This window comes from Dipodomys merriami, unplaced genomic scaffold (genome assembly GCF_024711535.1).
Source record: "Dipodomys merriami isolate MVZ:Mamm:240054 unplaced genomic scaffold, mDipMer1.0.p SCAF_12, whole genome shotgun sequence".
NCBI lineage: Eukaryota > Metazoa > Chordata > Mammalia > Rodentia > Heteromyidae > Dipodomys > Dipodomys merriami.
This window is the reverse complement of record NW_027202493.1, coordinates 13,832,535-13,904,623: the sequence shown is the minus strand read 5'-3', so window position 1 is coordinate 13,904,623 and position 72,089 is coordinate 13,832,535. Positions and strand designations below refer to the sequence as shown.

The window sequence follows — 72,089 nt, the reverse complement described above, 5'->3', positions numbered from 1 at the left end:
TTTTACGTGTCATTGAGTTCATTTGCATTTTGACATCCTTTGCAGAGAAACCAGTGGGTGCTGGTGACTGATGAAAGTTTCCTGGCACTCAATTCTTCGGAGAACTGAGGTGCGGAAGAGCGTAACCTTGCTCCAGACAGGAAGACAACACCTCTGCACAGATAGCAAAGCAGCACTTAAGCAAACAAGACATAAGTCCTGAGTAGTCTAGAGAACTTCATCTACTATGGATCAGATGTAAAGGCTCAGCCTCCAAAAAATAGTGTTGGTAAAATAGCTTAAGACTTTATGTGTACATATGTATTTGTGTGTGTGTGTGTGTGTGTGTGTGTGTGTTGCTATTGAAGGACTTGAACTCATGTCCTAGTGGCCTTTAGATTTTCACTTGAGGATGGCACTCTACTGCTTGTGCCGCAGCTTCATTTCTAGCTTTTTGCTACTTAATTGCAGATTAAAGCTCTCTTGGAATTGTCTGCTCAAGCAGGCATCAAACTTTGCTCCTCAGATCTCAGCCTTCTAAGTAGTTAGGATTACAGGTGTGAGTCACCAGTTCTTGGCTAGCTTAAGATTTCAGAAATAAATATGTTGTCAAATGAAGGTGATGAGTTGTAAAGGAAGACATTATTTTGTCTTTAAAATCTTGTATATTGTCTATCATTCACATTCAGAAAAAAGCTTTATAGACACGATGTTGCTTATGTAGCTCTGAACTTGTGGCTCTCTTACCTCGGCATGCTTTGTCATGCCTGGAAGCTTGTTGATCCATTAGCTAGCTTCACCAATGACAAACTATCTGCTACAAATTAGTTATTTGGTGATACCAATAACAAGAATACGTTAAAAGTTTCACTGAAGAATATCACAAAGAGCAGACAAGGCTTTCAGGAAAAGGAGGAAGCTAGTTGTTTTTCTTTTTTACTGAGCACCAATTTCTAAAACAACAGCATAGTTCAATATAGATGTTGAGAGTCACTGTGGACTCTCACAGCTGATCCTGGGACCTGTGGAGTTCCCTAGAGGGGAAGAAGATCCTACTCCTATTCTGTGTTGACTTGGGCCCCGTTCCAGGGGCCTCTCTGCAAGAGTTAAGGGTCGGTGTTTGTCTGGCAATTCCTCTTCCAGCAATGGCTATAAGCAGAGTCTCTCTAGCTTTTCCCTTTGTGAGCCTCTTTGATGAGGGTAAAGCCCTCCCAACCATCTGCCCTACCTGTTTGCTGTGCCCAAGGGGAGAGAGCTTGGCTTTGTTCCCTCTCACTCTCTCTGTCCCGTATCTTGATGGATGACGAGTTTGCAGCAATCCAACTGCTCACAACAAAGACTACATCCCCTTTGCTCTTTTCTCTGTGTGCTGGTTGGGAAGCAGCAATGTGTTTCTCATTATTTGGTCTGTTTTACAGTGTAAGTTCCTGCTGGGGTTCATTGCTTTGAGGATTACAGGTATTTCATCTCAGATATATAGAACTAGACCTTCCCTAATATTTAACTATGGTAGTCTGTCCTCAGACAGGAAACCCTTGACATGTTTTCTAAATTTAAAGGCTCAACTACATATCAGGGTTGAAGAAATTTTCCCTTGGTTTCAAGAACATTGGATGGATATGGCTGTGTCTATGTGGCTACCATTTATATGGATGGTAGGGGTAGGGAGTATATGACCAGGAGCAGTGGATGCGAGAGGGACGGGGGTTCAAAGCCATCAGGCCATACTGAGAACAGATGGTAGATCCAGGAGTTCTGGTTTGAATTCCAGTTTACTTATAGGCTGTTGGAATAGCCCACGACTAATGGAAAGAGATTTATCTTGACTTTCACCAGGAAGAAGCAGTGCAACATACTTTTTTTAGGATTATGTTAAAGATTAAATGAGTACAAACTGAAAGCACCTGGTATATTACAGGTGCTGGGGAAAAAATAGCTATCATCCATGGATCCCCTTTCAAGTCCTAGATACTTGGTAGCCTGAGATCTGAGGATTGTGGTTTGAAGCCAGCCTGAGCAGGAAAGTCTATGAGACTCTTATCCCAAATTAACTACCATAAAGCTAAAAGTGGAGCTGTGACTGCAGTGGTACAGCGCTAGCCTTGAATACAAGAGCTCAAGGATAGTACTTAAATCCTTAGTTCAAGTACTAGTACCTGCATACACATAAAAGTGCCTATTATTATCAATATCATTATCTTAGGAGTCAAAGTCTCACTATGTTACCCAGGCAGTACCTAAACTCCTGGACTCAAATGCTATTCCTGTCTTAGCTTCCCAAGTCACTAGGCCTACAGGTATGTGTCACCATCCCCAGTTTAAAAATAGCTCTTACTAAAATCTGTGTAATGGGGAGAATCATCATTGAAAATAAAGTGGCTGTGAACATTGGTTGTCCCAGTGCAAAGACTTGGCATTTACAACCGAGCTTTTCTCCGCATTAAAGAATCATGTAAAGGGAAGGGAAGACATGAGACCTCACATCTTTGCACAAGTCAAATGACTGCCTAAGTAGCTCATGAAAGAAGCACCTAATGACTCCCTGCATATCAGCTCCAGGGCACCAAGTCATCTGAAATATGGAAAGTGTCCTAATCCTCACTTTCACCGGAGAGCTGGTAAGCTCCCGTCCATGAAAGTAGAAGTGATACTGAACACACTGCTGTGGGCTCGGCAGACACGACATTTACTCTGTGCTATTCATGAGGTTCAAACACAAACTCTCTGTCAGAGGCATTCTGCAGAGAGCAAACAGTCTATTTGGCTTTAGCGTTGAATGAAAAGCATACAGTACCTTTTCAGTCACTTGGCTTCCTCTCTTCTCCCTTCCAAACAAAGACTGGACCCTTTACGCAGTGTCTATAGAGGTGCTGGATTACATGTTCCGCTCTGCTCTGGGACTTTGGGACTGGGAACCAAGAGGCATGAAAATGAGGGTGTCTGAAGACACCTGCATGTAGGCCCTGGTCTTCTCTCAAGTGGCAAGCCTGGGCAAAGCATCCCAGAAGTGCCGCCTTCTCCTCCCTGGAGGCAATCACTGGGGAGGAACAGGAGAGCACTTGGAGAGGATCCCTGCTGGACCACAGAAGGGGCCCCAGGAGGAGGAAGGGGAAGAATAGGCAGTGGTCAGGGCAGTGCTGCAGCAGCTTGACATTGGTGCTAATGATTCTGCCTTTGAGGAAAGTCCCAGGTGGAGCTGTACTTTGGTACAGCAATTTTACCCCTGAAATGGCCATCTCTTCACATTTCTGGCCATTCTTCACCTGACTTCTTTACTGCAATTCTGTTCTCCATCTATAAGCCCACCCTGCACATCTCAAAGTCTACCTTTATGATGGGAGTTAAGCCTTCTACTGTGCAGGCAAAGCCTACCTTTCCTGCCTGAGTCCCACACTGTACCCACGCTGCTCTAACTCTCACTTCCTCAGGAAGTTCCTCTGTTCTTTCTTCTACATACACCCCTCTGTCCTTAAGGATCCTCCCATGAAGTCTTTAGTGACAATCAACTCCACAGCTCTCTCTCTCCTCCTGCAGCCTTTCATGCAAGACATACTTTCTACACCACATTTGATCTCTAACAGCTTTCTGTTCCTTAGTCACTCTGTAATGGAATGCCTTTGTTCTAGGCATTGTTAGTTACTGCAGACCAACAGTGGACTAAGAATCATGGCTTCTCCACAAAAAGAAATTGCCATTCAAAAAGAATCTGTCATGCAATAAGGAAGGAAGGGAGGGAGGGAGGGAGGAAGGAAGGAAGGAGCGAGGGAGGGAGGGAGGAAGGAGGGAGGGAGGAAGGAGGGAAGGAGAGAAGGGAGGGAGGGAGGGAGGGAAGGAGAGAGGAAGGGAGGGAGGGAGGGAGGGAAGGAGGGAGGAAGGGAGGGAAGGAGGGAGGGAAGGAGGGAGGGAGGACAGGGGAAGAAGGAAGGAAGAAGGAAAAAAAATAAGCATTATTGTGAAAGTAATAAAGTCTTATTGAGGAAATTTCTTACTCTTTTATACAGCTTTATTGAAATATTATGGGGCCAGGTGTCAGTGGCTCACGCCTGTAATCCTATCTACTCAGGAGGCTGAGATCTGAGGATCTCAGTTCAAAGCCAGCCCAGGCAGGAAACTCCATGACACAGTTATCTCCAATAAACCACCAGAAAACTAGAAGTAGCTCTGTGACTCAAGTGGTAGAGCGTTCGTCTTGAGCTGAAGAGCTGAGGGACAGCACCCAGGCCCAGAGTTCAAGCCCTATGGCCGACAAAAAAAGAAAAAAAGAAAAGAAAAAGAAAAAGAATGGACCTAAAATAAATAGATTTAAAACATAATTTGACAAGTGTTCAGATCTATTAAATCAGCACACTATAGTAAGCATTTTAGCCTATCTTTTGCTGTTAGAGCAGAAAAGCACAGACTGGGTAATTAATTAAGTTGCTTGTTTTGAATTTGCACTTGCTAGGCAGGAGCTCTACCACTAAATCATGCCATCAGCCCTTTTTTGCATTGGTTATTTTGAGACAGTGTCTTATTTTTGCCTTGGGCCCGAGCCTAGACGATGACCTTCTTGTTTTATGCTTCCTGCTGCAGCTGGGCCACCCTATTCAGTTTTATTTTTTTCTATTGAGATGTCATCTCATGAACGTCTTGCCTGGCTTGGCCTGGGACTGTGATCCTCTAGATCTCAGCCTCCTCTGTAGCTATAGTCCCAAGAATGAACTACCAGGCTATAGACTGAGTAATAAATTAACAATAGAAGTTTTATTTGGTTCACTGTTCTGGAGCCTGGGAAGTCCAAAAGCAGGGCACCACATCTAGTGAAGGCCTTTGTGCTGCCACATGACATGGCTGAGGGGTAAGCAGGTGAGGGGTATGCAGGGTAAGCAGAAAGGAAACGCACCCAACTCCTTTTCTCAGGAGTCTATTCTCTCTATCAAGCATTCAGCCATTTGTGACCTAATCCACCTCTTAAAGATCTGACCTCTTTTTCTATAACTTCTGGGAAACAGGAATCTATTAAGCACTACCTCCATGATCCCAGATATATAATCAAAAGGAAAGAAGCGCAGAAGGAAAGAGGAAAACAGTCTCTAACATTCTCTCCCATACTCTGCCTGTGGGCTCAGAGGAGTCTTCTTGTCCACAGGCAGCTTCGGGCATCCCTTCTGCTCTGCATAGGATGGTTTTCAAGGCTGGTGCAGTATGAGATGCCTTCTCAACTGGAATCCTTTGCTGAGAAGCCCGCAGCACTGTGCACATCACTCACCAGCACTAAATGATGGCTTCCATCCTAGAAAAGCAAGGAGGGGAAAGTGAAGGAGGCCTGAGTCCTTCTCTCCCCCAAGCATGGGCTTAGCGAGGCTAGTACAGCTCACCTGATGAAGCATCTTTGTTGGAACATGAGACACAGACGATTGCCTCATTGAATGATCTGTTTAGCAGGGATTCTGGGATTTCATGTGTGTTACCCCATGTCAGTGATGATTTGGTGGGTGTCATACTTGGTGAACATTTCACACCTGACTGAGACATGCTCCATGATGTGTTGGACCAGGAGCCCAACGAGGTCAATGGATAGTAGTAGCTGATAGACGTTGTTTGCACTTCTGCAAACCCCTTGACCCCTTGACCACTGAGGTCTGAAAAGACACTTGGGAAAGTGCTGTAGAACATGGCTGACTTCTGCTCATCCATGAACTTGCTGCCCAGGTGTTGATCTTAATGTTTCCTCTGGCATCCAGCATGGTGCTCTGTGGCTTCACTCGGCATGTTCTACTTCTCGTGGTAGTAGCACATGGGGCATAGGATCTGCCTGAACACTCTCCAGGCTCCTCCTCTTACAGGCATGAAGAATGTGCTAAAATGGTCACTCCATTTATACACCATATCACAGAGTGGATGGGTCTATTGCTCTGATGACTGGAAACAGCTTGATCACATTGGATGACCCAGAGTTTTCACACTATAACAAACAGGGACTACTTCTCTTCTTTCTGCACTACTTTGTCCACCACCTGGGGGGCTCCCATGAAGAGGTGGTGAGCTAGTGGTGCCCTGGTCAATGATCCTCAGGACCCTAACCATCCATAAGCATCGTCTCCTGATTGGAGGAGGTATGAGGACATGCCATGTAATCCCCTCCTTACTGCTCTTACACACAGAAGGTAGCAAACTAATGATGCTACATAGGCCATTAAAAAAAAAGAATAAACACATTTTTAAAAACTGAAAAAAAATAAAAGAAAGCCAGCAAACAAACTAGTTATGTGTGAATCTAGCAGGTCCCAGTCAAGAAACTCTTGGAGATGTGAGGACAAAATCTCAGCCCCAGGCAGAGCCTTCTATAGATAGAATTTGAAATTCTTTCCCATTGGCTTCTTGTGGAGTCAGATTGGAAAAATTGACTAACAGCAGGTCATAACTCACAGTGGTTATCTCACTTTTGGACTCAAAGAGACCTTTTCCACCCTAATAATAATACTTAGGTACAATCCTAGTAATGATCATAAAGTAATCCAGAGCTTTTTGCTTCCGTGTGTTATGGAGACCAATATTTATTTACTTAGAAATTAGGATGCTTCAGTGGTCTTTTCATTTCAAGTCTGAAAACTCAGTAATAACCTCTGACTTTTGAAGACCTCATCCTCTGCACCCAAGGTATTCAATTCCCCTTTCTTAACCTGGGAATGACTAGTGTCCATTATATTGTGCTTACTTTAAAATTATAGTGCATTTACTTTAAAATGCTCTGTTCCTTAGGATGTGATGGAGTCATATTACTGATCTGGGGTTGAGAGAAAGAAATGTTTTATTATTATTTTCCCCATGAAGTCGTCATAAGATTTCTCACTGGAAATATTGCAACCCAGAAAGGAGTGAATTGATACAGTCAAAGTGACAAAGGACAAAACTGTCAGCTAAGAGACTAACAGCCAGAAAGGGTGGTCTTCTGGTATAAAAAAGAAATGCAGGCATTTTTCAGCTGCCTCAGTCCCTTTATGCAGTTGTAACAAAAATACCTCATTTTAGATGCTTTATAAGCAATAGAAAATGAGCTCTTGCAGATCTATAAAGGCCTGCAAGTCAAGATCAAGTTACCAGAAAATTCAGTGTGTGCAGAGGGCTTGCTTTCCCCCTCAGATGTGGTACCTCGTGGCTGTATTTTCACAGAGGGCAAGGTTTTACCTCTTACTGGCTGTTAGAAAGGCAAGTAAATTTCAACATACGTTTTAGAGGAGACAATCCAACCCCTAGCAGTGAACATACTTACCCAGAGATTTCTTCTGTTCTTTCATTTCCTATGCTGAACAACAATTGACCTGTGATACTACTTATCAGTTTTCTAGGCTTTGAGTCAAAGAAGCAGACAGTATGTATTTCTCTGTGTGGTTTCTTTCTCATGGTATTCTCATTTGGAGACTCATGTATGTAGCAGCCTGCATTGTAGTACTTGCCCTGTATTGTAGTACATGCCCTTCAATGCAGCATAGAATTTCTTCATATAATCTAGCAGGTCGCTTATCCAATCCCCTAAGAATGGATCTTTGGGTTGTTTCTACTATGGGATTATTATGAATAATGCATAATGGATTAATGAATATTCATAATGAACATTTCCATAAAGTGTTTGTAGAAACATGTTTTGTTTTCTTTTGAGTAAGCAATTGGGTGTGGAATTGCTGGGTCCTTCAGTGAATTCATGTTTCCTAGTCTGAGAGGCTATGCTATGGTTATATTAGATGTGCTTGACCTCAGGGTCATCATCCCTTTCGTGTTAGCTCATTGCAGAGCAATGGAGACATAGATGGTAAAAAGTAACTAGTTGGGCATCGGTGGCTCACTCCTGTAATCCTAGCTACTCAGGAGGCTGAGATCAGAGTTCAAAGCCAGCCCAGGCAGGAAAGTCTGTGAGACTCTTATCTCCAATAAACCACAAGAAAACCAGAAGTGGTGCTTTGGGTCAAGTGGTAGAGCATTTGACTTGAGCTGAAGAGCTGAGGGACAGCGCCCAGGCCCAGAGTTCAAGCCCCACGACTGACAAAAAAAAAAAAAGAAAAAGAAAAAGGAAAAGAAAGTAACTAACACCATACATTTACTATAGGCCTGGCATGCGGTGAATAATTTAAAATGCATTGTATATTACTCCTTCCAAGAATTCCTCTAGATAACTACTATAATGCCTCACATATATATGAGGAAACTAAACTTTTTTTTTTTTTTCTGGGACTTTAATTCAAGACCTGGGCACTGTTCTTGAGCTTCTTTTTGCTCAAAGCTAGCACTATGCCACTTGAGCCATAGTTCCACTTCCAGCTTTTTCTGAATAGTTTACTGGAAACAAGAGTCTCACAGACTTTCTTGCCGAGGCTGATTTTGAACTGTGATCTCCAGATCTCAGCCACTGGCACCTGGCTGCAACTATGCTTTTTAAAGCATAAAATTACCCACAACTTAAGTTTGGGCCTTTCTGATTCTAAAGTTTCAGTCTCTAATCATAACTGAATGAGTGAGTCAATTGTGTGACATTCAAAATGCTTGTCCTTGTGTTTGTTTTTTTTTTTTTCTCAAGCTGGACAGCCACGTGTTCTGTTGGTCACAGGAACCAGTGAGAGGAAGAGGCTCTGGCCAACTGAAATGTGTTTTCATCTTGTTTTATCTGTTACTCTAGGAAAAGCTCCTGTGCAATACACATTTGGAAATTTGCTAGATTTCTACAGTACTCCACAGAAATAATTTACAAAGTTGTTTAGTCCAAAAAATGAGCATATATTACATGGGCTTAGTTTTCAGTTGGTTTGGATTATATTTCTTTAGAAAGCTTAATCCATCAAAACACCATAAACAAGAATTGACTATCTGTGGCATCCTGACATAGAAGCAGAATGCAAGAACAAGATAAAGGGGTAAGAAAGAAAATAAAGGAGGCTCAGGTTGAATTCTCAACCTGGTATTTCACAGTGGAAAAGCTACTAAGAGTCACTTTCCTTATTGGTAGAATGAGGTGTGCATCTTTAAGAGTTGCTATGAGGATAAAAAGATAAACTAGGTCCTTGCTTTTTACAGGATTTACACGATTCAGAGTGAATTTTTAAAAATGGCCTGCTTTGTGGATCTGTGTGTTCCCATCCTAGTTAGTCACATTTATATGAATGATACACCAGAGACTGGTAAGTGAGACAGAACACAGAAACAGCCTTGGGCAGCCAGTGGGGCGATGAAAATACACCATATAAGCAGGGATGAGGTTTTCATCACATTTCACTCACAGCCAGCTCCTGGATTGACACAGAAGTGTGCAGGTCCCACCCTGCTCAGTGGAACCAGCCAAGGGGTGAGGAGGGAGAGAGAGAGTGGGAGAGAAAGGGGGGAGAGACAGAGAGAAACAGAGAGGGAGGGAGAGAGAGAGAGACAGAGAGATCAAGAGTAGGGAGGGGGGGGTCATGTGGTTGAGCTCCCTTCCACAAGCTGGAGGCCCTGAGGATTCTGTGTCCCTAGAGGGGTTAAGTTTTCTAATTTGCTCAAACTGCCAGCCCAGTGTCTTACTACTACACAAAGGATCCTGTTTTTCTTAAGGAGCTGAGCTGTTAAACTTTAAAGTCGCTCAACTCTAGTTCATGGAGGAGGGGGGGGGAGGAAAAAAGGAGGAGATGAAGATGTAGGGGGATGGTGGTCACTGTGTCAACAGTATTTGGAGAACAAAGGAGGAGTGGCCTTCAGTCTGCACCCCTGTCCAAGCAGTTAGCAAGGTGAGGTGTAGAAATCCCTTTGCTGGAGGGGAATGAGGGGGGGGATTTAGGCAGCTTGATCTCCTCATTTTATTGGGGGGCCTGGAGATTATATGACTTCTCCAAGGTTTCATGGCCTCTGTGAGGCACAGCTTTCTGGTGAAGGGCATAGCCAGAGAAGGAAGCAATGACTCATTTTAATTCTATGAGCCCTTCACAAAGGGAATGGACCCCTCTTCCCGCCCTGCCATTTCTGCCCACCTTGTCCACAGTGCTGGGATCCTCCTGCTCCATTCTTCTTGGAGTCAGAGCCTGTGCCTATTTATTCTTTCCAGTCTTGCACTTTGCTCTTTTATTTTTACTGGCCCTGCATGTGTGTTTGCTCTTGGTGCTCACTTTATGCATATTGCAGAAGGTCTGGTGTTTAACTTGAGCTCAGGACTAAATATAACCCGCAGCTATCGCCAGAGGCCCCCACACATGTCAGCTTTTCAGTGTTTGCAAACTCCTCCCCCAGGTCTCGGCATGCAGAGCAAGTTCCAACACTGCTTTTGTGGGCACTTGCTTTTCAATAGGAACTTTCACCAAAAGCAGGGGTGGCCAGGGATGGGAAGAAATTCGATCTTATCTCAGGCTTGTTCTCTGTGGAGCACAAAGCCCTGGGAAGACCAGACTCAGCATTCCCCTTCTCCACCTGGTAGAAGAACCTGGTAATAGGCTCATAGACTCAGTTCCCATCCTGTGGCACCTTTGAAAGCAACTGGAAAGTTCCTCCAGTCTCCCTGTCCTTGAACATATTTGGTGAGTAGCTTTCCATGGGGTCCCAGACCACCAGAAAAGCATGACTCTGGAAGGCTGCTGTAACACTCCACCTTGCATAGCAAGCTTTAAACCCACCTCCTCCATGAAGCACACTCCATAATTCCCCTGTGAACACTGCTCTTGCCTATGTTATGGTGGGTAAAGTCATTTATGAAAGTTATTTTGGGGTTTCATTTTGCTGGAAGAGGGGCAAAAGTCCCCATAATCTGAGCCTGTGTGTTCAACTTAGTTTTTCCCAGTTCATCTACACAGTGCTGGGAAAGTATGGCGTGCTTGATTTCTCACTCTTCTGAGGTTACCCTTTCCCTGTTGTCTGACTGCAGCACAGCTCCTCTGCTATAGGACCTAACTACAGGCTGGAGAGAAGAAGTGGCCTGAGTGGCAGCTGAATCTCTTCAGCAAATAAACCTAGCAAGAGGTGACAGCAGGTCCAGGCAGCTGAGTCAAGCCAGGAAGGGGACTTACAGAACTGGAGAGCACAAAGGTAGTTGAAGTCAGACCCTGGAAAGTTTCCTCAAGGTAGATGCAGCCACAGTTTCCCTCCTTTGAAAGACTACCTCCAGTGACCGCATCTGTCAACCAGATGAGGTGCAGAAACCGAGGAACTGTTATGTATACAGATCCAGCACTCGCTACCTGGGAGAGAAAAATGTTCCAAAAGTATTAAAAAGGACTAATAAAAGGACCTTGGGATTCAATGACCAGGTTGCTCTTAGCAGTGGAGCTCAGAAGATTTGGAAGCATAAATTGGTTTGGGCCCAAAGTAAGGGAAAGTAGGAGAGCACTCAGATAAGAGACAGCAAAGAGAAGAGAGGAAGTATTCTTGGTATGTTTGCAAGCTCACTTCAGCGCTCCACCCACATCCAAAAGAAGTGGGAGGAGAGCAGGAGACAACAGATAGCAGAGGAGGCAGGGAGGGAAGAAGCTGTGTGACTCCATTGAGAAAAGAAGACATGTGGTAGGCAGGGCCACACTTCACATGCTTCTCTAGAAGCAGGGTTAGGATGCTTTGGCAGCTTGTAGTATACAGCCAGTGGATTTCCCCTATAGCTATAGCTCTCTAGACCTGCTTTCTAACCTGTCTCATGTATGTTCCTGCTCTTGTTCTTTGCCCTCACCTTTGTGTTGACAGGGTCACTGTAACGCTACCATTCAGACTTTGAATGAGGACACGGTGTCCCACATTATTAGGTAAAAGAACAGTCTTGGCCAATGTCATCTGAATCTGGCTGCAGGGTGGTGGGGGTTGTGTGGGGTGAGAGGCTGATGGCTGGATTTTGAGTCTCTCTAGTTTTGATATTTTTACTGCAGATCAGAATCTACAAAGGGGACCTACGGAGCTTTTCCTCATGGCACAGTTGAGAACACAGGGCCCCATCTACAAGGGGGTAGGGCTGGCTCTGAGCTCTGATATTCAGTGATTTGTGGTCAGAACCTGAATTTCAGGGTTCCTGTGTCCCAGGGCGGGGGGGTGGGGTGGAGGGGTCTACCTGTAGGTAGGTGTTACAAAACTGGAATTACTCGATCATTTAAGTGGTGTTGAATGTGGCTAAGTCAAGGGTGTAGAAAGCATTCTCCAAAGGGCTCTTATCTCTTCTCCCTTGGTTGAACATATGATATTGTGTTGGACACAAGATCAAAGCCACTAATCCCTTGGAAATAGGCAGAAAAGTCTATAAGCCATGAACTGAGATGAAAATGTCTTATCTTGTGTTTTTAGTCAGAGTGGAAGTTGAAATCATTTGCTCACTCACATATGGTTTTCATTATTTCACACCCACGTAACATGAGATAACATGCACTCTTGTGTAGACTCAGTAGATGTATATACATTCTTTCTTACTTTTTCTCTTCCCCACAGAAGACAGTTGGAACTCCATGCACTCGGAGGCTTACACAACCCTGTTCTCTTTGAGGTGTTCAATTACACAAGAGCTTCAATTACGTGCCAGTCTGGAGAACAGAGCGGACAAGACAAAGTCCTTGTCCTCTAAACCTTAGATTTTTCATGGGAGAGAAAGTCAAGAAGCAAAGAAAGCCAAGCGTATCCTGTCAGGCAGCAAAAATTCTATGAATACCCTCACAGTGCCAGGGGACATAGTATTTTTCTTTTATGCTTAGACACCAAAGGAATCTTGTGTTGCTGCCAGGTCCCCTACTGTCCCAGATAGCTCAGAGCCCACGAAGGACAGGGTGCCCATTCCAACTATTTCATTCATCAGAAGAGCCTTCAAGTTCTCTCACCCTTCTTCTGTCCACTTATTTTTATAGGTTATCAATTCAGATCTCAGTGCCATTTAGATCTCAGAACCATTTACGTTCAATTTCCTTCTTAAAAGGGAAGCCTTAGCTGGGTGCCGGTGGCTCACTCCTGTAATCCTAGCTATTCAGAAGGCTGAGATCTGAGGATCGAGGTTCAAAGCCAGCCCGGGCAGGAAAGTCTGTGAGACTCTTATCTCCAATAACCCACTAGGAAACCAGAAGTGGCGCTGTGGCTCAAGCGGTAAAGCGCTCGCCTTGAGCTAAAGAGCGCAGGAACAGCGCCCAAGCCCAGAGTTCAAGCCCCACGACGGACCAAAAAAAAAAGAAAGAAAGAAAAGTGAAGTCTTTTTGTTGCAGGTTTGTGAATAGTAGTGTTTTCTTCTGTTCTTGCTCTGACTACATTTTTATTTTGTAAGTGCACTTAGGCACTTTGGCCTGTTGAGTACTTTGAACTGAAGGACAATGGAAAGGATCTTTGGCTTCCTTCCTTGCTTTCTCCGGCATCTCTTCTCCCCTAAGGCCATAGAGACAAGAATTCTCTTTTCCTCAGGTAAACCTTCCTCTGCCTTTCTGTGTAGGAGCTGGCCATAAAGAAATTCTCATCTGATAGTAGATCATATGATGCATTCAGTCCAGAAGAGGTCCCACCCTTTACCTGGGTGGAAGGAATACCACATAGGGAGACCAAGAAGAATCTAGACAGAAAGGCTTGCAGGATTCCTCTCCATCTATTAGAATTAGGTGATTGTCTTCTGTCATTGTCACATTTCTTCATGGTTGCTCACTTCTTGTCAAATCTATCCATGAAAACAGTCTACTCTAGGCTTTGAGTCTTCATTTCTGAAGGCTTTTGTGTCACATAAGACTTTGATTAAATAAATCTGCTACAGTATTCTCTTGCTCATCTGTCTCTTTTATAGGGATGCTAGCTGGGACCCTTATAGTGGGCAGAGAAAGAAGTATTATGCCTTTCTACCTCTACTTTTATTTACTAGTTCAGCCTGATACATCGAATCGACATTGAATTATTTTCCCTTAGCACATAGAAATATCATCCCCTTGTTTTTTATCCACTGCTGAAGTGGATAAATCTTGTGTCAGGCAAGTCACGGCTTTTTGTTAAATGCATCTTTTTCTACCTCATTACTTTCTCCTGCTGCCTTATCTGCGTTCTCTCATTTGCCTTTCTGACTTCCTCTCTCTCTCCTTTCCTCTCATCATTTCTTTTGGTGCTTAAAAACTTTTAGAGAGCTGGGAGCTGGTGGCTCTTGCCTAAAATCTAAGCTACTCAGAAGGCTGAGATCTAAGGATCACAGTTCAAATCCAGCCTGGGCAGGAAAGTCTGTGAGACTCTTCTCTCCAATTAACCACCAGAAAACTGAAGTGGTTCTGTGGCTCAAGTAGTAGAGCACTCTCCTTGAGCTGAAGAGCTGAGGGACAGTGCCCAGACCCAGAGTTCAAGTCCCAGTACTGACAAAAAAAATTTTGAGAGAGTGTTAGAGAGAATGTGTGTGTTGTATAGCTTCACCAAGTCATCTTGGTATAGATCTAGTTTTTTTTCCTAACCTGCCTGGGACTGAAGCCTCTGAATCTTCAAACATAAATTCTCATTTTTTCTCCCCAGACAGAAACTCTAATTAAATACTGGTTCTTCTTTCCTATCTTCCAGATATTTTTTGTTACAATTTTTAAAAAATATTTTTCTATCTCTTCACATTTCTGGCTGAATGCCAAGTAATTTGTGCATATATTTTACTTTTTTTTTTTTTTTGCCAGTCCTGGGGCTTGAACTTAGGGTCTAGGCACTGTCCCCGAGCTTCTCTTTGCTCAAGGCTAGCACTCCACCACTTGAGCCACAGCACCACTTCCAGCTTTTTCTATTTATGTGGTACTGAGGAATAGAAGCCAGGGTTTCATGCATGCTAGGTAAGCCCTCTACCACTAAACCACATTCCCAGCCCAAGTGCATATATTTTACATTACAGGTTGCAACAATCTATTTTGCAAATTACAAGTCTTTCTTCATTTTCATGGATTTCTGTTGAACTGTGCCCTACATTGGAATCTCAATGATGACTTTTTTTCATTTTTAGAAAAATAAGTCAAGCCTTTTCTTTATTTATAATGCCTTGTTCTTTCCTTGGGGTTTTGTCTTTTAGGGCATATATTTAACCATTTGTTTCCGTGACCATGTATTTAGTCATTTCAAATACATTTGTTCTGTCAGATTGCCATTTTATTCTTTTGAGTCTAATTTTATTGTTTATTGTGTCTGACAATTTTTAATAAAGGTGAATCATTCCTTAGGAATTGTAAAATTTTTCCCCCATAGGTCATGGGGCCTGGACTCTGGGCCTGGGTGCTGTCCCTCAGCTCTTCAGCTCAAGGCTAGCACTCTACTACTTGAGCCACAGTGCCACTTCTGGCTTTTTCTGCTTATGTGGTGCTGAGGAATTGAACCCAGGGCCTCATGCATGTACTCTACCATTAAGCCACCCTCCCAGCCCCATGTAAATATTTTTATTTGAGCTCTAATTGAGTGTATGTGTGTGTGTGTCTGTGTCTCTGTGTCTGTGTGTACTGAATGTGTAAGCAGTTTCTTTTTGTTTGTTTTTATTCATCTGTTTTGTGCTGGTACTAGGCTTGAACTCAAGGCCTGTGCAATGATTGGTACTCTACCATTTGAGCCAGATCAAGATTGGTGCTCTATCGTTTGAGTTAGAGCTCTACTTCCTTCTTTTTGTATAGGTACAGAATTCCTGTTTTCCAAGAGAGATTTCAATTTCCTGCTACAAGTCTACTCAGAACATAAAGCAATGCTTAGCACTAGTCTATGTCTTACCCACAGTTGCACTCGCTAAGTCCCAGCTTCAAGCAGGAATCTCAGTTCCCAGTGGGCAGCTCTGCCAGCTCTCAGCCTAGTTGTAGATATGTAGTCCACACTTTCATTTTCTTGCTGCAGAGGTCTCTAAGCCAATGGCAACAGCTGCTGCTATATCTTGGTAGCTCTTAGAAATACAGTATCTCACTCTCCTCCACCAGTCTTAGAGAATTGGAAGCTACATCTTAACAAGACCCCCAGAGATGCTGGTGCAAGGTCCAGAAAGTGAAGCTTTCCATCTCATTCTGTGTAATTTATCCATCTTTCCAAGAGAAGATACAGTGTCAGCTCATGCTGTGTGTGTGTGTGTGTGTGTGAGAGAGAGAGAGAGAGAGAGAGAAAGAGAGAGAGAGAGAGAGAGAGAGAGAGAGAGAGAGAGAGAGAGAGAGAGAGAGAGAGAGAGAGAGAGAGAGAGAGAGAGAATATGTGTAAGCTGGTTCTAGGCTTGAACTCAGGGCCTGTTAGCTGTCCTGTATCATCTCAATCAAGGCTAGCACACAGCTCTACTTTTGGCCTTTTAGAAGTTCATTGGAAATAAGAGTCACATGGACTTTTCTACCCAGTCTGTCCTTGAACTATGAACCTCAGATCTCAGTGTAGCTAGAATTATAGACTTGAGTTACCAACACCCAGCAATGCTTATATACTTTTTAATTTTCTGTTCAAACTTTCCTCAGCATTTTGGGGACTTGGGATTGCAGTTTTCTTTCTTGGAAACTACTATGCATTCTAAAACATTTTTTTTTTTAAACTTTTCTTAGCTGGCCAGATTGTCAGGCTTGGAAGTCCAAGCCTTCTGTCATACTTCCAAGCTAAGCTTTATGTGTTTGGCAGTGTTGTGTGCCAGTTCCAGCTCTGTGCTTGGTATATACAGACACTCGCTACTCACTTGTACTCACGAGTACAAATGGTCTTTTGAAAGTTTTGCTTAGTTCAATGGTACAGTCTTTGCTCAGTTCATCTGTTCCCATGATACTCTCTGGTTAGTTTTGATTTTTTACATTATACCCTCTGATCCTACTATCATTGTAAGGCAGCAGAGGTAGATGAGGAGACAGGGAATTATATATATATATATATGTATGTATATATGTTTATATGATTGTCATTTATTTATTTATTTTTAAATAGAATTTATCATTATTAAGGAGTTGTACCAAGGAGTTGCAATTCTTGTTTTTTTTTTAAATTTTATTTTATTTTATTTGTGAACATACTGTACAGAGGAGTTACAATTACATGGGCAGGATAATGCAAGGAGTTGCAATTCTTTAAGTCAGGTAATGAATACAATTCTTCTTGGACAATGGGAATTATATTATTATTTTTTAACAAGTATGAAGAAAATCAGAAGTCAAAACCAAGAAGAAACCTGAAAAAGCGTATAACTCTCCTCTTATCACACCTCCTCTTTAATGTTAAGTTATACCATTAGGAGATATGGAAAGAACTATCTAAATCTGCCTAGTCATTTAAAGTGATAAAAATCTTGGAACTCTTCATAGATGGATGGACACAGAAAGAATGAAAGGCATTTCTGGCAAAAGGAAGTGCTGGAGGTCACTTTGGTATTGGATGGGCCTCACCCATCTTACCTACCCAAATCTGTTGCCTAAGGAGGAATCACTGAACTGGTACAACCAAATATATTCAATCTCCCCCTCTCTCTCCCCATCCCACTGTCTCTGTCTGTCTCTCCCTTCCTGTCTCTTTCCTTCTCTCTCTTCCTTCCCCTGACCGCCCCCACTCCCTGCCATCTCATCCTGATACTGAGGCTTAGATTCAGAGCCTAATACTCTTGCTTGGTTTTGTCACTTAAAGCTGAGGCTCGGGGGCTGGGAAGGTGGCTCAGTGGTAGAGCACTTGCCTTGCATGCATGAGGCCCTGGGTTCGATTCTTCAGCACCACATAAGCAAAAAACAAAAAGCCGGAAGTGGTGCTGTGGCTCAAGTGGTAGAGCGCTAGCCTTGAGCTGAAGAGCTGAGGGACAGCGCCCAGGCCCAGAGTTCAGGCCCCACGACTGGACCCCCCTCCCCCCCCAAAAAAAAAAAAACTGAGGCTCTACCATTTTAGCCACACCTCTGCTACCAACCAAGGTATTTTCTATGCTCAAAATATATAAAAACTACAGATAGAAACTGCCTACCATTTTGATGCAATAAATGAGAGTTTTGGGTTTAAAATGGTAGCTCCTCTCTGCTTTTATATTTTGGAGCTGTGATAATACACATGGTCATGTTTGATCATGTGTATTCTAGGATAGGCAAGATTGGTGTTATTTCTAAAGTATGGAGATGTATCTGGGCCTACCTAAAATACAGGGTTAATAGGTGAGTGGTAGGGCTTCCCCGCCCTGTATCTGCTTCTTATTTTTTTGTCTCTACCCATTTATGAAGACTGAAGCTTTTCACCATTTCAAAGTTGAAGGTAGAAAACCTCTTCTGTGTATCCTTTTCTTGTAATTTAACATCCAGAAGTAAGTGTCGGGGAAGGGACCTTAACTACCTTTCCTCAGCTTACCTCCTAATTTCAATCTCTGAATCTGGCCCTTTTGATATTTGTTTACAAATAATAATAATTTCATCCAGGAACTAGTAGTTCATGCCTGTACTCCTAACTACTGAGATCTGAGGATTGAGATTTAAAGCCAGTCCAAGAAGGAAAGCTAATAAGACCTTTATTTCCAATTAACCACCCAAAAATCTGGAATTGGAGCTGTGGCTCAAGTGGTAGAGCAGTAGCCTTGAGCTCAGGGGCAGTGCCCAGACCCTGAGTTCAAGCCCCAGTATCAGCACACACACACACACACACACACACACACACACACACACACACACACACACACACACACACACACACACACACACACACACACACACACACACTTTCCTGTCTTATGACCTAATTATCCTATCTATAAACTCTTAACAAAACTGAGTCTATTGCACCTCAAAGCATAGGAGGGTTAGCTGTTATTGTCCAAGTTACACACACTAAACAAAGCATCAAGGGCCAGTTTACCAGGGATGACCACTTCTGGAGTTCCAGTTAAACCCATGGTTATCAATCCCTAGCTTGCCAGTGCCTGGAGGGATCGGGCAGGTAACATGGAACAAGTATCATGAAATCAGCTCTCCTCACATGCTTTCAGCAAGCACTAACCACTGGCCCATTGGGCACATGGCAGTATCCTGAACCACAGGGATACTTGAAAAGGAAGAGAAAGTAGCCCTTGACTCTGGTAGCTTATAATCATATGGGAATGAAGCACCCATATGAAAAGAATAAGAGAAGGGCCTGATAGCAGAGACTATGCACAGAAGGGAAGGGAAATAACAAAATGCTGAAACAAGGATACAGGTTGACCCATTGCAATAATGAGATGTACAAGACACTATGTTGAAAACAAACTTTACAACTTGGCAGGGAGGTGGGGGCGGGAGGTTTTGAGGAGGTGGGGAGGGAAGGGATGGTAGGGGAAAAACAAAGGAGGGGGTAACAATGCTCAGAGGAAATGGACTCATTACCTTGCTCTTGTAATTGTAACCCCTCTGTACAGTATCTTTACAATAAAAAAAATATTAAAAAAAAGTGCCAGGGGAACATAGGATCCAAAGAAGTGGGTGGAGCCACATTGTTTCTTCAGTTTTCTTAGCTCAATACTTTGTCTCCATCTGCATCAGGGCAAATCAGAGAAGAAGCAAAGAGCTCTTCTGTTCTCCCCTGCCTGAGAAATCCATCACACCAACCACAGAGACCTTGGCTTTTTGTGCCATTGTGGGGGCTCGGCTTGGCATAAGAAAACAGATCTTCCCTGCAGGAAGTAAGGAGGACTTTATGCTTTCTTCTCACCTCCTGTAGGGTCCATCTGGCCCACAGTCCCTGATCATTGTTTGCAAAGCTTTCATTCAAACATGTACATTGTTTTTTGAGTGGTACAGGATGGAGCCAACAATAACCTTAGGTCTTGTTCTGCTCCACTCCTCTGGAGGGCAGAATTATTATATGAAGCTCCCCTCCAGCCAGTCTGCTGTCTCTTTGTTTCCTAGGAAGCCAAGATCATTGACTTTGAACTTTTGTTCCCAGCACACCCACTCCTGGAATTCCTTACCCTACTCTTTTCCAAATATTATCCATTCCTGAGTCTTCTTGCCCTGGTGACCTTGTACCTGCAGTAATTATCTGAAGCTTTAGTTATGGTCCTGTTTTGTTAGAAATTGCTTTCTGTGTCTTTCAGACTGACCTTCCCAAATATATAGTTAAGCTCTTTTAAGGCAGATATTTTATAACATGTAGCACAGTAGACAGATAGAAAGCACTCATAGATCTCTGTTGGGTCTAATTCTGTATTGTTATTAAATTTTATCTTATTAATTACAAAGGAGTCTTTATTATTGTACAAAGGGATTTCAATTCCACAAGAGAAGATACATTTTTTTTTTTTCCTGAGAGTCAAGGAATCTGGTTGGAGGTGTCCATGATTTTTAACCCTCTGTGAGAACATGGGCAGTTCAGGGAATCTTTCTCTATTTCTACTTGCCCACCAATAAAATCATGAAGAACTCAGATATATTCCCCCAAAGTTACTTCAGCTAACTCTAAGTTTTATTTCTGATGGCCAGGGACTAGAAAAAAGGTCTCTTTGTAAAATTGTAATTGAAGACTATGAACATAATGGTCTCTAATCTCTAGATATTTCTTCCTATTGATTAAGTTCTAGTCATAAACCTAGAATCTCTACTTCTTGATCTATTGTTCTTCAGATCTCTGACTCCACCTAAAGTTCTTCTATCCTTGAATCTGTCATGCTACAGTCTGTATTACTGGCCTGTCTATCATTCCTTAAGAGCAACTTAATCCTGGCTGGGTCTCATCTTTTGCTTATAGAGCACTAATTCTTATGAAGTGAGCAAACTCAAGATTATGATAGCCATTTGTTTCAGTAACCTACCTGGGGTAGGTACCAGATCTACTTTCCAGGGAGTGAAAATGCTGTGTACACTACTTGCAGAACTCCATTTCCATGCTTTTATTTTAGTCACTTGAGCTCAGCTCTAAGACAATGGCATAGTAGATTGGATATAGGGACTGTTCTCTGAGGGATTTACCCATCCACTAGTTTCTGTTAGGTAAATTAAAGAATTAATTGTCTGACTAATGCCTTTCTGATGCAATGTTCAAAGATTACCTCTTCCTCCTTCTATCCCTCCTATATAGCTTTTACTTTTTTTTTTTAATCTTTAAAATAATTGTGCTGGAAAAATCACCCTTCTTGAAGGAAAGAGAAAATGGAGGAGAGAGGGCGCCAAGGGCTGGCATGGTATAGGACAACCACCTTGCTAAGAATGATGGTTTGGACATCAGCCAGGGGTCAACTCCACCTTCCTTATCTTCTCAAATAGCTTTAGGATGTGCTTATGAGCATAAATTACATGTCCCCTTTAACACACTGTGCTTCTTTGGGAAATGAATTTAACCTTTCAGTGGCCCAAGCATAAATGATGGATGCCAAAGTGTTACCTCCTGTGATTTTGTGACAACAAAAACTCTTGAAATATTAGGAGAGTCTTGGAAGAATAAAGTGACCTTACAGACCTTACACTTCTGGCTATGGATAAAGCTATACCATTATTTAAAATGGAGCTTTCTGGTTTGTCATAAATTTATGTTCTCAATTTACTCAGTTTGTTCTGTTCTCAGTTTTTTAGTTTGTTCTGGGGAGACCTAAATCAGATGTGGGCAGTGTTGTTGTTGTTGCTTTTTCTTTTGTGTCAATATAAGAGCTTGAACTCAGGGTTTCACACTGCCTCTTGGCTATTTTTCTCAAAGTTAGTACTTGAACCACAGCTCTGCTTGTAGCTTTTTGGTGCTTAATTGAAGATAAATGTCTTACAGACTTTCTGCTTGGGCTAGCTTCAAATCATGATCCTTTGATCTCAGCTTCCTGAGTATCTAGGATTACAGGAGTGAACCCCTGGAGTCTGGAGTATGGAATAGGTGATACCACCTTTGCTCATGACTTCTGTTTGCCTCTCCCCCTCACACTTGTGTTGTTTGCAGGGTTGGGCCCACATTGTTCATCTCCACCTTGTAGGAGTTAGAGCTACTGAACACAAAGAGAAAGCCCTTAGCTTAATAAAACTTTTCAATTTGGTTAAAGGGAGACAGTACCCACCTTGGGTATTGTGTGTGTACTAGGTGTGCTAAAAGTGATTGCCCATGGATAAATAGAAAGAATTTTCCATGTGAATGGATGTCATTTAAATTCATGGCCTAACTGCCTCTTAGTTTTGTCTGTTAGATAAGACATAGGAGTCACTGGTAGTCCAGAGTGTTTTCCCACTTTAACTGCTGCACATCTTGTTTTATTATCACATTAAATTATTATTATTATTATTAATTATTTGTGCCAGACACTGTTTTTGAGCTTTTGTGCTCAAGGCTAGGATTCTAGTACTTGAGCCACAGCTCCACTTCCAGCTTTTCTAGTAGTTAATTCAAGATAAGAGTCTCACCGGCTTTCCTGTCAGGGCTGGCTTCAAACCTCAGATCTCAGTGTCTTGAGTAGCTAGGATTATAAGTGTGAGCCACCAGCACCTGGCTTAAATTATTTTTATCAAGGGCTAGTTTTTTTTTTTTTTATTGTGAGAATACCGTACAGAGGAGTTACAATTACATGGGCAAGATACCGTACAGAGGAGTTACAATTACATGGGCAAGATAAGTACATTTCTTATCAAGCATTGTTGCCTCCTCGTTGTTTCCTCTTCCCATCCCTTCCTATACACCTCCCCTCTCTCCACCCGGTCCTCCCCCCCCACTTCCCCCACCAAAGTTGTTAAGTTCGTTTTTTCCACATAACGACTTGTACATCTCATTGTTTCAATGGGTCCACCCGTATCCCTAGTTAAACTATTTGTTTTTTTTCCTTCCCCTCCACAAATTATACCAACATCAAATAGAATAAAAGTATGGGTTATACTGTGGGGAAGGGACATACAAAGCAACAAAGAAATCATCTTATAAATATGATAGAAACAATTTCATGAAAGGAAAAAAAACATTTAAATACTTATCTTGGGGTTCATTCCCCTAACATCAACTTATCTGACCTTTTCTGCTTGACTCAGACATATACTAGTTATTGCAAATAAGGGAAACCATGGGACCTATGTTTTTTTGGGCCTGGCTTACTTCACTTAATATAATTTTTTCCCAGTCTTTGCATTTCCTAACAAATGGGGCAATGTCATTCTTTCTGATGGAGGCATAGAATTCCATTGTGTATATATACCACATTTTCTTGATCCATTCATCTACTGAGGGGCATCTGGGTTGGTTCCATATCTTAGCTATGGTAAATAATGCTGCAATAAACATAGTCGTGCTGGTAGCTTTAGTGTGGTCTTGTTTGTGATCATTTGGGTAAATGCCCAAGTGGGATTGCCGGTCTCATAGGGGAGCTCTATGTGGAGTCTTTTGAGGAACCTTCATTCTGCTTTCCAAAGTGGTTGAACAAGTTTACATTCCCACCAACAATGCAGTAAGGTTCCCTTCTGTCCACATCCCCTCCAGCATCTGTTGTTATAAGAGTTCTTGATTATAGCCATTCTAACTGGGGTGAGGTGGTATCTCAATGTTGTTTTGATTTGCATTTCTATTATGGCTAGAGAGGTTGAGCATTTCTTCATGTGTCTATTGGCCATCCTTCTTTCCTCTTCAGAGAAGTTTCTCTTTAAGTCTTTAGCACACTTATTTATTGGGCAGTTGTTTCTTTGAAGATTTGTTTTTGGGGGATTTAATTTTTTAAGTTCCAGGTATATTTTAGATATGAGACCCTTGTCCGTTGTATGGCTAGTGAAGATCTTCTCCTGATCCGTGGGCTTTCTGTTGATCTTGCTAGCTATGTCCTTTGCCATGCAGAAGCTCTGCAGCTTCATGCAATCGCCTTTGTCTCAAGGGCCAGTTTTACCTAACATTATTCATTTTGTTGCTAAACAAGATGAAATAATCTCTGAGCTCCTCTCTTTTATCTTAAAGTAGAAAACCAGAAAAAGCCCATAATTGCTACATTCTACTTTAGCAAAGGACAGGATCTCACCCATTATGGATGTGATTCAGGCTTCATGGGTGACTGAATTTTCTTCGGTGTATATATACTATCATGGGAGGATTTATTTATTTTTCTTTTTTCTTTTCCTTTTTGTTTTATTTTTCTTTTCTTGCTAGTCCTAGGGCTTGAACTCAAGGTCTGGGTGCTGTCCCTGAGCCTCTTTGTACTCAAGGCTAGCACCCTACCACTTGAGCCACAGTGCCACTCCCAGCCTTTTCTGAGTAGTCTATTGGAGATAAGAGTCTCACGAACATTCCTAGCCTGGCTGGCTTTGAACTGTGATCCTCAGATTTTAGCCTCCTGAGTAGCTAGGATTATAGGTATGAACCTGGCTTTGGGAGGATTTTTACTCCCAGCTATCACTGTTTTTTTCAGTGCTAAAGACCCATCTAAATATTTGAATTTTAACCCTGGACAGCTGTCCCCATATTTAGTACCCCCGTCAGGTACTACAGAAGAACTGGAGCAACAAGGATAATTGATTAATGAAAGAAGAGTTGAGATGGTTAAAGCAAAGTTCAATTCTTGGGTTTCTAATTGCCCAAAAGGAATTTTCACTTGGGGGAGGGGGGAAAACACAGAAAAAAATCAACCAATATTTTTTCTCCCCCGACCCTCTTCTAAAGACAAAAAGCAACAACAACAACAAAAACCCCAAACAAATAGCACGTCTACCACTACCAACACCCATAACAAAATCACCCATGTTTCCATTTCTTGAATTCATTTCAATAAGTAGTATTTTAAGTGTTCAGTGTAGTTATACCTTTGGGTTCCTTTCCTACGACTATCTTGTTTTAGTCTCACTGTTTGTGTATGAAGGCCTAAAGACTTGTATAAGCTATCATGTCTAGTGGTATTTAGATCTAGCTTCCATAGATGAGAGCAAACATGCCGTTTATCTCTCTGAGCTCAGCCAACAGATTTTTTTTCTTTTGAGCAGACAATAGATATATAACATTATATGTAATCCAGAAAAGCATTAGGCATCCCCTCTACTCTTAAGGGCCCCAAGCTGAAAACTAAGGAGGAAAAAAAATTCCCACTATAAACTGAGTTGGAAAATGCTTTCTGAATTTCTGTTTGCATGAGACACTATAATGCCTAATGGGAAGTGTGAGCATTTAGACCACTTTTCCAAGAACTATCCACAACGCCTTATTGCATTAGTGTAATTATTAATATCTAACCTTTGGCCTTCACAAATGTTCTGCTTTAGATGATTAATTATGAAGTTAGTGATGGAGAATGATGGACTTTACATGTTCTTCTATAGGATTGAAATCATCAGAGAACATTGCCATAGCAACTGAAAAACCATGCTAATGGGTGCTTTGTTAACAGATGATAGGCATTGTCACACCCTGGATATATTTTAGTTGGGATGAAGCAATCCTTCCATTACCTATGAGGTTTGTATAGGCTACATTTTATTCTTGGTTGAGTTAATGGAAAGGGTTATTTTCTTCAGGTTGAAATTGTGATCTCTGGGACAGGCTTAGCCTATTGCTGAGACATGTCAGATCTGTCACCTGTGGGAGTGGATCAAGGAACAGCCTTAAGGAATGTGCAAAAAGTGAACTAGAGAGACTTGTGTGGTCCATGAAAGAAATGGGGTGGTGGGAGTGGGGAGTGGGGGGTGGTCTCACAAGGTCAATTATCAGGCCTGACCATGCTGGACACTAGACCTCTAGTCAAAAAGATAGGAGGAATTTGAGAGATAGGAAAAACACGGGGGTATAGGAGGAACAACAAGCAATGTGGCATGAGTCAGAGGCTGGCAGGAGGCTGGCAGAGGTCAGGTGATGGAGACCCTACATCCACAAGCATTGTGTTTTGAATTTGGGAAATGCAATGGTACCTGAGATGCATCTTCCATCTGCCAGCTCTGACTGCTGGTTTACTGGTTTGTTTGTTTATTGATGGCCCTGGGACTTGAATTCAGGGCCTAGATGCTGTCCCTCAGGTTTTTGTTGTTGTTGTTGTTCAAGATTGGTGCTGTACCACTTGAGCTGCAGCTCCACTTCCAGTTTTTTGGTGGTGAATTGGAAACAAGAGTTGATAGACTTTTCTTCCTGGGCTGTCTTCAAAGCAGTATTCTCAAATCTCAGCCTCTTCTGTAGCTAGAATTACAGGCATGAGCCACCTGCACCCAGCTCTCTGACTATTTTTGATGGCCTTGGAAGCTACCACATTTGTTACAAGATGATCTGTTTTCCAGGGTCCTTATGATCTCTGAGGATGCATTGTTCACACTGGAGACTAAGGAGCAGCACTACAACATGGGTTCTACAATCCTGGACAATCACCACTTGCTGGACAACCCACCCTGGTCCAGTTTGGTGTCACCTCCAGGTGCTACAGAAGAACTGGCCCAGCAAGGACAATCGACGTATGAGGGTCAAGGTCATGGTATTTAAAGCTGACAAAGCTAGGTTGGCACTGAAAATCCCACTGGTTCTTTTAACGGCTTCTCCCACTGGCAGACTTATATGGTCCAGAAGGACTTGTAAGCCAGCTTGGACCACCACCTCTAAGCCACTGGATCTTGAATTCCTGCCATTCTGGACTGCACAGAATACAGTATAGAAAGAAGATCATCTTATTTACCCAGCAAGTTCTTGGCAGCAGTCTGGAATGAGCAAATAGAATCACCCGAAAAGGCAAAATGTAAAACTAGCAGGAAGAACTGTCTCCAATCATGTGAGAAGAGCATGCCAACCAAGATTCTTTTCAAAGAAGAGCCTTATGAAGAAATAGATGACTAAGGACTTTCAAAATCAAGAGCAGATGTTTGTTTGCCAGCACAAGAGACCCAGTGCTAAACATGATATCTGTAACAAACATCTCTCCTAGGTCCAAGGGAGATTTTTCCTTAAAGTTGTGCAAACCTTCTCCCCTTTACTAACTCACTTAGACACATCTCTTAAATTGCTACATTTTCTTCTTTCTGGCCAGAGACTGAACAGTGTTCACTTGGTGAATAATCAAAGATGAACTAAGGCAGTGTAGTAATGCTGAGGGATGGAAACCATCTTGACCAAAAATGGGCCATGGGGTAACTGGGCCTATTTGAGGAGGACATGTGGTTGCAATCCATCTCTCACATCCAGATACTTCCGTGAGAATGTTCTAGACATTGTGGAAGTCGTATGATATGACCATTTTTCTTTCTTTTTCTTTTTTTTTCAATTTTTTTTGGAGTCCGGTCATGGGGCCTGAACTCGGGCTGGGCACTGTCCCTCAGCTCTTCAGCTCAAGGCTAGTGCTCTACCACTTGAGCCACAGTGCCACTTTTGGCTTTTTTCTTTTTGTGTATGTGGTGCTGAGGAATCGAACCCAGGGCCTCACGCATGCAAAGTAAGCGCTCTACCACTGAGCCACCTTCCCAGCTCTCTTTTTCTTTTTTTGATGGAGGAATGGTATTGGGGTTTGAACTAAAACTTCACCCTTGCTATGCAATCAATCTACACATCCAATCTTCTATTTATTTAATACCCACTATGTTTTATTTTTCAGTTACTATTTGATGGGGTGGGGCAATCACACTTTTTGCCCAGGCTGGCCTTGGACTACAGCCTTCTACCTCTACAGCATGGGTAGCTAAGATTATTGGTAGTAACAACACGCCCAGCTCTTTACTTGACATTGGCCTTACTCTTTAAAATATATATATATAATTTTATTGTTATTATTAAGGTGCTGTACAGAGGAGTTACTATTTCATAAGTCAGGTAAAGAACATTTCTTTTTTTTTAAGTACATTTCTTTTTGGACAATGTTAACCCTTCCTTCTCTTTCCCCCAATTTCCCCCTTCCTTCTCTGCCTTGCTAACTTTTTGAATAGGCTGGCTTTGAAAAACAGCCTTACTGATCTCTGTCTCCCAAGTGGCTGAAATTACAGGTGTGAACCACCATGCGCAACTGAATTCTAATACTTTTTTGTATGATTGTTCTGGTGCTTGAACTCAGGCCCTAAGAGTTGTCCATGATCTTCTTTTCTCAAGGCTAGCACTCTACCACTTGAGCCACAGCTCCACTTCCAGCTTTTCTTTTTTTTTTTTTTTTTGGTAGTTAAGAGTCTCACAGACTTTCTTGTCCAGGCTATCTTCAAATCACAATCCCTAGATTTGAGCCTCCTGAGTACCTAGAATTACAGACATGAGCTATTGGCACTCAACTTCAAATTCTGTTATTCTTTGTTATTTTTCCAGGAGAGAAAATATCTCTCATTTCATAGCCTCTTTTAGGATGTTTCAATTCATGCTTCTCTGACACACCAGTACTACTCTCTTTCAATGCTATTCTCTGCTGACATGAGGAACTTGGTCCAAAGTGCGAATCATTCATGTATTATTTTCTTAGTGGAGAAAGTCAGGCTCTATGAAACACAAAGCCTGACCATAGTCAGCCAAACCATGGTTTTGAAACAGTGGTCCACATACATGATAGAACAAGCTCTCTTTCCAGAAGCTGCATGGTAACATCCTCCACCGACTGCCCTTTGAGCAACCTGGGAACACACACGGCCAGTTCCATCACCATTACCATCTCTCCCTCCTCTACTTCGCAATGTCCTCACATTTCAAAAAGGTCGTATGTTTTGAAACAACCCAAATTTGTAGAAAAGTTTCAAGAAAAGCACAGAGAATTCTTGTCTGCCTTTCATCTGCACCCTTTTCAGGGTGCCCTGTATGTACTTGCTCCCAAAGCTCCGATTCCTCATTGCATGACAGAAGTCTCTCCCCTAGGAATGTTGATATCCCTGCTCTTGACCTTTATGGAGACTGCATTCTAGTGCATGACTCTAGCTTGATTTTCCCTGTGCCTTTTCCTTAGTAGACCCTGGCTGTGTGTTTCCAGCAAAAATGTCAGAGAAGTGGTGTTGCAACCTCTTGGCTCCTGCTGACTTTTATATCAATGTGTCACATTACCTGTGCTAGTCTTTTGTTGTTGGTGGTGGTGGTGGTTGTGGGGGCTGAACTCTGGGCCTGGGCACTGTCCTTCAACTCTTCAGCTCAAGGCTGGAACCCTACCACTTGAGCCACAGCACCACTTCTGGCTTTGTTCTGCTTATGTGATGCTGAGGCATTGAACCCAGGGCCTCATGCATGCGAGGCAAGCACTCTACCACTGAGGCCAACTTCCCAGGCCCTGTGCTAGTCATTTTGAACACTTGATTGAGATAGCATTTGATCCTGTTACCACTGTATGTTTTAATGTTGTAATGGTGTAAAAATTCCATTACTTATTATCCCTTTGCATGTTTTAAAATCTATTGATACTTTTTGCTGGAATTATTACTGAGATGTTTGCCAAATAGTCATCAAATTATATCATTCCTGCTATATTCATTACTTGGCATTAAGGAGGAACTTTCTCATCTCCCTATATAAAACTCATTTTTAGGGTGAATGTGAGCAAAGTTACATTATATAAATTCATATATATGTGTATATATATAATGGAAATAGCATAATGGAACCAAGTAGAAACTGTTTAAAAAAGAGGAGGATGAGATGAGGGAGTTAAGAAAGAATAATACAGACAGAATGGATTTGATTGAAGTACATTGTACAATTTATTTATGCTAATATTTTTTTAAGTTTGAGCAAGGATTTATTTTTACTACAGCAGGGTTAAAAGGAGGGAGAACTAAAAAAAACAAAAGAAACATTTCCTGTTCCTCTTGCAGGAACTGAGAACTAAGGACATTGTTAATACCTTTTATAGGATCCAAGCCAAGAAAAAAATTAGTTTGTAAAAATTTATTAAAATTACTTGTGCAATGAGTTACAATCTTTTACTATCATAATTATTTTGATGTTCATTTTATGATTTTTTAACTATCACTAAAAATGATTTAAAAATGAACACTTTACCCTAGATTTTAGCAGTCAGAGAACTATGGAGATGGAGTTTATGACCTTTGACTTGTGGCTGTCATTCTGTGAGTCACTTCTTTACAAGTTGCTCTAAGTCATTTTATATTTTTCTGCCCTAATGCTAGATCAGCCAATTCTCTAGAGGGATTTCCTTTCCTTTTCATGAAGATGGATATTGAGAAGCCAAGATGTGGGCCTTACTTTGACCTTTGCTACTAGAGCGTGACTACCTCCAGACCCATTTAGTAGAAAGAAATAAGAACTATAAATTTTTACACATAGATACGTGCATGTACACAAGAACAGTGCACATGTGCCTGAAATCTCTCTGAGTTTATTATTTTTTTCCCAGAACATTGACTTTAACTCTGGACCTGACATTTTCACTTGGCTGTCTTGCTCATGGCTGGTGCTCTACTATTTGAGCCATGCCTCTAGTCTGGCATTTTGCTGGATATTTTAGGGATGGAATCTGTGGGACTTTTCCACTTGGGTTGGCTTCAAAACACAATGCTCCAGATTTCAGCCTCCTAGGTAGCTGAGATTACAAGCACAAACCACCAGTGCTTCGCTTAATTCTCTACTTCTGTCTCTGTTCTCCATTACCCTTAGTATGTTTATTTGTTCAATGCTTTCTATCTAGCTCCTCTCCCAATGACACAAGGCTGCCTCTCTCCCTGCTCTGACATTACCCTTGAAAAGGCCACATTACCTCTTGTTACCTGCTGTTCCACCATCTTGCCCCAATAATATCCTTATCCCAGCTACCCCTCTGCCCTGTTGGTGCTTGGCTTGTGACTGCAGGGATGAATTAGGACAGAGAAGGAATAAAGCCAAATTGCTGTCTCTTAATTAGGAATAAAAATAAGCAAAAGCTAAATTAGGATTACTTGCAAGGGTTAGTCCTCTGTCTACTAAAGTGCTTTAGGATTTAAACTTAAGACAGATGACCTATCTTCTAGCATGGTATGAAGTGGAAACAGATGATCTTAAGTAGCTGTGTATCTACTTTAAGACTGTAATCATGGCCAGGAGGCTGGGAGGAGGTGGCATTTGTGCATCCTGCAGTGAGCTTCTACCTTGGCTCTAGCCAAAAACTAGGCCTGTCAGCATTGGCTTTGATGGTGCTAAGTCAGCAGAATGCTTGTCAACTGGTCTAGACATGAATAATGCAAGCAGAATAAGAAACAGATAACTGGGTTTTCATTTGCACCCAGAGGTAGGACTCACCTTGTTGTGCGGGACAGTCTTGCTTGTCTGTGGCTTGTCCCACTCCAATGCCAATGGAGTAAGTGCTCCCTGAGTACTCACCCATGGGTGTCTAGTTTGGAATGCATTAATGCTATTATCATTGCCATGTTTGCGAGGGACCGTGTTCCTCAGCCTCCACAGAGCACAGCACACTCACCATTACTACTAGAAAGGGAAGTGGCTATGGTGGCTGCTTCCATATCATGTAGCTGCCCATCATTGTGTGGAGCTCCAATGAACCCCACAGCCAGACTCCAGGCTAGCAGGTAGCATCACATCATTGAGGTAGGTAAAATGGGAGCAATGTTGAAATTAGTATCAGCACAATAGTGGCCTCATGATCAATTTCATTTTGGCTGAGCTACAAATTCACATTTCCTGTGATTGAGTCCTTCCTGATCAGTTCCAAACTTCTATGAGATCAAGGGCAGGATGCAATACTTATGTAATCACCTAAAATAAGTTGTCCTTAGTACAGTTGATGACTTACATTTGATTCCCCCCCCCCCCCCCCGATAGACCAAGAACCACAACATTGGGTGAGGGCTTGGGACAATTTTCCCACAGTGTTTCAGGCACATCCGCTTATTTGCATTTCATTTATCTACTTACTTATGTAGTATTGGAGCTTGAATTCATGATTTCACATTTGGTAGAGCAGATGTTCTACCTTTTAAAAACACCTCCAACTTCTTCCTGGATTTTCAGATAGAAAATCTGTAGGGCCGGCCACGAAGCACGATTTTCCTCCCTATAACCCCTCCAGAGCTTAGATTCAGGTATGGACCACTACACAAGTTTATTTCTTCACATAGGGTCTCACTAACCTTTTACCTAAGCTGGGTTTGATCCATGATCATCCTAAGCTCTGCCTCCAGAGTAGCTGGGTTTATAGGCATACATATACCTGGCTTTCTGATCATTTTAAACAAAGTACAGCAACATATAATTTAGACTAAATAATTGTTAACTGGATGCCTGGATACTTTTCATTCTATAACTGTTTGTATACTTGATACAGGAGAAAAACATTTTTTAGATTTCCCATTTCTCATTTGCTTTTAAAAATAACACTACAAGCCGGATGCCAGTGGCTCATGCCTTTAATCCTAGCTACTCAGGAGGCTGAGATCTAAGGATTGTGGTTCAAAGCCAGCCTGAGAAGGAAATTCCATGAGACTCTTATCTCCAATTAACCACCCAAAAGCCAGAAATGGCACTGTGGCTCAAGTGGTAGAGTGCTCTTCTTGAGCTGAAGAGCTCAGGGACAGTGCCCAGGCCCAGAGTTCAAGCCCCAATGACTGACAAAAAAACAAAAAACTGCGTTTATTGTAAACTATCTTAAATCTGCTGTGGGAATAACTCTGAGACCCATTTTTTTTTTAGAGTGATAGTATAAGTTTCTATCTTTGTACTTCAGGCAAGTAAAAAGGAAAGAGACATAGAACCATAGAGCTACAGAACCAATAGTAGATAACACACAAATTGTGTTTTCCAAATTGCAATAACCAAGTGGGTCCAGAAATAAATCTAACAAGTTCAAACAGTATTAAAAAATAATATGGAATAGGACAGAAAATATCCAAGTACATCATGCGTAGTAAAGTTCTATTTAATGGAAATTTAAATCAGGGAGCTTTGACATGTTTAAAATATTGAAGCAATTAAACTAAGAAAATCAGAACTTTGCCCAGTAGACAAGAGCATTTATAATACTAAACAAGATTCTTTATGATTGTTTAGAGCCTAAATATGTACAGAAATAGTAGTTACTTGGTTCAATATTGAAAATACTCAATTTGTAATTTAAAAGCTTTTAAAATGGATTCTTTAGGCCCAGAGGTTTTCAATAGGAAATTCCATAGAACATTTAAAGAAAACAACTCCTCATGATTTATTATTATTGTTATTATTATTATTATTATTATTATTATTATTATTATTATTCTGAGACTTGGACTCAGGGCCTGAATGCTATCCTTGAGCTTTTTTTGCTCAAGGCTAGTGCTGTACCATTTGAGCAACAACTTCACTATTGACTATTTTTTTTGCCAGTCGTGGGGCTTGAACTCAGGGCCTGGGCACTGTCCCTGAGCTTCTTTTGCTCAAGGATAGCACTCTCCACTTAAGCCACAGCACCACTTCTGGCTTTTTCTGTGAGGAATTGAAGCCAGGGCTTCGTGCATGCTATGCCAGCACTCTACCACTAAGCCACATTCTTTTTTTTTTTTTTTAATTTTTTTATTGTAAAGATACTATACAGAGGGTTACAGTTACATGAGTGAGGTAATGAGTACACTTCCTCTTGAACATTGTTACCCCCTCCATTGTTTTCCCCCTACTATCCCCTCCCTCCCTCCCTTCCCCGAGGTTCTTTTTTTTTTTGATTGAAGCCACATTCTTTTTGATGGTTAATTGGGAATAAGAGTCTCATAGATGTTCCTGCCTGGTCTGGCTTTGAAATACAATCCTCATATATCAGCCTCCTGAGTAGCTAGGATTACTGGTATAAGCCACCAACATTTGGCTTGATTTTTTCTTGAAAACAGAAGAGAATGTTTACCATTTCATTTTACAAGGTTAACAATAACCTGTTCCAATACTGCACGAATATAGCCCTATATTAGGTACAAGAATCCTCAACAAAATCATAACAAATCAAATGTAGCAATGTATGAAAAAGATTATATATCATGATTAGGTAGGATTTATGTCAGATATAAAGGACCAGATGATTGTCAGTCAATGTAAAATATTACATGATCATAATTCACACATGATTAAAAACTCTCAGCAAACTAGGACTAAATAAAGATTTCCTCAGAGCAGCTACAAAGTACCTACAGGTAATATCACATCACTTTTTTTTTTTTTTTTGGGTCCAGTCGTGGGGCCTGAACTCTGGGCCTGGGTGCTGTCCCTCAGCTCTTCAGCTCAACCTCAAACTGACCAATGAAAGAAAAAAAAGCTTAGAGCTAATAATTGAGTTCAGCAAGCCTGCAGCATATAAAATCAACACCGAGAAATCAATGATTTGTCTGCATACTAATTATAAGAGTTGGATGTCAAAATTAATAACACAATTCAAATTGAAGTCAGTGCAAATGAAATAAAATGCTCATGGATGACCTGTAAATTGAAAAGAACAAAATACGGTTGCTCAGTGCTGAGGTTGCAACTGGTGACACACATCTCTGCATTGCCTGTGTGGGGACAAGGCGCAGGGGCCGAGGTGTGCAGTGGTGAGCTACGCTGGGAAGCACAAATGAAAGCGTGTGTGGGTCTCCCCACTCCAGCCACTGCCAACAATGTCACTCCTGAGTGTTTCTCTTTGCTTTTGTCAGTAGAAAGCTCATCATGCCTAAAGCAGCTCTGGAGAAAAACCACGCCATTTCACAGCAGAAAGTGTAATTAAATGGGGGAAGGATTTGTGCAGGGCAAATACCTTTAGTTTGCTCCCTCTGAAATATAATCCAGGAATAATATAAGGTGAGATAATGATTAATTAAGAAAAATGCCTATGTTTCTTTGGGTCTGGCTTACTTCACTTAATTATGATTTTTTTCTAAGTATTTCCATTTCCTTATGAATGGGGCAATGTCATCCTTTCTGATGGAAGCATAGAATTCACATTTTCTTGATCTATTCATCTACTGAGGGGCATCTGGGTTGGTTCCATATCTTAGCTATGGTGACTAGTGCTGCGATAAACATAGTTGTGCTGGTAGCTTTAGTATGGCCTTGTTTGGGGTCATTTGGGTAAATGCCCAAAAGTGGGATTGCTGGGCCATAGGGAAGCTCTATGTTTAGTCTTTTGTGGAACCTCCATACTGCTTTCCAGAGTGGCTGAACAAGTTTACACTCCCACCAACAGTGTAGTAGCTTTCCCTTTTGGCCACATCTCCACCAGCATCTGGTGTTATTAGATTTCTTGATAATGGCCATTCTAACTGGAGTAAGGTAAAAAAATCATCAATGTTGTTTTGATTTGCATGTATTCCCTCATTTGTAATAATTAGTATATGTCTAAGATAGTCCTAGAAGAGGATAACAATAGCTCAATAGCTATGTACATATGACTATATAAGATGATGCTAAGCAAAATGAACGCCAAGATATGAAACAAGAGGTTTTACTATGTTGTTGTTTTTTAATGTACTGTGTGAAGTTATTTCTTTTTTCTTTTGTTCTTTTTATCCTATGGCTTATCCCTTGTTGTCACTGTATTTGATTTTGGTACCTGGGTATTGTATATACATTTATCTGAATTAGGGAAGGGTAGGGAACAACAGAATGGTGAGACAAAGGACAAAGGGTGAACCATTGCAACAGCGATACTCAAAAGACAATATGTTAGAAATGAACTTTACAACTTGTGGGGGGAGGGAATTGGGAGGGAAAGTGGGAGAAAAACAAGGGAAGGGTAACAATGTTGGACAAGAAATGTACTCACTACCTTACATATGTAACTGTGCATCACTTTGACAATAAAATTAATTTAAAAATAATAATTACAAGGAAAGACTGTAATTTGACTGTGATTTAAAAATCCATGTATATCTGCCCATTTACCTGAACAAAAAATACATTTTAATATTAAAAAAAAAGAAAGAAAAATGCCTACAAGCCCTGCATTGGTGCCTCCTGCTTGTAATCCTACCTACTTAGGAGGCTGAGATCTGAGGACTGAGGTTTGAAGCTAAGTGGCACAGGCAAATCTGAGAGACTTTTATCTTCAATTAAACAGCAAAAAGCTGGAAGTATGGTTCAAGTGGTACAGTGTCAGCCTTGAGTAAAAAGGCTAATGGGGAACATGAGGCCTTGAGTGAATTCATCCCCCACTATAAACAAACAAAAATGATAAAAGGAAAGCATCTGAATAGCATAGGTTTATTGCATGAACAAATATGCAAAGCTGGGTCAAATGAATTTAGGAGAAAGCCTGGCACAGGTAGCTCAAGCCTGTCATTCTAGCTACTCAAAAGGCTGAGATGTAAGGATCACAGTTTGAAGCCAGCCCAGGCAGGAAAGTCAATGAGACTCTCATCTCTGTTAACCAGCAAGAAGCTAGAAGTAGAGGTGTGTTGAGGCCCAGCCTTGAGCTAAAAAGCTAAAAGAGATTGCCCATGCCCTGAGTTCAATCTACAGCATCAGAACAACAACAAAAAAAAATGAACAAACAAATAAAACAACAAAAAAACTTATGAGAATGCTTTGGATTAGGTCTTGGTGTTTGGTTCAATTAATTCCCTAATGGAAATAATTAATACACATTGTTATTAATAATTGTTGATATTTAAAAGTTATTGTTATCATTAGTAATAATACAATCTGTGAAATCTCTCCTGGCTAATTTCACATCCAAATCGAATCGTAATTAACTCAGCAGCATTCTCTAATGAGAGGTGAGCTATGGGGGTTGGAAGTCATAATCAGTTTCTCCTCACCAAGCCCATTAGTGCAGATGTGGCATTACCACTTTCTTATGCAAGTGTCAGAGAGGGCTGGGTGCTGCAAGCCAAGCCTCTTTTGTGAGTACAGAGTTCCTTTTTTGATATACTGAGGTTCATACACACCTTTGCAAGTCCCTCCAGTAATTATATGGGTCTTCCAAACATGACAGGCCCACCTTTATCCCTGGGTAGTGATAAATACTGCAGGAGGAGTCTACAGCACATAATAGATAAAGTATCTATGCCCTCACGACATGGCGGCCACTAAAGTGGAGGCCGGGGAAGCTCCACAGAGCCACATCCCAGAGCACTTTGGAGATCCGTTCTCACCTCTGAGTTCTGTCATGCGGAGGGCATCTAAAACTTGGGTAGGACAGAGAAAGATGAGCTGACAGGCCATGGTTGCCAATATTCTCAAGGGGGCTTCCACATTACTTCCTGGGAAGCTGGGGTTGGAATTCTGCTAGATGGGGTCTCAGAGTCTGCCCACAAGGAGCCTCTCCCTCTGGAACTTTGCCAGGCCATAGTTGTAGGGTAAAGGGGTGGGAGGGAGGGGAGCGGGGAGGAGACCAAACCATAAATAACTCCTTTCTTCTTGAACAAGCTACTGTTGGAAGTGAATTCACTGGAATTTTCAGGTTTTTGGCCATCAGCACTACAATTAGGAAACAGAAAAGCCAACCAACAAAAACATATGGAAACCACATACTAAATCAGCACTCTGTCATACTGCATTAAAAAAAATAGCACTATCCATTCAGAGTGGATTCTAGCATGAGACCACTTCTGGCTGTAGCTTTCTCTCCAAAGGTGTAGAAAGGAAGATGGCAAGTAGACAGGGGGCCACATTGTTTAAGCAGTGTGGTTGCTTAGGATGCTTCTAAGGTATACTGATTGCTCAGGGGGTTCATAGTACCTATTCAGTCTTTTAAGTGTCCCAGATTGTACAAGTTACATGGTCCTCCTAAGATAAAAAGCAAGCAACTGAAAATAACTTCCAGACTCCAGATCTCAACAAACTACCTCTCAAGTCTCTTCCCATGACTGCATTCACAACTGGCAACCATGGCCTGCAGGAAGTTCATCTGAGTCATGGTTTTGCATGGTCCATGACATAAGAATGGTTTTTACATTTTTTAAAGGGTTTTCAAATAAAGACAAAGAAAAGTAGGACGAACTGAATATGGACAACAAAAGTTAAAATATTTTATAGCAAAAGAGGGCTGGCTGCTAGAGCTTATAGCTTTGGGCGGAGGACCAGAATCTTGGATCATTACTAATGATGCCAATGATCCTAAAGAAAGGTGATTGTTCTGTATCTTTCCTCATTGAAAGTCAAGGTCCAGCCCTGGCCAAATGCTGCATAGCATGTATGCGTGAATGTGCTTGCATGATAGAGGAGAGAGAGAGAGAGAGAGAGAGAGAGAGAGAGAGAGAGAGAGAGAGAGAGAGAGAGAGAGAGAGAGAGAGAGAGAGAGAGAGAGAGAGAGAGAGAGAGAGAGAGATCTGAGAGAGAGAGAGAGAGAGAGAGATATTGATTGTTGGAGAGTGGGGGAAAACATCAATACTTGTGAAATGGCACCAACTCAAATGTGATACTTGTCAGAAGACAACATGAGATGGCAAGTATCATCTTTTGAGATTCCTCCCTTCTCTCCTGCCAAAGGATGAAGGAGAAGGAAAAGAAATAGGGATTGGTGAGAGTTTCCCTGTCCTGAACTATCTCAGGCTTTCAATTCTGGGATAAAAAGAATGTGGAGGTCAAGAATCCTGCCTCTTTCCTAGGACTCCCAGTAGCTACCAATCCCTGGTGTTTCTGTTCATCACGATCAGCCTCTGAAGGGTACCCTCACCAGACACAGATGGCTCATGCCTGTAATCCTAGCTATGTAGGAGGCTGGTATCTGAAGATGAAAATTTGAAGCCAGCCTGGGAAGGAAAGCCAGTGAGACTCTTTTCTCTACTTAAAATGCCAGAAGTGGAGCTGTGGATCTAGTGGTAGAGCACTACCCTTGTATAAAAGAAGCTCAGTGCCCAAGCCCTAAGGGCTCGTGTGCATGCGCGCAAGCGCGCGCGCGCGCACACACACACACACACACGCATGCACACACACACGCACGCATGCACACACACACACACACACACACACACACACACACGCAAAGAAAAAGCTCTTGAGCAGCCGTCAGCTGAATTACTCAACAGCTGATACTGGCTACTCTAGATAAATTGCTCTAGAAAAGTGGTTTTTCTTTCCAATCTTTTTACTCCCACCATCTCAGAGATGAGAAACTCATTTTTCCACTTGGGTAACGGTTGTGAAAACTATTAAACATTGGTGAAGACCTCTGTCACCCCATCCCCTTCCCATTTCTGTATTCAACTATTTCTGAGAAGCTAGGTATGGTGGTGAATGCCTACAATCCAGCTGTGGTGTAAGAATGATGAAGTTAGAGACCAGACCAGGCAAAGTTACTAAAAGCCTATCTTAGAAACAAAATTAAAACGTATGAGGGAGGTGGTTCATGTGGTATACCACTTGCCTCATGCATATAAGGCCCTTGGTTTAATCTTCAATAATTCAGAAAGAAAAAAAGTTTCAAGAAAGATAACAATGTAAGAAACTCACTTTTGCATCTTCCCTTTCTGCTCACTTTCAAACACTCTACCCTTCGTGGAAGAGCGATCACAGACTCCCAGGGGTCAGAGGGCTGAAGGATGTGAGGTGTCCTGGGGTCCCTCATCATCTGCCTCAACTCCCCCATCATTTCTTCTGAACTTTGAAGTAAACCATTTCTAAAAATCTTACCTAGAGTCAATGTCTTCTCTCCAATACATAGGGGAGCTGACTGGTTTTGTTGGTTACAGATTGATGAAGCAGTTCTATGTTGCTGATAGTTTACTCATACATGTCAGAATATATACATGTCTTAATATATTTGTCTGTGCTATACTTCAAAAGCAAGGGAGAGAGTAGAGACTTGACCTTGGATGATTTCAACCAGCTGGAGAACAATGCTGGACTGAAACCTTTTAAATGATGATGCTCTAATCTGTGTCCAGCCCTTGCTGTCCAGACAGCTTAAAACATAGTGATCTCCTTTACTTCCTCCTACTGCTTTACTCTGGCTATCTGATATAAACCTTTGGAAACCCAAGGTGAATGTGAAAACACACTGGTTTTAAATATTGCTCCTTCCTCTAGAGGTAAGAATAGGACAGTTTGCAGTAATGGTACTCACTGGATACTATGCTGAAAATGAACTATACAACTTGTGGGTGGGACTGGGAGGGAAAAACTGGGAGAGAGCGAGGGAAGGGGTGACATTGTCCAAAAGGAAATGTACTTTTTACCTGGCTTACGTAACTGCAGCCCCTCTCTAAGATAACATTTTTTAAAGCTCAGGAACAGCACCTAGGCCCTGAGTTCAAGCCTTAGAACCAGCATCAAAACAATAAACAAGAATTCTTAAAAGAATAGAAATTTCCATTTTGTTTCTATCTTTATTACATTTTTGCATTTGAGATAGATACAAACCACTCTCATATCACACACAAAATATCTATTCTTGTGATTTTTAAAGTGCATTTTTCCTTTAACTTTGTGTACAAAAATATTTAATTCTTATAAACATGCAGAAATTTCTTGACAAGGCACTTTTAGGTATAAACTGAAGACAAGTCTGGGTTGTATGTTCACACTGTAATAAAAGTGAGACTTTGTCTTCCCACAGCTGCCTCTCCCAGGCTTTCTAGGAACCACCAACACAACTCCTATGATTCACAATTTCACAACATGGGCCGTCATGCTTCCCTACTATCACCAGGAGAAACCGCCCATCCCTGGCATGTTCTGTCCCCCAGCTTCAGGAAACTATGTTAAGCTGCCAAATTGTCTTTTGGAAATCCTATAAGATCCCATTTATCAGTAAGATCCATTTATCTCTTGTCTCCAAATTCAACAATCCTGTCAGGACACATTAGATCTACATCCCTTCAGAACAATGAGCCACCAGCCAGCATCCAGTTGAAGAAAATTTAAAAACAGAAACAAATGAAAGATAACCAAGGTTTCATTCATTGTCCATTGAGAAAGATTACATAATAATGGCATAATGATGTCATTAGGACCATAAGGCCACATTTAAAAGGAAGAGCACATAATACCTATTGGAAGTCTGATGTCGAAATGATGTCATGCTCATTGTTAAAATACATTGGGACATACAAAGATCAAAACCCCATAAAGCAGTTCAATATGTACATCTAAAAAATATGTCATGTTTTAGCTGGGTGAGGTGGCTCACAACTATAATTCTAGCTGTCTAGGAGGCTGAAATCTGAGGATTGCAGTTGGAAGCCAGCCTGGACAGAAAAGTCCATGAGATTTGTATTTCCAATTAACCAACAAAAACCTGGGAATGGAGGTATGGCTCAAGTGGTAGAATGCCAGCCTTGAACGCAGATCTTGGGTTCAAGCTCCAGTACCAGCATACACAAAAGTTTCATGATTTATCAGCATTGAAATGAAATCTTAGAGATAAAATAAATTTTTACAACTGATGCAGAGCTCCATTTTCCCCCCATTGGCTGTCCTATAACATGAAAACTTAAAAACATTCATATGCTTATCTCCCAAGAAATATAAAGCTTATTATATTTTAATGTAGTTCACTTATTTATTGCACCCAGTTTACAAAAGCACCGCAGGGCATTTTGGGTAATAAATATGAAAGGAAAACGGAGTTGGTCCCCTATGTGTAGACCAGGGGCCTGACAATATTGTTCTAGCTAATGGCACAGTGACAGATGGTTGGCCCTTCTGGGCAGCCGGGGAGGACACTAAGATGGAAGAGATCCATTCATCACCATAATCAAGAGGTGTGTGATGGCAATTGACAGGTCAGGCTATTAGTGCAGTCCTAACTCAGGAGCCTGTCACCTTAAGTGCATGTCTTCCCATGATGGTGAACTAAAGGGAGAGTTTAACATTCCCCAGGCATGGGACATATTGATTGCCTTCTTTATCGGGAAGAAGTCTTTCACGCAGGCCAAAGACTTGCCTTTGGAGCTGAGCAGTAGAGTGCAAACCCCAGGTATGCTAAAAGAACTAGAAGGTAGGATCTGTGGTTGTTTTAGGAGCAATACTGTCACTGAATTACCATATTTCAAATGTTGACAAGGGAATGTCTAAAGATGAGTTATCACATAAAACCGAAGTTACTTGAAACCCTTTTCCTCTGAACATAGACTGATGCTTAGACTGGTAACTGCAAGTCACAGTGTACCTGTTGCTTCCTAGCATGGTGGGGGGACCTCTTGGCCAGTTTTGCTTTCATTTGATTTAGAATTATGCTACTCTTAGTTCTGATCACCAAATCTGTAGCATTTCAAGTCTGTCTGCATACTTCCTGTATGATATGCTCAGGTAAGACACAACCCTGCTCACTTCAGTAAAAGATACAAGTGTGATTTCCCCATAAATGACATTATTATGTATTCCTAGAGGACTACCTACTTGGGAGAGGCACCAAAAACCTTAAAGCACTGGATTGCACACAAATAACAACCAGTTTTAGGAATAAGAATTACATGGAATACCACTTAGCATTTAAAAAATTCAAACACTCTAAAGTTCAAAACTAGAAGAAAAAAAAAAAAAGAAAAACTAACCACAAAATTCTCTAAGCCAAGGCACTCAATACTTGCCTGATTTTAATATACAGAGCCACAAAAACCTGGCACTCTTTTCTAATTTATCTGGAAAAATTCAAACATGGGATTCTGTGCCAGGCAAGTTCAGAGCTGTGCCTTCGACTCCAGGAAACTATCACCCTTTTCCCATACGCCTTAGCAAATACTATTTTGCTAAGATCCAGAAAAAAAAAGAGAATTAAAAAAAAAGTCACTTAGCCAAACTCCCGAAACAAAACAACAAAACGAATTTAAAAAAAATCTACAAATATACATGGAAAATGTTTTTCAAACACCCTTAAGTACAAACCAATCTTGCCTAGAAAAAGAAATCACAGGTTTTTGGGGACCCATCCAACCATGAATTATCCAGGAGTTATACTGGCATTCACCAAAACATTTTAGGTCCGATATGGTGAAGAACAATTAATCTCTGACATTTCAGAGTTGGCAAATATTTAAAATAACACATGGGAACTTTAGGAGGCTTTTCTCCCCTATCATCTTGCATACACACCATAAATAAAAACACCCAGATCGACATCTTCCAGGTGTTTGTAAAGTGTCCCAAATATTGTCTATCACAGGCAAAATGAAACTAAGCAAGTTCCAAAGGCGGCAGGGGTGTGCTGGATGGGCAAATGTTAACATCGATGACAACTCTTCAAGAAAGAAGAGCTACAGTTCCTTTCCTTTTTTTTTTTTTTTTGTAAAAGAAGAATGAGGCTTGCAAATGTGCCAAGCAAGTGAAAACCAATCTTGTCACTGAGCCTTCTTGTGACTCAGAGTGCTTAGAGAGCTCCTTGCAAAGCCAAAAGGAAAGCTGAATCTCTTGACTGTCCTGCTCAGAGCTCTCCAATCTTTGACACCACTCAGGAGCCAGTGGCTTTCCAACAACTGAGGTGTGGTTCTCTGTTGGGGTATATATTTAGGGTCAGAGGTGAGAGCCAAAGCCTCTCTTAGTCATAGGCTGTGTATTTGCCTTTTGTTATCTTTTCCTGAACATCAGAGGAACTGTGAGAGAAAATGAAATACAGAACAACAACAAAAAAAAGGAACTTGGACCAAAAGAAGCAGATCTCATCTCTCTTCAGAAGCTGTTTTAGAGATGAGTAATATCAGGCCACTGGGTCACAACATAGAGGTAAGTTTACCGAATAGCAGCAACAATGAAGAAATAATTGCTGGTGGACACACCAAAGTGAATGGTAACAGCTCCGCCACACCCCCAGCCCCAGCCCAGGGGTGGCTGGGGACTGAGAGAATTTCCAGGGGCTGCTTTTCACCTGGGAGTGCAGAGAACTCAAACTCCTCCTCTAGCTTCCACAGCACTGCCCACAGGCATGGCTTCTCTCCAGACCCTTCTGGAACCATCCTGCTTATTCCTTTGTGGCCACCCTGGGTGCCAAAATGGACCAGTGCAAACAACCTCTAAGCAAGCAATCAGTTCTGTGATCTAAAGCTGCTGGACTTGCTGACTGAAGAAAACTGTGCAGGACCCTTTCTTTGCAAAAACCGTGCCTAAGGGACAGTTCAACTTTGCGCTTCTCCTGGCTTCTCCGTTCCATGATCAGTGTCACTGCCTGCCAACTGCAGTCACTAATAGTAGGGCCCTAGCTTTTCATATCCTAAGTAACTAGGCCACTCGGGAAATAGACCATAGGAACACCTTGGGCTTCCAAACTGGTCAAAGGCTATTCCAAAATCCGGTCCATTTTGTGGTTCCATCATTCCCTGAGTGGCTTTTAGCTCTGCTCGGATGATCCTGTAGTTTTTGCCTCTGTTGCTGTCCCAATATGCCTGGCCATTACACTCATAACACACAGCAAACTCTATTCTTTCATAGGACTGAATTTTCTCGGGGAGGCTGATATCAAAGGAGAACGTGTCCCTGTCGGACCCGGCATAAGTGTCTTTCACATACTGACAAGGAAAGTCTGTGAAGCTTTTCCAAGTGTCAAATGTCATTCTGATTTTCACAATCTTCTCGAAGGCCAGGTTCTGAACCTTCACGGTCCCTGCGAGGGCTTTGTCTTTCAACACGCAGTTTTCCAGGCAGACATGATTGGTCTGAAGACGGTTTCTAAAGTCTAAGTAATCTGCAGAGGGTTGTGAAAAATCCAGAACAAAGCTCTCGCTCTCTGCTGTCGTCAGACTCACCAGGTTGTCTAGTAGCTCGGTGATGTTGAATGGAATATCTAATGGGTCATCGAATTCTGAGAACACTTTGACCATTGTCAGGGCCAGCCCTTGGTTGTCTGCGAAGGAAACCCGCTTTTTCACCTTTTTCTCAGGGACTGTTGGGGTCACCATTCCACCGGCTTCCGTCCTGCTGGCTAGCTGAATGCAGGGCCTCAGGGGCTTGCTCAGCTTCGGGGATACCTTGAATGCAAAGCGCTCTCGACGCAGAGAAGGGGCCATGCTGTTGTATCTGTACTCTATATCCACGGCCATCATGGGGTTAGATGAATAGGTTAGAACTCTGCAAAAGGGAGGAGACAGAAAAGAACAAAGGGATCAGACAGATATTCAAACCCTCCTTCCAGCAGACACTTGGCAAACACTTTCCTTGATCTGTGGTCACTGCCTAGTGTTCTCTCACAGGACATACAGTTCAGGAAAATTGAGTGTGTGTGTGTGTGTGAGAGAGAGAGAGAGACGGATAGACAGACAGACAAACAGAGACAGAGAGAGTATAGGAGGATATTTGAGATTTAAAAAAGTATAGAACTTACGTTCCAAAACAAATTAATAGGTTTACCTATCATGACACTACTGTGCCACAGAGGATAATAAAAATGGCATATTATTTACAAAATATCTCAAACTTATATAAGGAACCCCCTTTGTTGGCAGAGTGTTTCCATACAGAGCTGTACAAAGGAGCACACTTTGATAAATGCTTCTGTTATCAATTCACAAGTAAAGGTTGCACTTATTTATGGAGGATGACATAATGACTTGACATATGTATACATTTTAGAATGCCCCAAACTATTTAATATATGCATTATTTAATACATTGATTATTGTGTGTGTGTATACAGTAAGCATTTTTCAAGTTGTTATTGTTGTTAACTGTAATCACCACAGTGTACAGTAGATCTCTTCAATTTATTCTTCCAGAGGCACATAAATGTTCCATATGTTGAGTCCTTCAGTCAGTATTACCAACCTTGGCCCTCTAAATACGCAGCCCTCGAAGCCACCAACCACTCATTCCCTGTTTCGATGGCTTCAGTATCTTTCTACACCTAGCTCACTGCACTTAACATTCTGTCCTGTGGGCTTATTTCCATGTTTCTGCCAATGACTAGATTTCATTCTTTCCTCTGGCTGATCAAAATTACTTTGTGTCTATATGCCACAATTGCTTTATTCTTTCTCCCACAATGGACACTTAGGTTGGTTCCGTATCTCAGTTATTGAGAATGACATCACAGTGAATATGATAGTAGAAATCTCCAATATTCAGATACACCTTCTCTGAACCCATATCCTCTAGTGGGATTGATGGGTCAGACAGTAATTTTATTTTTAATGTTTCTGAGGAAATCCCATTGTTTCCTTAATGGCTGTAATATACAGAGTTCTTTTTTTTCTTTTTTCTTTTTTTGTCTGTCATGGGGCTTGAACTCTAGGCCTGGGCACTGTCCCTCAACTCTTCAGCTCAAGATGAGCATTCTACAACTTGAGCCACAGTGCCACTTTTGGTTTTCTAGTGGTTAATTGGAGATGAGTCTCATGGACTTTCCTGCCAGGGCTGGCTTTGAACATCAGTCCTCAGATCTCAGCCTCCTGAGTAGCTAGGATTATAGGCATGAGCCACCAGCACCTGGCTCAGAGTTCTTATAAAGCAACAACAGAAACAAGAGTGAAAAATATTAATGGTAAAATTCACACAAGAAATTTACAAATGGCCCATAAATATGAAAAAGGTCCAGTCCTTAAATTAAGAAATTTTAAACTAAGAAATTTTAAACTAGAAATGATGGTTGTTTTACCTGTTGAATTAGGAAAGACTTCTAAAAGGAAATAAAAATGTTATTACTCTAAATTGATATAACCTTTCTAAATGTTCTATCACTTTTGTTCCAGTATCACATGTAAGTATTCATCTTAAAGAAATAATTTAACAGTTCATGGAAGTTAACACATGAAAATGTTCAATGGAACATGACTGAGAAAAAAGAACAAGAAAAAAAATGACACTAATAGGCCTTGGATAATCAACTATATACCACATCACTGTTATTTCATCTTAGGTAATTAAAATCATTATTTGTGAAATGTTTACATGACCTGGGGAAAGTTTATAACAAATTGCTAGTAGGAAAATGGAGAAGATAAAATTGTACATAAAGGCCAGACTTATGGGGAGAAATTAATAGATATATATAAAAAAAGCCCATAGACACAGTAGTTTCCCCTCCCCCCCCCAGCCTTTTCTATGGTTTTGCTTTCCATGGTTTCAGTCCCCTGTGATCAGCCATAGTCCAAAAACACCAAGTGAAAAGTTCTAGAAGTAAACAGTTCATAGTTGTTAAGGTAGCCACAAGCCATCCTACCTCAGGCATGAATCATCAAGGGACCGACCATGCCTTTGTCAGTGAATCCACATGTATATGGTACCTGCCCATTAATCACTTACTAGCCATTTTGGGTAGCAGACAAATGATTGGGAGTACTGCTGCTTGTATTCAAATTTCCCTTATTTAACTTAATAATGACTCCAAAGCACAAGCGTAGTGATATGAAGGCAGCACCTGGACTATAACATGGAAAAACAGATGAACTCTGAGGCCATGTAGGACACTGTAGGACATACAGGAATGATCAGCATACACACCAGGTTCAGTACTATCTGAGGATCTGGGCATTCACCAGTTTTATGATATATTCCTTGTAGATAAGGGTACTACTATACAGAGGTGTCAGAATATACAAGTGACAAGATTTCAAGAAATTGTTTTTCTTGTTTTCTGTTTTCTTAGGCTTTCTAAGATAACATTGCTTCTTTAATCATATATAATAAATCTTTAAGAAATTTAAATATTTAAAAGTTTGCCACAACTATTTTTTTTTTTGCCAGTCCTGGGGCTTAAACTCAGGGCCTGGGTACTGTCCCTAAGATTCTTTTACTCAAGGCTAGCACTCTACCACTTGAGCCTCAGGGCCACTCTGGGCTTTTACTGTTTATGTGGTACTGAGAAATCAAACCCAGGGCTTCATGCTTGCTAGGCAAGCGCACTCTACCACTAAGCCACATTCCCAGCCAGAAATTGTTTTAAGAAGTAGGAATAGGAACTTCTGGGAGCTCATACCAGCTAGTTTTTTAGTTATTTAGGAGGCTGAGATCTGAAGATCTTAGTTAAAAGCCAGACTGAGCAGACAAATGCAAGAAACTCCAATTAATCACCAAAAGCCAGAAGTGAAGATATGGTTCAAGTGGTAGAATACCAGCTTTGAGTGAAAAAGCTAAAGGATAGCACCAGAGGTCCTGAGTTCAAGTCCCATTACTGACACTAGAAAAAAAAAAAGCTAAGCAAAACAAAAACTACTTCTTAGCATGCAAGAAGTACTTGGCCATGACAGTTGGAGAAACATAGAAACAAAATAAAATAAGGTATAGCTGTAATGTAGTTACATAAACATTTATTTTAAAGGATATTTGCCTTCCCATTTTCCCTCTAGAAAAGTCAATTGAACAAAAAAAATTTAGGGCAAATTTACTTGCTATTAACTGTTCTTTTACCCACACAATTGTTCTGGAAAGGAAAATTCTGACTGATTTGGATAAGATGACAAGAGAGGATCAATGTAGGGGGGGGGGAAATCCTGAATATTTACTAATAATTTGAATTTTGTTATTCTTGCCCCATGGCAAATTTTTATTTAAGAGCGTATTGGAACTTTACCTTCATCTCAAATTTTAATACAGGTACATTTTATGTATTAAAACCAAACAACCAATCCTACACAGCCCATTCCTCACCCTCTAATTTTTCATCCTTGAAAAGTCCAGGGAACTGAGGTTTCTTCTTGGACTAGCTGCTTTCCTCTGGCCAGAGTTAGCACAGGGTCAAGTGCAAATTTTCTCTGCACCTCCATCAAGTCCACAAACCAGCCACAGGTTCCTGGGCATCTTAGAAGCAGCTCACTAGAAAAAGGTTTAGAAACTCAGGATTGGGTGGAGCCCGAACTCCAGAGCAAAGCTTGTCTACTTGGAATACACTAAAAACACTTTCCCAAATTCTGATCCTGTTTTAGGGTGAGTTGAAGAGCTGGGTAAAGTTGTTCCTTTGGATGTCAGTGGTGTGAATTTGCCCTTAGGACCCCTTTTGTCATCAGCTGGGAGAACCAGTGGAACTGGTTGTAGGGAGGCCAGCTTCTCAGTCAGCCAGAGCTAAGAAACAATTCCGCTAGTATTTTCAAGTGGCATTTTTTTTCCCCTCAAAGCACTGGTTACTCAAGCCTGTAATCTTAGTTTCTTAGTTACTCAGGAAGCTGAGATATGAGGATCAAGGTTCAAAGCCAGCCCAGATAGGAAAATCCGTTAGACCCTTATCTCTAATCAACCACCAAAAAGTCAGAAGTGACTTTTTCAGCTGTGACTCAAGTGGTTGAGCACCAGCCTTGAGCAAAATAGCTAAGGAACAGTACCCAGTACTGGCACAATAAAACAAACAAACAAATAAGTAGAGATTTTTCAATGAAAGGTTAAAGTAAGGCTACATTTGTTCCAAAAGTTACCACTGGATTATTGCCCTAGGGAATTGCATCAGCAACCCTGGCCCAAAATTCCTTGACTCTTTTTGTGTGTCACCATAACTGCAAGTGACGACATTCAGTTCAGTCCTGTGATCTCCACTGATGAATAATGTGACTGTCAACCACTTTACCTGTCCTCACAGTAGATGTATATTTATTGATATGACCATTCTCTAAGAATCAAGACACTAGATGCTGGTTTATAGTAGGCTTTCCTGACTTGCTCAGAAAGTTCCTGTTAGACAGAGATGACCACCATCTACAACCTATAAGAACTACATGTAAGCATCAGAAAGGCACAAGGCAGTAATCAGTGTGTGTGTGTGTGTGTGTGTGTGTGTGTGTGTGTGTGTGTGTGTGTGTGTTACTGGGGTTTGAACTCAAGGCTTGGGCACTGTCCTTTAGATTTTTTTTTGTTGAACGCCAGTGCTATACCACTTGAGCCTCAGCTCTACTTCCAGCTTTTTTTTTTTTTGATCCAGTCGTGGGGCCTGAACTCTGGGCCTGGGCATTGTCCCTCAGCTCTTCAGCTCAAGGCTAGCACTCTACCACTTGAGCCACAGCGCCACTTCCGGCTTTTTTATTTTTTCTGTGGTGCTGAGGAATCGAACCCAGGGCCTCATGCATGCAAGGCAAGCGCTCTACCACTGAGCCACCTTCCCAGCCCTACTTCCAGCTTTTTGATGATTAATTGGAGATAGGAGTCTCCATAGACATATCCTGCCTAGACTGCCTTTAAACGAGAATCCTCAGAGCTCAGTCTCCTGAGTATCTAGGATTACAGGTGTAAGCCACCAGCTCAAGGAGATACTCTTAAGTCCCTGGGCAGGTGCTTTGGGTACAAATGGCATGAAGATGACCAGTACCCCCTGCAGGATGCATTAGGCTGCATTTCAGACCTCTTTCCCCCACAGACTCTTTAGCTACTCAAGTTCTTCCTTTTGAGGGGGGAGGGAAGGGAGGATAGACACACATCTGACCCAACAGAGTGAATGACACAAGAGCTGCACACCAGCTGCAGACCAGAAACATGGGAATATGAGTAATCGTTCTCCAGGCTAGGGGGGATCTCAAGCACTTGACTCCCATAGGGGTACCTCAGAGGTCAGCTGTACCCCATGAGGGTCTGACCCATGCCCTGGGGTGGATTCCAGGGTTCCTAGCTCAACTGAACACATACTAATAGTCATGAAAATTGAAAGACACATGGATCACTTGGAGAAATGTCTCTTTGCTCCAACATTTTTCAAGACAGCTGACTTGAAGTTTAGACAGCATGGTGCTTTTTCTTGTGAAAACAAAAAAGCGACCTGCACAGAAAATAACCTTTCCATGACCTTTGTAGTTTTAGACAGCTGACTCTCTGACTGTGTGTTTTATAGAACGTAGGTGGTATTTTTTTTCTTGTCAAGACATTGTTCTCGCTCTCCCTCTCTCCCCTTCTCCCCCCTCTCTTTCTCTCTTTCTTCTCTCTCCACTTTCACCACAGAAAAGTCAGACATAAGAAGCCACCAGCAACACTGAAAACTGCTAAATTACATAGGTAGTCATTCATAATCTGGGTATAATACTAGGCGACACATACACCCACATGCAACACACATCTGCAATTGATTATTACCTCTGAAAATGCTCATACAGTGTAAAGTTAACACCTCTTCCTTTTTCTACACCGACTATGGGGACCTTATTTGCAGCCTTAAAATTATTTGTAGCCTGAATCCCACCCCCATTGTCCAAAGTATCTTGGCGATAAGTATCTGAATAAAGCCATTTAATAAGGAAGGAAGTCTAAATGGGACAGACACTGCCATCTAAAAATGTCTGAGTGTCATCAGAGAACCGGCCTAAGTACTTTTTCACCTCTCTGTGCCTCTTGGGTAACTAACTCAACTTCTCTGAGCTTGAGGCGTCTCCTTTGCCTTCCCTCCAGTGATTGTGTGTGTGTGTGTGTGTGTGTGTGTGTGTGTGTGTGTGTGTGTGTGTGTGTGTGTGTGTGTGTGTGTGTGTGTGAGATGTGCTAGGAATTAAACCCTCAACCTCAGGGCCTTGCAAGTGCATTCCCACTGAGCCACGTCTCCAGCCTAGCTCTGACATTGTGTGTCCCTAAATAATGCCCGAAAGTCTTTCCATGCCCAGGAATGTTCTCCTGAATACCTCAACTCTACTTTTTTGGTAAAGCCTCCAGCTGTCCGGACTCTAGTCTTGGCCCCTGGACAACTCTGACAAAGGAGCCATTTCCTTCTTCCTCCTCTTGCTCCCAGCCTGCAGTTGGAACTTTTCTCCAGGACCCTAGGTCTCTCTGGGAGACAGCCACACACCCTCACCCTTGTTACCTTTCAGAACACCCCAACTTCTCCAAGCAGCCATGCCCCCCCCCCGTCCCCCGTCCCACCCCACCCCCAGCCCCATCCGGGCTCCCAATCTTGCCCTATCCTTCTGGGCCTCACCCCCTCTTCTGCAGCTCCTGTCCTCCTCACACCCCTTCTCTGGGCTCCCAGGGCAAGCCGGCGCCTTCCAAGCAGGAGGATCCCACCGGCGGCGTCTCCTCTCGCAGACCCGGCCCCGCTCAGCTCAGGCCAGCACGTCTAGGCTGCGCGTCAGTGGCTCCCACCCTGGACGCACTGCTTTTCAGCCTCGGCTGCACCCACCTTTCCCGCAGCGGGGAAGCCTCCGCTCCAGCCGGCTGGCCGCATCGGAGAGCCCGGAGGGAGGTGGCAGGGGGCGGCGGCCACGGCCACCGACTACGTGAGCGTCGGTGTGTCCGGGAGGCCGGGCTGTGTTCCCGAAGATGAAGACGAGGAGGCGGAGTTCAAGTTTATCACACCCGGGCGGGGCGGGGCGGCGGGGCCACCCGGGCCCGAGCGCGCCGCACGAGCACCCCCGCGCGGGCCGCCTACCCGCCCCCCCCCCCGCCCCCCGCAACAGGTCCGCCCCACCCCTGGCCCACGACCTGGTCACCCCGGTGTCACGTCTTCCTCGGCGACCCGAGAGACTTTCACGTGTGCTGCGTGTGTTTGCAGCAAAGAAGTTGAGAACATTAAGCGCAACTTTACAGTGGTTAAGGTTTGGAGACTTTTTTTGTTTGGTTGTTGCTTGGTATGTGTGCCGGGACCGGGGCTTGAACTCAGGACCCGGGAGCTGTCCCCGCGCCTTTCCTAGCCACAGTTCCATTCTGACTTTTTGGTGGCTAAAGAGACAAGAGTCTCATGGACTTTTCCTGCCCGGGCTGGCTTCAAACACTGATCCTTAGATTTCTGCCTCCGGAGTAGCTAGGATTACACAGGCGTGAGCCACCGGACTCCCTGCTGGAAACATCTTTCTTGGGTAGCTCTTTAATGGGCAATCGGAGGTCTAGAGACAGACAGGCGACTTGTCACCAACCTGACCCTCCCCCCACACACACACACTGCTCAATTTTGGAGACATCCTTTGGAAGTTGTAGAGCTCAGGTTGGAAACTTGTGTGACATTCGAACCCAGGACCACAGGGCGCAGAGGAGTGTCTGCGGTCCCATCCCCAGACCCCTCGCGTCTTCCCCTTCCCTCTCCTCGCGGCACCCGGGGAACACGAAGGTCCTGCGGGTCTCCATCCCAGCTCTAGTGCCTGGGTCGCCCTTGTATATGGAAGCCACAGCTTATTCCAGCCCATTTCGAGTGTTCCAACCTCGGTGCGTAACTCTAAGTCAGACGCTGAACGTTTTGGAAGCAGACACACACCGAGGAGTTGCCCCGTGCGCCCCTCTCCGCGGGATCGAGTCTGAGGGAGGTACGTACCGGGTACAACTCATCAGTCCCGACGGCAGACACGCCCGCCCTGCGCACAATCCGCGCGCGCGGGTGTCAGTGACGGCGGCTGCGACGGCCGGGCCGGGCTCAGCGGCGCGCCCTGGGCGACAGCGGCCGGGGTCCGTGCGCCCGTCCCGCTCCTCCCGCGGCCCCGTCGGCCGGTACTCGGGCTCTCCAGGCTGCGCCTCTCTCTTTAACTTTCCAGCCACCTATCCCCCCCCCCACTCGGGGTCCCATCCCGACCCTCTTTCAGGAGCATGCCCCCGCTGCAGCCAATGGGCGCAGCCGGCACCGAGCCGCTGGCCAATAGCAGCGGCGGATGAGAGCATCGTCATTCACGTGATCGGCGGCGTGCGGGGAGGTACCTGGCTGCGGGCCAGGCTCTGGAAAGGGGGTGGTGGGTTACCATTTCATCAGTTTTCCAGAACTCAAGCCAGGGGGCAAAGGCGGTTTCCTAACCAAGAACGTCCCTTGGAGTGAGATGGCTGGACACAGGCAGCATGCAAAGTCTCCAGTTCTGCTGCGAAGTCCTTAGCAAGGCCGAGGCGCCCTGTGGCTCCATGTGCCCAGAAGGCGTCCTAGCTCTGCTGCCAAGGCCTCCTCCATCTGATGCTGTAACCACTGTACAGAGGACCCTGGCAGTTCCCAGCACTTGCAGAGTTACGAGGGGGCCTGAGATGTCAACTAGGTTTCCCTGGTGGATATGGGGGTGTGCCTTGGGGTTGTCAACTTTTTAAAGTGTCAAATACATTCAAATAAGCATGTCCCCCCTTAACACACACACGCACACGCACACACGCGCACGCACACACACACACATTGACAGCAATAATAGAAAACTACTAGGAAGGAATTATTCTTAGTCCCTCAGATTTGATATTATTTACCCACAGCACCTACCATGTCCATGTGCTACTATGGGAAAAATTACAATGAAACTCTTCCTTTTTTTCTGACTTCAGTATTGGTAGAGGTCCACACCTGTTGCATGAAATACTCCAGATACCTGGGTGTTTCCCAGGGCCTCATGCATGCAAGGCAAGCGCTCTACCACACCTTCCCAGCCCCTCTCTGTTCCTTCTGATGCATCTGGAGGCCCGTTAGACTAGAGCCTAAAGAGGTAGAGTTTGAATGAGAAGCTACTTTTCTCCTAGCTGATCAACAACATAGGTCAGTTGATCTGAGCTAGCTATTTTGAGGTGGAGGGAAGTTTTCAAGTTTTATTGATCAGTGAAATTTTAGGATCCTGTTAATTTTTTGTGTGTTTTTTTGTCTGTTTATGGGGACTGAGGAATTGAACCCAGGGCTTCATGCATGCTAGGCAAGCAGGCTACCATTAAGCCACACCCCCAGCTCACTCCTTCCCCCCATGTTGTTAACTTATATATGATTGCTAACATTTTGTAAAGTTAGTAAGAGATTGGGCACTCATGTTCAAGGTTAGTCCTCAGCTCTGCAATAAATAAATAAATGAAGTGCCAAGTAAATGCCTTCAAATGAACAAACCCTACCCTCTTTTTAAAAAATACCCTTTTATTACAATAACAGCAAAATAGAGGAAGGGATTCTTCTCAGATTCTTAGATTTAATATGTTTAGCTTTATGAAAATTTACTCTGTGGAATATGGGAACTTCTTCTCCAAACAGTAATGAGCAGCGTCTGGTTATTTGAGACATGCAAGATTAAAACACTAATGGGTTACAATAGTCCAATACAAGCTTTCTGCTCTCTAGAGCCTCTCCAGACGTGGCCTCCCTTTCTGAAAGGTAAACAGTTGTCTTCCTTTTCTTTAGATGGGCAAACCTGATTAAGGACCACCTGTGAAATCCACTATTGACAGGTGGCTGGCATATTTCCTCGGCCTGTTCTAACCCCCTTCCTGTTGGCTGTTGAGTAGGGCGAAGTGTATTAAGCTGAGTGCTGGCTATGGCTCTTGTTTCTCAAGTGTAAAAGAGCATGTTAGAAGAGTGGTGAAAAGAAAGAGGAGGTATTGCAAAACGTGTGCAGGCAAAAGGTGCTCTGAAGCAAACTGAGGAGGAGTTGGAACAAGTAAATATATCAGGGTTTGGAAGCCTCTTTCTTACATAGATCTAGGAAAACGTGGGTAATAATTTCCTGTGTGGTTTAGGTGACTATTTCAGACCAGTAGAGTGGTACTAAACTTAGTTGTGGCACACCACAGTCTTAGTAGCGTGGCCTGAGTTTGAAAAGAACACCTTCTTTTTCAGGAGATTGGGATAGAGCTGGGATGGCAAGCTCTGGAGGGTGATTCCAGAAGAAGACAGCAGTCCCAGAGCCCCAGAAATGCAAAGTTGCTCCCACTATAGTCAGGATTGTGCCCCACTCTCTACTTGAAAGGAAATGCAAACAACAAAAAGGGAATATGAACATGGAAATTTTCAGCCCTTCAATCAATGCACACCAAATTCCTTACAATATCTAGCATTATTTTGGTCTTAATTTTGTTTATTAAAAATCTTCTTTTAGGAAAATAAGCCTAAAGACAGCAATAGCTAAACATAGCTAATTAATATTTCTCCATAAACCTTGTCTTCAAAGCTGTCAGTGGTAGTAATTGTTTCTCCAGATGAGTCATGCTCATCTGATTGCTTCAATCCTTCTCATTCATTCATTCATTATTCATTCATTTAACCACACATTACTGAGTAGTGATCACAAGTCTAGATGCTAGAAATGAAGAAAGGAGGGACATACAAATTATCTGTAAAGAAGACCATAGGTCTTATTCCACAATGTGGAATAAAAAGGTGGAAGTTAAACCTTAGGGGACTAAGAGGAAGACTTGGGGTCTTGGTGTGTGCGTGCGTGCGTGCGTGCGTGCATGCGTGTGTGTGTGTGTGTGTGTGTGTGTGTGTGTGTGTGTGTGTGTGTGTGTGTGTCCAGTTCTCTGAGAAGTAGCCAGTTCTCTGAGCAGGAACCTAAGGAATGCAGTGGAGTTGATGAATAATTGGAGAGAACAAGGGAGAAGCTGGCAAGAATGCACAATTGAAAAGTCTACTCTTGAATTTCAACTCTGCTGATTCAAATTCTCATCACATACCCTCACTACTTAAGAGGCTGAGATTTGATGATCCTGGCTTGAAGCCAGCCTGGGGAAGAAAGTCCATGAGACTATTATCTCCACTTAACCACAAAAAAGCCAAAAGTGGCTCAAGTTGTATAGTACCAGTCTTGAGCAAAAAAGCTGAGGAATAGCACCCATGCCCAGGTTTCAAGCCCCTATACCAACACACACACACACACACACACACACACACACACACACACACACACACACACACACACACACGCACACACACCCTGGTAAATATTGGTCTGTGCTTGTTCATTCATATGTTAGCACCAACTTTCTGCTCATTTACAAAGTTTTAAGAAATATTGTTAATGTTTCATCCCCTCAGCAATGCATTTCAAAAAAACTTTCAAAAATCTTACTAAAGATTCTGGGAAACTTTTAAAATAACTTTTTAAGTTCTAATTGAATGAAGGTTATTGCAAACCATAAATAAAAATATAATCAGCATCAGAATCAGAACTAAAGAAGACAACATTCTTCTGCTTGATTGGAACAAAAAGTGGGAAAGATCAAACTGCCAGAGTGGGTTTAGATTAAGGTAAGTGGAGTTGTTTGCACCTGTCAGAGAGACAGACATATTCTGGGCACACTGTGTTACCTAGGGCCCTCTTCCCTCTTTCAGATTCCATTGGCATTGACTTGCAAGGTCATGTTTTATAGGAACAGGCAGATGCATATGAAGGGAGGGACTCTGTAAGCTCCTGTCTGTAGAGCATGTGTTTCTGGCAATGAGAAGAGCGTGAGAAGTTCATAGGCAAGGCTCCTAGAGTCTGTCAGGGCAATCCCTCACGGTTGAGGGCTTTGGAGTACTGGGGTAGAGATCACTTAAAATGTTTGTGACTGGGCTATAGTGCGGCTCAGTGGTAGAAAGTTGTTTTATCTCCGGGAACAAATAATTAAAAGCCACAGGACTACGGAGTTATTGGTAAACCACAGCTTCGTGCCTTGTATCTTGTATATAAGACTAATATGATTTCTTGATTCACATTGCTTATTACTTTTTAGATTTAGACCATAAAGCTAATACCAAGTCATTGTAGATATTGTGGACACTACAGAAAAACATAAAGATGAAGGTAGGATCAGTATCACTTATAAATAACTACCAATGTCATTTACAGTATTTATTTTCTTTTGGTGTTTATTCTGTACATGAATACTACATCATCAGGATCATTGTAAGTATATATATATATATATATATATATATATATACATTCATTAAATGTATAGTTTGATACTCAATTTTTTATATATGACTGCTTTTCCTTTTGAATGTACTAATATTTCTGATATTATTTTTAGTGGCTACATATTTTTTAATAGAAAGAGATCATGCTTTACTCTTTTTTTCATATGCAACATAATTTGATTTGATTTGATTGTGGAACCCAGGGCCTTGAGTGAGCCAGGCAAGCACCCTGTCACCAGGCTACACCTCTGACTCCTTAACTCTTTTCTTGTGAAACACTTAGTTTTTTTTTTCTCCCCAGTTCTCCTACAGTTTGATGATCATCTCCATATTTAAATCTTGTTCATTTTTCCTTGCTTTCCTTTCCTTTCCTTTCCTTTCCTTTCCTTTCCTTTCCTTTCCTTTCCTTTCCTTTCCTTTCCTTTCCTTTCCTTTCCTTTCCTTTCCTTTCCTTTCCTTTCCTTTCCTTTCCTTTCCCTCCCTCCCTCCCTCCCTACCTCCCTTCCTCTCTCTCTTTCTTTCTTTCTTTCTTTCTTTCTTTCTTTCTTTCTTTCTTTCTTTCTTTCTTTCTTTCTTTCTTTCTTTCTTTCTCTTTCCTTCTCTCTTTCTGCCTCACTAGGGCTTGAACTCAGGGCCTTATCTTCTCACTAGCCTTTTTCTGCTTAAGGCTAGCACTCTATGACTTGAGCCACACCTCCACTCAGTCTCACAGACTTTCTTCCCTGGCTGGCTTCAAATTGAAATCCTCAGACCTCAGCCTCCTGAGTAATTTGGGATTACAGGTGTGAGCAACCAACCTTCCCCTTTCATGTTTAAATCTTTCTCTGTACTGCTGGTTATTCTGTCGCCCTTGTTCCCATAGAGAAGGCATTCATCTGACTTGATTCATATTGCCAGATTGTTTTCAGAAAGGTTAGTATTGATTTTTCATTCCAGCTCCTGGGGAAAAGTAAGGTAAGTAATTCTAATGAGGTCTTGGTTTGTGGACTTTGGGCAAATTACACTTCATTTTACAAAAAAGCTATATGAGGTATTTTACTAATGAATCCTGTGCTCTGTGCTTGAGTGAAAATGACCACTCAGCTCATCTTTTACTTCAGCGAGGCCTCTCAGAGTACACGGCCAATGTGTGCTATGAATGGAAACTTCATAACTCATATTATTGACTTAAAGGGAATTAAGTGGTGGCTGGTCAGGGAGAAGGTGAGAGGCTGGGAACTAGGAAGTACCACCTTGCCACAGGCTTACCCAGCATTAGGCAAAACCCAGTATATATTTATACTCTTGGCTCATTCATTCCCTGTTCGTGACTGGTATGATCATAAATTATGTTTAAACATATAACTCTAAGTACATATTATACAAGGTATAGTAGATCTGCATCCAGAATTTCATGGCAAGTAGCATGAATTTTTTCTTTTTGAGGAGAAAAATATATCAGGCTACTTTTAGGATTGTGACAAGCCCCATGGTGTGCCTTAGACCTTAGTTCTGGGATGTTTCTCTTGTATACCTCTGGAGTCAAGTGAGTCAGATCATCAGGCACTTCAGATTTTGTATAAGCAGCTATATTTCAGCTTCTTTAAGCCTGAGATTTACATTTCCTGGATCCCACTCATAGGAACAGACAATGAGATATGTTAAGAAAACAACCCCTTACTGGAAGGATGAAGGAAAAAGTATTTATATGAGATGATTCCTAAATGCTAGGACTTTGTTTTCCATCTGGCTTTTATTTTGATCACTTGTTTTTCTTTGGAACTTGGAGTCAGAAGCAAACTGAGTCAGGCTCCCGGTGGCTCATGTCTGGAGGCTAAGATCTGAGGATTGAAGTTCAAAGCAGGCCAAGGCAGGAAAGGCTGTGAGACTCTTATCTCCAATTAACCACCAAAAGGCTGGAAATGGTGCTGTGGCTCACAACCTTGAGTGTTAATACTAAGGAGCAGCATCTAAGACCTGAGTCTAAGCTCTACCATCAGTGTACTGATGTCAGGCTGCTTTTAGGCTTATGACAGGCCACATGGCTATGGCGTGTTAACAACAAACAAACAATAAACAAAATGAAAGCTACCATTACCACTAACAACAAAAATCTGCCTGCCTGGATTTTCTCTCCATCATTGAAAATCTTCCAGAGAATTATGACTTACAAATTGAATTTTTTTTTCTCCTTGGATCCAATTAAAGATTTCTCCACAAAGAATTAGAAATAGATCATTTGAAACTAGCACACTGTATGTATTGAGAACAACACTCCCTTCTGCCCCCAGCTTTCCTTGTTCTGCTTTGGTTCCAGAGGAGGCACACATCTTGCAGGGTACAGGAGGAGCCGTTGTCATAAGAATTAATTTACCTACTGTATAATAAAATGCTGAGGACAATAGTACATTTGTTATAGAGAGGCTATTCTATCTTCATATAAAATTACACTTCACCAGGAAATAACTCGATAACTATTAGTATGACTCTTTCTTGGTACGTCGCCAGGAGTATAAAATATACAAAACCAAATGTTGCCAGTGTTTCCATCTAAACTTTGGGGATTGCTACAACAATATATTAAGGCTTAACGAAGATGTTTGGCATTCATCTCCTTTTCCTTCTACTAATAACTTTGTTGTTTTCAAATGTAAAGTAACTCCAAATGTCCAATCCTTGGTCTCCTCTTTTTTTTCTCATGAAAAGTGCAGCAAATTGTTCTTTCTTCCCTGGCTTTGTTTCCTTCCTCCTTTCCTTCCTTTCTGCCTGCCTGCCTGCTTTCATTTTTCCATGTTTTTGAGCATTGCCCTTTTGTTTATAAAATCTAGAAATTTTTCTCTCATAAATAAATAAGCAATTAATAATTAACTAATAAGCAATTCTCTTTCTCATGCTTTCTTCTTGTAAAATCAGTGCCATCTGTTAGCTTTTAGGACCCATCTTAAGTAAAAGCTCATGAGAAGAAAAAAAGAAAATCTCTTATAAAATAGATGAGGAAGTTTCTGCTTTACTTTCCTGCTGAAATTCCTGGGAAGCCAGATAAAAAGATGAAGACTCACATAGCCATCACAGATGACAGGTAGTGAAGTATGATGGATAAGAGTGTGGCCACTGGTCTTCAGTGTCCTCACTGGTCTTTGGGATCTTTGTTGGCACTCAAGATCTTCATTGGTTCTTGAGGCTCCTATTGGTTCTGAATCTGCCACAATACTCTGTAGACTTTGGAGAAAAAAGACTGATCAACTTTTTGCCTCTGTTTCCTGATCTTTGGAATGGGAATAGTTCCCATTCCAAATAGTTTCCAATAATTTCCTGGTAGGATTATTCTGAGTATTTTCTGGAACACTTCGCATATACCCATGAGAGCTTGCTCCATAAAACCCCAGTGTAACCAGCCCTATTTCCGAATTGTTCTAAGTACAATAAAAATCTAGATATGAACCTTCCACTTACCAAGGCCAATAAGAAACTTGATATCAATGGCTTATGCACCTCACAATATTTGGAACAAGTCCTTTGTCTTTTAAGCTTTCACTAGTTTGCTAAATACTCTCTTAGTTGAGAGCAGGTGAGCAGAAACGACTAAGATATAGCTTATTTAAAAAGGGAAAGGTGATGATGATGATGATTATTATTATTTTGTTGATCATGGGGGCTGAACTCTGGGCACAGGCACTATCCCTCAGCTCTTTAGCTCAAGGCTAGGGCTCTACCACTTGGGCCACAGCACCACTTCTGGCTTTTTTCTGTTTATGTGGTGCTGAGAAATGGAACCCAGGGCCTCATGCATGCAAGGCAAGCGCTCTACCACTGAGCCAACTTCCCAGCCCAGAAAGGTTATTTTTAAATACTCTGAAAAGAAGCAGGTTCAAACATGCTTTCTACTGGATACAAAAGGAAAAAATGAAAATATCATTGATTGAAAGAACATATAGTCTAGGGGCTGGGAAGGTGGCTCAGTGGTAGAGCGCTTGCCTTGCATGCATGAGGCCCTGGGTTCAATTCCTCAGCACCACATAAGCGAAAAGAAAAAAGCCAGAAGTGGTGCTGTGGCTCAAGTGGCAGAGCGCTAGCCTTGAGCTGAAGAGCTGAGGGACAGCACCCAGGCCCAGAGTTCAGTCCCCATGACCGGACCCCCCCCAAAAAAAATAGAAAAAAGAAAGAACATATGGTCTATAAATTACAGAAAATTGTAGATAGAAAAATAAACCCACTCAGATAAAGGAAGGCCAGATATAAACAAAAAAGAATGGATGGCAAAGGCTAAGTAGGCCTGTTGGCTCAAGCTTATAGCCTCAGTACTTAGGAGACTGAGGTAGAAGAATCCCTGGTTCAAATAAATACCATGCAAAAAGAAATAAAGGGTAAAAAATACAATCAAAAAGTAAAATCCATCCTGGAAATAGAATAATCCAAATTGACAATATAGGAAACAGAATCATTGATGTAGAGGTTAACCTTGACATATGCACAGAAAAGAATTAGAGTTAAAAATAATTTAAAAAATACATATTTACTGGGAAAACAGATATATAAAGAAAATGGTATGGGCTGGGATGTAGCTCAGAGGCAAAGGGCTTGCCTAGCAAGTGCAACATCCTGGGTTCGATCCCCAGTACCAAAAAAAAGAAAAGACAAAAAAAATACAGTTAAAAAAAAAGAAAATGGTAGTCCAATCTAAGAATCAATGAAGCAAACAGAACAGGAGCAAGTGATAATAATGTTAAAAAAGAAAACATTGACAAGCTAGAAAGAGATAGGAATGTATACACTGAGTAGATTCACATTTCCAGGTATGTCACTTTTTAAATGCCCACATTTATATATACATTGACAACATATTTTAGTTATAGTAGATGAACAGACAGACAGACAGACAGACAGACAGACAGACAGACACACACACACACACACACACACACACACACACACACACACACACACACACACACACACACAAGCATACACTCAATGATACAAAGTATCCAGACAGGAACTAGGCAAGAAATTAGGTAGTATGCAAAATGTCTTGTTAATGAGAAGATGCCAGACGGACTTCTGACAACTGCAGAACAATACTAATCATCATAAAACCATGGCAAGACCGCTAGGTGAATTTCCCTCTCAGCCAGGTTGATGGTCCTATGACCATACCTGACCTCCATTCCTAAAGCTTGCAAGTTTTCTTACTATATTTACCCCTTAGCAAAGGTACCAATGAGATTGAGTTCTACTCAGAACACCCTCAGTCTGTCTTAGCCACAGTTTCTCCATGAAGTTCTGAAATTGCATGTCACAGCCTCTCTTGGGCCTCACAGCTCTATGTGGAGACCTAGGTGTTATCAGTCTTCAAATCTGACAGTGGGAAGCTTATTTACTGCTGAGGCAAGGGGCCTCTCTTTCCTCCCTGTGGCTTCTTCAGCCTCACCTCTCCCACTCCTGGGGTGGTCCTATTGTTTACCTTACCAGTGGGAATTTCTACTTTGTGGGCGTCATGTTTGCTCAGTTGGAAGAGCTAAACATACCATCTCTTTGCTTTTCCATATCAGTCAGTAAGCCCGACCTGTAGTTTACACATCATATTGAAGAGCCATAAACAGCTTGAGCTAAAAGGACTTTGTGTATTTTAGTCTAGCATCTTCTATTTGCAGGTAAGAAAACTGAGACGCAGAAAGGTGTTATCTCTTGTTTGCGGTCACAGATCCAGATCCAAAGACCCCTTCTTGCCTTACTTACTTGAGCGTTGTCTTCCTGTAGTGACATATCCCTGCCCTTAGTGAGAAGCAGATGAGCTCAATTCGGTAAGGTATCTGGAGTAAGAGAAAGAAAACATTCATATAACACTTTTTTCCAGTTCTGGGGCTTGAACTCTGGGCCTAGGTATTGCTCCTGAGCTCCTTTTGCTCAAGGCTAACCCTCTACCACTCACTTGAGCCATAGTGCCACTTTCGGCTTTTTCTGTGATAGTGGAGATAAGAGTCTCACAGACTTTCCTATCCTGGAATGACTTCGAACTGTGATCCTCAGATCCCAGCCTCCTGAGCATTGAGAATTATAGGCCACTGGTGCCTGGTTTTTTGTTTTTGGGTCCGGTCAGGGGGCCTGAACTCTTGGCCTGGGTGCTGTCCCTCAGCTCTTCAGCTCAAGGCTAGTGCTCTTCCACTTGAGCCATAGCGACACTCCCGGCTTTTTTCTTTTTGCTTATGTGGTGCTGAGGAATCAAACCCAGGGCCTCATGCATGCAAGGCAAGCACTCTACCACTGAGCCACCTTCCCAGCCCCATGGTGCCTGGTTTTTATACAACTCTTATGACAGTGTACTGTCATGATTGTGCTATTTTGTTGTTTAAAAAAATTAAACTTTGTCATATGTATATTATGTAAGCATGCACAAAGAAGCACACACACACACACACAGTCACACACACCCCAAACACATGCACAGTATATAAAATAGTTTCCAGGCTTTCAGTCCCAGGCCCTCAGTAGTTTTTATAAATCATCTCTCAATAGAGAGATAGATGATTTGAAATGGAACTAGCTGGGTTTTCTGTATTCACCACCAAGCCAACATTGATTGACAGTTTTCACCAGGAGGAGAATTGAAGCTTGAGGCTGTCATGTTCACAGTCTGTGGAAAGGCCAAATGCAAAGATAATTCTCACTAATCCAAAGGTCAGTGAATTTCCAACATGTAATAGAGACACAGCTTCAACCCAGTGCCTTGAAGTGACTGAACACTTCAAGGTATTTATTCATTATGAGCACAGAGAAGATGTACCTTCAGGCAGTTCTTCAGAGCTCTTCCAAGTTTGAAATCTTTAGGGATCTACTAACAAAAGCATTTCCTTCTAAGGTAGTAGATGTGGCCAGTGATATTTGACATCCTTCTATCAAACACTGGTTCAGATTCAGAGGCCAGGATCCCCTACCTTGGTACATTCACAGCTGCCAGAGATTTTCTACGGGGTATTGGAACATATTTAAAAAAGGAGATGTCTACTCAAATAAACAAAAGGAAGCAATGGATGGGCTCATAACCAAATACAAAGGCAGGAATTATACAATTGGCATTGGAACTCACTTCATACCCCAGGGTCATGGTCTATGGCCCGATCTTGACCCCACTTAGAAAGTGGAGAAAAAAGAGCATGTACCTGCTGTCAGCAGACAAAATTCCCAGAATGGGCAGCAATGGCCTAGTAACTGGCCAGGGACATGACCCAGACTTTTCCATGCTTGCCTCTTTTGAGGAGCTTTGGTTACCTCTAAATTAAGAAGAAGGGGCCAGACAAGGCAGACATAAACAAAAGGCATTATGTTCTCAATAGCAGGTTTCACTTCATCTGTAGTTTGTTCTCTTGTATTTCCAAGAAAGGAAGATAGAAGTAAATAGCTTTCCTACATTGTCTCCTCCTTGGTCTTTACCAAGCACACTTCTGGAAGGGACAGGATTCCCTCTGGTCTGGCTCTCGCTCAAACAAAATGCCAGAAAACACAAATATTCAGCCACCTTGAGGGTACAGAGTGCTTTGTATAAGATTTTTGATCTCTCACAGAGATCCTTCCAAGAGACCTGAGGTCTCTGCTTCCTCTCCTAAGTAAGAGAGTTACCAGTAGGCAGGAACATACTCGAAGGTTAAGAGAATGAGCTCAAGTCTCTAGGATGGCATCCTCCTGCTTAGGTGGTTGGGTGGGTATGCAGCAGGCCTAAAGACCATCCTTAGAAGATGTACCTCTGTGCAATGCTGGCCACTTTGCTTTGGACCTTGGTCCCTGTAAGGGTGCTAGCTCACACAAGATGGAGGGTGCAGAGAGAGAAGGGAAGGAAAAAAGAGGGAGGGGACTGTGGATGAGTAGGATTATATAAGGAAAGGTGGAAGATGTAACCACAGAGGATGCAGACGTGATCTCAGAGACTGGGGAACCTCTCACTGTCCAAGGGAAGCATGGCTGGGGCAGTTCAGGAAGTGACCGCAGCAGATGAGGAAGTGACCTCAGAGTCTGGGGTCCTTTGCTGACTCACAGTCAGGTGATTGACAGTCAGATGCTTACTAGTTTCAGGCAGGTGAATAGGAAGGGGAACGGGGCTGCTCTCCTGGAAGACCTAACATTCTAGCCTTTTGACAGTTATAAAGGGACACTAACTCTGGCTGCTTCCAGCTGACAAGGGGTTTTGACCTTAGGGGTAGAAGGCAGAGATGTTGTCTGAACTGGGAGAAGGCAGCAATAACAGTTCCTTGGCAGTGAACACATGTGTGTATCTTTGGATGAAATCTGAAAGAAGTTCTATGAGCCAGGGGCTGAGCAATAAGAAAAAATATTATTAGAAAGCATACAAATGGCAGAAGGAAGGGTTCAGGGCAGAAAATTAAAAATTGGTTGGCTAGGCTGGTTCCTATCTCCTGCATTCCAGGCGGTCCTGTAGTTGGTGGAAATGTCCCTATCTACTCCTGACTAATTAACATCTGGTGACTGGGAAGAGGAAAGCAAGATCAGAAACTGGGGCTGAATTGGAGTGGTTAAGTGCCCAGTAGGAGGCCTTAGTAGATGTCTGGATTATAGAGATGAGAGACCCAGGAAAGTGCTCAGGCAAACTGTCCTGAGTCTTAAGACTCACTTTAAGATCCTGTCCTTTTAGAAGAAAGACAGATATGAATATTAAATAGGCATGCTTATCAACTATTTTCTTTTGATCTCCCAGCTCTGGTTACTTTGAAAGTGCAAGCATAGAGTGACTTCATTTAGGATCTGACACCATTCCTTCTTACTCCTCTCCATGATCCCTTGTTGCCAGGACTAGCTTTGTCCTGAGGGTCCAGGTACTCATTGCTGGGATGGCTTGTCCCAGTTAACATCTCTTTTGTCATTCATGGGGCTTGAACTCAGGGCCTGGGCACTATCCCTGAGCTCTTTTGCTCAAACCTACCAATTTACCACTTTGAGCCACAGTGCCACTTCCAGCATTCCAACCTTTGCCCCTTTTACTTCCAATTGAAGCAACAAGGAGACCAAATACATATGTAGTTAAGTAGGGTTTACCTGTAACTTGTCAACAATAAATACAGCAAGAGTTATTTTTCCCTCTGTGAGCAGAGGGCTCACAGAGTAGACACTCACCAGACGTAAAGAGAAGGGAAGTCACAGTCACTCACCAGATGTAGGGGGGAGATGGTGTGGTGGACATATAGCCAGCAGTGGTAAAGGCAAGAACTTCAAGGTGGCTTTCAGTAGTTTGATTCATGGAGGGGCAGTCAAGGAGGTAGACTGGCCCTCAGAGAGAGTAGAAGGGATCCAGCAACTCCTGACTCTAATCCTAGTTAGCCCAGTAGGCCAAAGATCTGAGGATTGTAGCTGTATTTCAGCCCAGGCAAAGAAATCCATGAGACTCTTATCTCCAATTAACCACCAAAGAGTCAAAAGGGGGGCCATGGCTCAAGTGCCAGCCTTATGTACAAAAGCTAAGGGATGACACTTAAGCCCTGAGTTCAAGCCCCAGTACTAGCACAACAAACAAACAAACAACAACCAATAAAATAAAACCTTCCTGAACAGTCAATTTCCATCACACCAGCTCCAGCTCAAAGTCAGAACCTGACAGTTCCTTCTGGGGTGTGTGTATGGGGGGGGGTGCAGAGATGCCTTACTGAACCTAAGCCAGTACATTGCTGAGGCCTGAGTGGAATAAAATTTGAAATCTGCAAGTGTAGACCCTAAAATTTGATGAGGGCATTTCATCATGGGCAGGCCAGGGTTGATCAGGTTACCTAGTTTGGAGGTCCGTGGATCTGGCTGGAGGAGGAAAGATCTGCAGCCTCCCTTATGAGATACAGTAGAGGGACAAGAAGAAAGCTGTGGAGGTGAAGCAAACCTAGGGTCAGATACAGGGGAAGGAAATGTATACATGTGGAAGCGGTTTCTGAAATTGTACTGAGCAAAAGGAAAAGGCTACACAATGGTATATTTCCATTTTCAAAAGGAAGCCAGACTTGGAGAAAATGTTCTTGAATCTCAAACAATTTTCAACTATCTCTTGCATCCTGAGACTGCATAAAAATGAATAAATGAACTAAACCGTCTGCTACAAAGGCTTTATAGGTAAGAATTTCTATAGTACCTCCAGAAGGGATTCATTCAAAACTTCTTTGGGTCTAGATCACACTGTTCTCTTAGCTACTTGGGAGGCAGAGATGGGGATAATCATTAATTGAGACCAGCCTGGGCAACAAAGTTCATGAGATGCCCCCTCCCCCTTGACCTGTTCTGCGGGGTTCAGGGGTACATACTTATCATCCTAGCTATGACATAGAGCATGGTTTGATCATGGCCCAGGCATGCACCTAGGTAAATCTCCCCTCAAAAATAACCAGCTCAAGCCAGGAGTTAGTGGCTCCAAATTGTAATCCTAACTACCCAGGAAGGTGAGATCTGAGAATCTTGGTTTGAATTCAACCCAGGCAGGAAAGTCCATGAGGTTCTATCACCAGTTAACAACCAAAAAGCCTCTAGCCTTGAGCAAAAAAGAGCTCAAAGACAGTGTTCTAGCCCTGAGTTCAAGGACCAGTGTGCAAGGGCACACACACACACAAACATTCACACACACAGCTCAAAAAAGATTGGAGGTGTGGTTCAGCAGTATGCATCTACATATGGAGAATGAAGCCCTGAGTTCAAAAGCTAATAGTGGGAAGTTGGCTTAGTGGTAGAGTGCTTACCTTGCATGCATGAGGCCCTGTGTTTGATTCCTCAGCATCACATAAGCAGAAAAAAGCTGGAAGTGGCACTGTGGCTCAAGTGGTAGAGCACTAGCCTTGAGCTGAAGAGCTAAGGGACAGCACCCAGGTCCAGAGTTCAGGCTCCATGACCGTCAAAAAAAAAAGCCAATACTGCCCAAAACAAAACAAAAACCCACAAACCTAAATACCCCTAAGCAATCCTTTGGAAAAGTTGTCCAGAGTTGGTGACTACCAGAACACCTGGAAATTTCTTTTTTTTGGGGGGGGGGTCCGGTTGTGGGGCCTGAACTCTGGGCCTGGGCGCTGTCCCTCAGCTCTTCAGCTCAAGGCTAGCGCTCTACCACTTGAGCCACAGCACCACTTCCGGCTTTTTGTTTTTTGCTTATGTGGTGCTGAGGAATCGAACCCAGGGCCTCAGGCATGCAAGGCAAGCGCTCTACCACTGAACCACCTTCCCAGCCCACACCTGGAAATTTCTGACATCTGGCTTTGTCCTACTGAGGGTACACAGAATTATGAGGGATAGAAAATATGTCCCACTAGGTATGTAGATCATGGTAGAGAGGGAGGGAGAGGAGGCTCGCAGAAAGGACTCCATCCTGTCATTTCTGAGCACCCCTCTAACCCCTCCCCACCCTCCCCCCAAATAAGGGCTATCATGTGTCACATGATTCCTGAAAGGTGACAGGATGGTGTGACCAAACAGGGCCCCAAATTGCCAGCATCATGGTATGTTTCCCACTGTGTCCCACTGACCTGTTTCTTGGGCACTCCAGGGATCTCAAAATACAGTGTTTTTCCCAGGCAGTCATTCTATCCTCAAAGATAATGTAAATTTTATCTTTAATTCTCATTCACTCCAATTTAAAACACAATCACTTTTTTTGTTGTTATTGGTGGTGGTCTTGGGGCTTGAACTCAGAGCCTGGGGGCTATGCCTGAGCTTTTTTTCCCAAAGCTATCATTCTACCACTTTGAGCCACAGCTCCACTTCCAGCTTTCTGGAGGCTAATTGAAGATAAGGATCCCACAGATTTTCCTGCCAGAGCTGGCTTTGAACCATGATCCTCAGAGCTCAGCCTCCTAAAAAGGATTACAGGCGTGAGCCACCAGCACTTAGCTGGCATTTTTATAAGTAAGAGTTTATGTTATAGAAGTAAGTGATAAAATATTTCAAAACTAAATCCACAAGTTAAAGATTATAGGAATTTGGAGAAAAATTCTTTATGGTTGGAGAAGAGATTGGTTTTAAGATAGGGTCACTATGTAGCATAGGCTAGGCTTGATCTCATGATTCTCCTGTTTTGGCTTTGAGTTACAAGTATATACAATCAGGCCTAGTCTCTCTCTCTCTCTCTCTCTCTCTCTCTCTCTCTCTCTCTCTCTCTCTCTCTCTCTCTCTGTCTCTCTCTGTCTGTCTCTCTCTCTCTGTCTCTGTCTCTCTCTCTCTCTCTCTCTCTCTCTCTCTCTCTCTCTCTCTCAGTATGTGTGTGTACACTGGGGCCTGAACTCAGGACCTGGGTGCTGTCCCTTAGTTTTTTGTGCTCAAGGCTGGCAGTTTACTTCTTAAACCACAGCTCCAGTTCTGGCTTTTGTTGGTAGTTAATTGGAGATAGGAGTCTCAAAGACAATCCCACTTGGACTAGCTTCAAACTGCAATTCTTAAATCTCAGCCTCCAGAGTAGTTAAGATTATAGGCATAAACCACTTGAGCTTTGTGGAAAATTCTTAATGAAATGTCATGTTTTCAAGGCCATTGCCAGCTATGGTGCATGACACTGAAGACCCTACAATTATGCCTCTGGCAGGGAAGCCCACTTCCCTACCCCCAGCGAGGCTGCACATGAATTGTGACCACTCTACCTCCAGTATAGCTCAGAGGTCTCATGATCCCCATACTTTACTCTGTTTACTCAGTACTTAAAACTCTTTTAAGATGCAGTTAGAGCCGGGCGTCGGTGGCTCACACCTATACTCCTAGCTACTTGGGAGGCTGAAATCTGAGGATCAGGGTTGAAAGCCAGCCAGGGAAGGAAAGTCCATGAGACTTTTATCTCCAATAAACAACTAGAAAACCAGAAGTGGCGCTGTGGCTCAAGCAGTAGAGTTGAAGAGCTGAGGGATAGCACCCAAGCCCAGAGTTCAAGCCCCACCACCTGCCATAAAAAAAAAAAAGATGCAGTTAGTATTTGTTGTTTAAACTAGCCAATTTTGATTAAGGACAAACCAAATTGGATGGAGAAAAAAATCAGGACTATCATTATGTACATTATGTATTTATAGAAATACTGGAGAAGAGACGTGTTTATATAAGGAAACCAGAGAATAGAATGAGCAAATTCTATGCTTTTGTTCTTCCAAGTGTCTTGGCTGGAACACAGGTCCCAAGAGAAATTCATCATAAAAGCTTTCTGGAATCAGATACAACTGGAAACCATGACATCCCATAACCTTGTTTGGAGAGTGGCAGTTCTGGAGAGCATTTTTCAGGCCTGATGAGTTCCAGAGGGAGGAAATCAGGTGAGGCAGATTTTACCAGGCACTTGCCAAGCTGACCTGAGAACTCCTGTTTCTGGTGATGTCAAATGTTGCCCTCTGGAAAGGATAAGAAAGGACAACAGAATGAACAGAAGAGCGTAGCTTAGTCCTTAGAGCTCTTGTAACAAAATACCATGAGCTGTAAACACCACAGACTTCCTTCTTATGCATTTGGAGGCTGCACTACCCAAGAATTACATTCTGGTAGATTCAGTGTCTGTGGAGGACTGCCTAGTCAGAAAGCCCCATTTTGCTATAGCTTCCCAGGGAGGTGGGGGAAAACCCAAGAGCTCTCTCAGGCCTCTTAATTCCATTCATAAGCTCTGCTCTCCCCTAGCCTGGTCCCTTCCCAATACCCCACCTACTAACACTAGCACCTGCATTTCAGCACATGAATTTTTCAGGACATAAATATATTAACCATAGTACTGGACATGACTGAGAGTTTAGAAAAGGAATTCTAACAAAATTAGGAAATGGATTATGCACCATTTCATTCTGTGCAATGTTAGAAATAATTCTAATAGATTGTTCACTGAACAAATCTTTCTCTTCCAGGAAGTTAGAGGTTTGCTAGAGCACAGAACCAAGCCCCAGTGGAAGAAACAGAACCAAAAGAATGAAACCCAACTGGTTAAGTTAAAGCTTATCAGTGAAGAAGAAAGACATACCCCAAAGCTCTTCTTTGTACAAATACAGACACATGAAGAGACCAATGTTCCATTTGCACTAGCCTGAGGACAAGAAATAAATACCTTCACATTAGGGCTGGGAAAGTGGCTCAGTGGTAGAGCACTTGCCTTGCATGCTTAAGGCCCTGGGTTCGATTCCTCAGTACCACATAAGCAAAAAGAAAAAAGCCAGAAGTGGTGCTGTGGCTCAAGTGGTAGAGTGCTAGCCTTGAGCTGAAGAGCTGAGGGACAGTGTCCAGGCCCAGAGTTCAGGCCCCATGACCGGAGCCCCCCCCCCAAAAAAATCTTCACATTAATAGTTCATGCAAGTTCTAAAGGGGAAATTTCCTTAATAATATGATCCATCAACTCCAAGTGTAATCGCCCAGATGTCCGTTTTGATCCCTGTAACAATTAAGCTGGGCTTCCTCAGTTGCTGAAGCAAACCAACAGATGGTTGTTTAATTGTTTACAAAGCCAAACATTAACTACTATGCTTGGTAATGTGTCTCTTCTCTTGACACCTACCCAAGCAGACACCAGACAACACTTTGTAAGAGTGGTTTGATGCATCCAAAGCCAGTATTGGTCTGTGTCTCTGTTGTTCTATAACTTCTGTCAGTGTGAAATGTGGAGTGACTTGGCATGGGCTATACAGTGGCATTGGCTGGAATGATTAATGGCCTTCAGTTTCTATGGGTACACATGGTAAAAAGGAAAGGTACCCATGAAATCCCTTAGTAGCAATGAAGAGTCTATCAAGAAACATACATTGGCCAAAAGATACAGTTAAGGAGTTTGGCTCTCTTCAGAAAGGGAATGTATAGTCTCCAGTTTCCTGGCCACATTTGAAAGTTGTTCTTCATTTTACCTCTACACAGAAGCCCATTTGAGTTCAGTGCTAACTATAGTCATGACCTTTATATCTCTAGTAGTCACTTGTCTTAATCCTTGAAGATGGACTACAGCTATGACATCATAAAGCCTGTGAACTGTGCTGCTCTGATTCGCTTCCAAACATTGAGAAGCTTTCTGGGAGTCATCAAAGGCTCCATACTCTCCAGCTGTCCCCAGCATTCTCCAAAAACTCAGCTTCAAAGCTCACCATCTGTAGCCAAAAACTTTTGGCAAGGCTGCCATTTATACATGGAGGGAGCTGGACATTCAGGCAGTTGCTGAATGACCCAGCCTGAAGTTTCCTCTTTAGTTAGTTTAGCAAGCATTTACTGAGAAGTATTATACACAAAGCCCTGTGCCCTTCCTCATACT

General features: G+C 42.5%; 1 protein-coding gene across 4 annotated transcripts; it reads right to left on the bottom strand.

Moving 5' to 3' along the window:
• Positions 1-39,855: 39,855 nt before the first annotated feature.
• Ppp1r3b (protein phosphatase 1 regulatory subunit 3B) lies at positions 39,856-52,738 on the bottom strand. Of its 4 annotated transcripts, none has more exons than XM_070016262.1 (2): positions 52,595-52,738; positions 39,856-44,529 (listed from the first exon to the last, which is right to left on the bottom strand). In XM_070016262.1, exons 1-2 carry the CDS (start codon positions 52,606-52,608, stop codon positions 43,647-43,649), a joined length of 897 nt encoding a protein of 298 aa, XP_069872363.1. In that variant the 5' UTR covers positions 52,609-52,738; the 3' UTR covers positions 39,856-43,646. The 4 variants fall into 4 exon arrangements, with proteins under 4 accessions (XP_069872363.1, XP_069872365.1, XP_069872367.1 ...); XM_070016264.1 differs by lacking the exon at positions 52,595-52,738 and adding an exon at positions 51,470-51,594; XM_070016266.1 differs by lacking the exon at positions 52,595-52,738 and adding an exon at positions 51,269-51,354.
• Between the last annotated feature and the right edge of the window lie 19,351 nt (positions 52,739-72,089).